This window comes from Hippichthys cyanospilos, chromosome 4 (assembly GCF_059441005.1).
Source record: "Hippichthys cyanospilos isolate Australia breed blue-spotted pipefish chromosome 4, RoL_Hcya_1.0, whole genome shotgun sequence".
Lineage (NCBI taxonomy): Eukaryota > Metazoa > Chordata > Actinopteri > Syngnathiformes > Syngnathidae > Hippichthys > Hippichthys cyanospilos.
In genome coordinates, this window is record NC_142372.1 from 18,919,475 (window position 1) to 18,991,563 (window position 72,089).

General features: G+C 39.2%; 1 protein-coding gene across 2 annotated transcripts; it reads left to right on the forward strand.

Moving 5' to 3' along the window:
* The first annotated feature begins 5,245 nt into the window (after nucleotides 1–5,245).
* lrrc4cb (leucine rich repeat containing 4C, genome duplicate b) lies at nucleotides 5,246–56,053 on the forward strand. Of its 2 annotated transcripts, XM_088413907.1 has the most exons (3): nucleotides 5,246–6,160; nucleotides 31,201–31,269; nucleotides 51,250–56,053. In XM_088413907.1, the coding sequence occupies exon 3, from the start codon at nucleotides 51,277–51,279 to the stop codon at nucleotides 53,170–53,172; it is 1,896 nt and encodes a 631-aa protein (XP_088270033.1). In that variant the 5' UTR covers nucleotides 5,246–6,160; nucleotides 31,201–31,269; nucleotides 51,250–51,276; the 3' UTR covers nucleotides 53,173–56,053. The 2 variants fall into 2 exon arrangements, with proteins under 2 accessions (XP_088270033.1, XP_088270032.1); XM_088413906.1 differs by lacking the exon at nucleotides 31,201–31,269.
* Nucleotides 56,054–72,089: the final 16,036 nt, after the last annotated feature.

Sequence of the window (72,089 nt, forward strand, 5' to 3'; positions counted from 1 at the left end):
TGTCCCTCCAAAATTAACGTAAAGATGAGAAGAACATTGGTCAGGGAGGCTGCTAAGAAAACAAGATTGAAGGAAATCTCTGGCACGCAATGGATGTTCAGTATAGGTTTAAACAATCTGCTATCTCTCTGGGCCGGAGTGACAGGACGGAAGCCTTTTCGTCTATAGAAAAACCTCTAAGCCCATGTAGCTATATTACGCAAAAACATGCTCCTGCGGTCGGATGAAAATAAAGGTTGAGGTGTTGGACCTAATTTGAAAGTTACAATATGTTTGGCACATCCACGATTGTCCACCAATGAAAGAACATCATACCTACAGTGAAGAATGGTGTGAGTCTGGATTTCTTCATATGGACCTTTAAATGGTGACAAGATGAGCTGACTTTCATTTACCATGAGTTTGAATGTGATGGGTTCAATTTAAACTGCCACATTTTTAGGTACAAAATGCTGTCCCCACATTTCAGCATTTTAAACAGAGGCGAGGGGTTTTATACCATGACAAATAAATGTACTATTAGAAAAACAATCAGTCAAGCTTATTATAATGGACAGTGGTTTGCACTTTTTTTTCTGACAAACTGTAGTTCTGACTCAGCACTCTGTCAGAAAAGAACAGATACAGAAAAAGACTTGCAACAATAAGCCACTCAGTGACTGGTATGTTAAAGAGCTTCCCATAAAATACTACGATGAAAACAAACTACTATTATTAAGTTTACACGCACAGGAATTTCAGTGTCACCACGGTACTTGCTGGGCATTGATAACACCAACAAACCAAAACTCATTGGCGTGCGTGTTCAAGCTATTCTCAGATGTCTTAGTGCAGCAATTGTGATGCCGCGATTCGAATGTGCAAATGATGTCGTCGGGGCTTCACACCTTGCCAATGCAGAATCGGTGGAGCCATTTTGCAGGATGCTTCCGTCAGTTACATTTAACACTGGTGACAGTGTTAATGTGTAATTTTGTTCACGCAGGGGATAACATTGTAGCAGTTGGGTTGTTTCTAGTCATGTATTCAATTATTGCTGTTTCCCAAATTTTCTCATCGTCACAAAGATCAGCTTTTATAACATACACTATTGGCCTTCCATTCCCTCATGACATACAGATTTAGTTGTCAGAAGAAGGACAGTTGAACCCACTTGGGCCTGGGTAAGCACGTCATTTGCTAATGCCCACTATGTGGGCCATGTCCATGATGATTTCAATCTGTGAACCAAGCCAATTTTGGTTTCGAAATAGGCCCGCGGAACAAAAGAAATTCCTACGCAGGCCACAACAGCAGCCCAAAAAGTAGCCTGGCCCTCTGGCATTTCTCCTGGTAGGCTAATTAGCCACTCCGGGCCTGCCTTGGAGTAGCCTATAAAACTGTTACCTCAGTTCTCTTTATTTCATTTTCCACCTGTGTTTATATCTAGTGCTGTGATATTGTCTCTTTTGGCAAATTCTTAAATTTTTGCACCGTTTCCCCACTTTAATGTGGGAAATCGATGGGGATCTTCAAACAATGATGTGCATCAAACAAAGATAACCAAAGTAATCATAAAATGCAATTTTGAAATTTTAAGACTTGGCTTGTTTAGGGAAAACAGGTATTCAATGCTAAATGCCTCTGTGTGAAAAGCGAATGCCCCTTTTAGCCTAAAAAAAGTTTGGGCCACCCTCAGCTGCAACAACTGAAATCAAGCATTTTCTATAGCACCAGTGGCATAAGCCGTCGTTCTATGATTTACCGCAGTTTTTTGAATCAAGTGCAGACTTTGACACACTAAATGTATTAATCTAGTTATTCATTTATTTAGTTAGTTAGTTATTCACTGCCCTGCTTCAGAACCCAACCACATTTCAGCCTGAAGACACAAAATGATAGGCCAACATTCTTCCTGAGGATTTTCTGGTAAATCACAAAATTCATGGGTTTACCTGTTTACCTGAAAAACAGCCCCAAATGATCACACTACCCCAGTTATTACTGACTTTCAGTATGATGCTCTTGTTTGAAAAAAACTCTTTGATTTACACCACATGTAATGCGATGCACATTTCCAAATGCCTTAATGTTAAGTTTGGTGAGCAGTGGTTTTTGCCTTGGAACTCTGCCACGGCTTTCAATTTGGCCCAGTATCTTCTTTATTGTTAAATCTTAGACACTGACCTTACAGGACTTATAGACATGCTTTATTTTTGCACTAATGGGCTCAGCTCATGACGGTTTTTTTCTCATGAGACTGAAACCGGCAATACTTTTCAATAATATCTATCTATTCCGAAACAGACGGTTTAAAGAATGATAATGGTAGTAATTCTCCCTGGCATGCCCTCTGTTATTGCTAAAATTGATTAGCCCCAATGGCCTGGACTGATGTCATTTAACAAACTGAACACCAAAATTGCTGTACGTCTGGTGTAGACAAAGGAGTGAGTGAAATAGTCCAATAGTGTCTGTGTTTAATCATATTTTAAATTTGGTTGTGCAGAATTCCCAAATTCCATAATGACAACATTGTCGGTAATTTAGAGGAAAAAAAGCCAACTGGACTTAGTTCCAAACATACTTTCTTCAAGTTGTTGATATACTGTATTGCTGTCAAAGGGTGGGATAGTGATTAGCACGTCCGCCTCACAGTTCACAGTCCCGAGCTCAATTCTAGCTCACTACAGCCTCCCTGTGTGGAGTTTGCATGTTCTCCCCGTACCTGCATGTGTTCTCCCCGTGCACTCAGGATTCCACTCACATTTCAAAACATGCATGGTAGGTGTATTAGACACTCTAAATTATTCTGAAGTGTAGATGGGTTCAATGGGTGCATGAATGGTTGTTCGTCTCTGCGTGCCCTGCAATTGGCTGCAATCCAGTTCAGGCAGTCCCCAAATACACAAATATGCATACACACAAACATCAACATGACAGGCAGCAGCACATTCAAATTATGTTCAATTATAGGGTAATGTTAAAAAAATGTTAAAGTACCATGAATTAAAATATTTTAGTAGACACCACCAGCTGTTCTCATAACGGAACGACTTCTCTCACAACATGACCATAAATGTACAACCTCTTCCATCCATCCATCCATCCATCCATCCATTCATCTCTGCAGGAAGGGGCATTTGAGGTTAGCACAGAGTTTAGATTGTTACTGTGAGGTCTTCTGCGTTTTGTTTTTTGTTTTTTTTTGGCAAAGCATTTTGTGCAGTACCAGCAACGTCTCCCTTGCTTGCTCCCGGCGAGGGGCTCCCTCGCGGCGAGAGCTCAATGAGCAAGAGCGAAAGAGAGAGAGAGAAAGAGACAGAGAGACAAAATACACCCTGTGCTCTCTTCATTGAGTTGTCTTCGCCTCGTCCGCTCTTGTTGTTTTGGTTTTTCCAACCTGCTTGCACCCTTTTGAGCGCAGGATTTTGACATTTGTTGCTTGTTTGTTACGTATGAGTCAGATGAATGCGACCTGGCCGTTCAGACCGAAGTCGCATGTTGAAAGATTTGATATGTATCGGATTTAGTACCACATACCCGTGGCCTGAGTCGCTTTTTAAAAAAAATTGGAAATGTGTCATTCACACTGCCATCAAAAGATCAGTTACAGGTCGGATAGGGGCAAAAAAAAGTCAGAATTGTGTCACTTGAGGCTGCAGTCTGAACCTAGCCTCACTGAATTAATCCCAGAGATGGCACCGCACTGGGACTATAGAGGGCGCTAAACTTAGCCCCATCAGAAATCTGTGTAGCCCTAGTTAACTCCGCCAGAATGTAATTTAATATTATGAAATAAAGTTAAAAATTATTTGCTCAACAACCACCTCCCTCACCCCATCTCTCTATGTATTAATCGTCCAACCCAAGTTTAGGCCCGGAAGAGGATTCATCCTGAAGCTATCTCTGATAAATCCATATTTTAGATAAATGCAAATTACGTGAATTAAAAATAAAAACAAACAAAAAAGAAACTAAAAAATGTATGAACGTGTATTAAAAATTACGTTGCTGTTTTATTAAAGACTGTTAAAGACTAAGGGATGAAAATATTAAAAATATTTTTATACATATATATATATATATATATATATATATATATATATATATATATATATATATATATATATATATATATATATATATAAATTTTATTTATTTTTTATTTTTTTAAAGAAAAATTCCAATAAAAATGACCTGGTATAGTTAGATAGGATTGAAAAAGAATGAACAGTTGCATATTGTAAGGCATTAAGGCATTACAAAATAACATTTACTTTTAAGTGTTAATAAAAAGACACTGTATAATGAGACACAAGTACAAATAAAAACTAACCATCTTGGTTTTTTTTGTTTGTTTTTTTGTTTGTTTAAACCTGATCGTTTTTTAGTTTTATTCTGAGAGTCTTACTTTACAAGGCCATACTATTTTACTTCTATTTTAATCACTTTTTGGTCAGTAGGTGTGTTGCAACAAAAAACACACACACACACACACAAAACAGGACACTGGCTCTCAAGAATCAGGGATGTAAACCCCTGCTGCACATGGTCTTACAAAAAAAACAAACAATCATTTTTTAATGCCTTACTATACAGGGCTGATGTTGTTTTAAATGTCTTACCATACATCAGGGTTGGCCAACTCATCAAGAGGAACAATACAGCCTGACTTGCATTTTGAATCAGGTGTGTTGGTTGAAGAAAGACATAGAAAACGGGTTGGATTGTGGCTCTCGAAAACCTGGTTTAGCCACAGCTGCTACACATAGTCATTCTTTTAACACTTTTTTTTACTTTAGTTGGTCTATTATTTTGAAACACTTTACTATGCATGTCGGGTTTTGTTTTCAGTCTTAAGACTTTTTTAACGCCTTACGACACATGGTCGTGAAACAAAATTAAATACGCTTTACGAGACATGGCCGTCTTTAAAGAAAGTGAGACAAACGCCTGTAGGTGGCAACCGCACCTCAAGAACTCCATCACAGACGCGCGCACTCACCAAAATACCCCGCGCACAGGCTTGATACGTTAATGCCATTGATCCCTGATAATTGACGACCGCTGTGTGATTTAAATGGGCAGATGGACGTGCACGCAAAGTGGTCCAAGTTAAAGTGGTCCCTGGGCGAAATGCACACTTCCAGTTCAACAGCTCACATGACTCCCGCGCGCACGTACAAAAAAAGGGCGCTTGGACGCGCGCACATGCACGCTCTCCAAGTGTGCAGGAGGTGGGGGGGGGGAGCTTGGTGGTCGAAGCTGCTTCGCTTGCTCCGCACGGATGCTGCTGCCGCCACTTCGTACCCGCGGAATTATTACTAATAGCTGCGCTTATACGATCAATACATCGAATTGCTTTGGGGGGTGGAGGTAGCACCGTGCAGGCGACTCTCCACATTCCATTTGATTGAAAATACAGTTTGCCATTTGCTATCTAATTTTTAAAGCAGAGTATACAGCAGCCCGTTTGTCCTGTCCCAGACGTGTGATGCTCGGCTGTCTTTAATTGTATCCAGTCGGGGCTCTGAGAGTTTTTTTTCCCCCTCCCGTCCTCGCGCTCTGCTCCCCGCAATGCCTTTAAGAGTTAATTGCCTCATTTATTTGCGCCAGTAAAGTGGAGGGCGAGAAAAACGGCCGAAAACCTAAACAGTCCAGTTTTTGTTTGGATGTGTTTGCGCATGTATGGTTGTCATTTTTTCCCCAAACGAAGAAGCTGCCTGTGAGTCAATTTTGGGCTTGACTGGTTTGGGTAACAAGGGCTCCATCACAGACTCGATTCCCCCCCTCCCCACCACCACCCCTCCACCATCATCAAGCGGAAACTCTGCAGGATCTCCCGAGTCTCAGTCCACATCGGAATATCTTCAGGTCGTTTTCCCGGTGATAGAGCTGCTGCCGCTCCACAAACGGGCTCATCACCATCCATGGGAACGGGTGGCGTGCATCGCAGATCCACGCAACTCTTTTTTTCTCTATGTTTGGCATTTTTCGCAGGCGAGCATTCTGACTTGTGATCGAGAGGGAGACTCGGACTGCAGCAGCCTCCCAAAAAAAGCTCGTCTCACATGGAGATTTGCGCCTCGCTCGCACTGCAATATCTTCCTAAAGGGGGACCGGGGCCCTGCTGAATTTTCATTCAACGCTCTCAGTTTGTCTTCACTCGATAAAATGCGTAAGTATTTGATTGCATTCACTCAGATTTAGCCCACGTCCGGTGCGATCTGCACGGATCGTGTCATATATCTCACATTGACCGGTTGCAATGCGGAAAACGGGGTGCTTTATGCCCAGTACCTGAATGAATGTACGGTAATATACTTTTTTTTAATGCCTTGCACGGTCCATTTTCATCCATGCTTTTATATCTGCCGCATCCGATTTTGTGTGCGTATGCTGTATGTAAATGTGCCCCATTCAGATGTATAGCTGATGATGGATTTAGATAAATGTAGATAGGATCGGTGTGAAGGGGGGCTATGCAACAAATTGCTGGTTTGAGCGCTTGCTGGAGGCAGTACGGACGTGCGAGACTCCCTGTTGCCAGCAGGACATCACTGCTCCAAGAGACGTACGTCATATGGTAATTCAAATTCTGTTCAGGTATTCTCAGCATACACGTTTGCAGCACAAAAAGAGCGCAGGGATTGGGCCAGACGTGAAGGGGCTCTGGAACTGGTGTGTGACATTTTGTCAAAGCTTAAGAACAAGCTTTATTTTCACTCAATCTACACAGGCAAACCTGTGTGTACGTACAGTATTTCTATGCCCCCTGCGTATACTGTTTTCTCCCAGCATGCCCTCTCTCTATGTGGTAGTGTAACTCAAGCAAAAATGAAGCTCCCATCTCATACTTAACGCTGTGTGTACAAGGTGGATGTTTGAAATTGTCAATTTGGCCAATCGGTTCAATATTATATGAATCTGAATTGAAACAATTCATCAGCGTGGCAAGTGCTAAAAATGCAAATACTGAAAATACTTGTTTGTAGGTGTGTGTGTGTGAAGAAACTGCATTAGGAAGAAGCATCATGCCATAAATCTTCTTGACTGTGTCCTCAAGTGTACACTCCTAAATCCACAGCCGGCAGGTTAAGAGCACGATACAGCGAACCATGTTCAGTGCACAATTACACAACACAAGATCTGTTTGGTTGAAGATGTTTTCTCTCCTGTGGTATCAACTTAACCCAAGTTACTAACCCAAATCAGAACAAAGCGTTGTCAATCACTAACCTACAATAATAATAAGAGTCGTAAAAATAGGAAGTATTTATATGGAAAATGACTTCAACACCAAACATATAAAACAATCAATTGAAAAACACTAATTATGCTGGTAACTGAGGGCCTTTTTGTGCCTTGTGATGACGTATTCTCCTACTCCTACTATCTCTGCTACATTCAACGCACCGTAATCAAATATCTTTCAGGGCCTCATGCAGCCAATCACATTAACATTCCCACAATGATGCCACCATGGAGGGAAATTAGGATCATTGACACACTGATGACACAGTGTCAGGGGAAACAAGGCTTTTGTATCTTGCATTGCCTGTGCTAAATCACCATCTCAATTGTTGGTAGAGTTTTCCTCTACAAAGGATATTTTTCGAATACTTAATATTGGTCGGGCAACATGAATATTAATAATTAATGAGTCAGAACTGTCAAGCACAAAATTGAATGTTTTATTTTGTCATGCAAGTTAATATAATTTGGAATAGTACATGGTAAAAATGAAACAGGAAAATTCATAATCCTAATTTAGCATTCAAAATGGTCATTTCCAAAAATTAAAGCGCGTGAAGTATTTCCTATGGCAGAAAAATACACACGCTTGGCATTCTTATCAGCTACAAGTGCACACAAAAGGGCACAAATATTAATATCACAGTAACGTAGCAGGATATTAATAATCATATATTGTGCAATGTAGATATGGCAAACCTTTTTTTTTTCATTATTATTGTTCCATTAATTATTATCGCTGTTATTTATGATAATTCATGCGGGACTGAGATGTGCCTCCTGCGACATCCTTTAAAAAACAAAACAAAAACTGAAATGTGCTTTTTCTATGTGGCCTTTCATGATTGACCTGTTGTACTGGAGACTTTTGTGCGGGTTTACCTCATGTTGTGGCTGCTGAGTGGTCATGAGTCATTTTGAGCCACCTGAGTTAAGAAGTCTGCTGGCAAAAGAACTATTCTTTACTATCATGGTCAACATTTCCTTGAGCAACCAGCTCTGGGACCCGTCATGTCATGTGGATTTGGGTTTGTCACCAAGGCAGAAGAAATGTGATCAAATTGAAAGGGCATGTGGGTTTTGACATTTACCTATACCTGCATAGGGACCAAATAGCTGCAAAACATGCCAGACCCAGTCGTTACATCAGCTTTGACAGAAGCTTTCACCATGGGAAACAAGATCCCGGGCAAAAATATCTCCTCATGCATGGATCGCATGTAGTCAAGCACTGGCTCACCTCGGTGAACAGTGACTCATTAAGTAGCCAAAGGTTTTTGTTCTCCATTTTTTGTTCTTGCACAGCTTGATGGATAGAAAGGCAAAAAGCTTTGTCTTATTGCAGCTTGACGGGGCACAGTTATTCTCTTGCTCTCAAAATTTCTGGTGGCAAGATTCCTTCTTCAACTTAGACATTTATGGTGAACTCAACAGAGTAAAGCGCTATTTATACATTCCCAAGTGATTGTTTCTTCACCATTGTTCTGTCGTCGCCACCCACCGAAGCCAGGCTGTTCAATCATCCAATGTTATAGGTTGAACAATGCAAATTTTAGCAGCAGCAGCCGCACTTGCGCCACAACATTCAGCTTTTTATTAAAGTCATAGATTCCTCCTTCGAACCACAGGAAATAAAATAATGAGAAAGCTGGCCGCACCCAGCCTTTTATTTCACAACACTGAGCATGGTGGGATGCTAATCACTGAGCAATTTCAAGGACCACTGGTACTTAGAAAAAGAAGTGTTTCCCCTTAACTTCTCAAATAACGTGCAAGGTGAATTATGATCCTTAATTAGTGGTACCTTGTATTGATGCGGTTTCCATGAAGCATAGCTGATTGACAATGAATGGCTTCGATATTTGTGGCACAAGCACGAGGAGATCTCAGTCAAAAGAGAACAGAAAAATGGCATTGCCTTTTGCGTAGACTGGTTATGCCACTATTAAAGTAAATAGATGGGTGATATACTGTATATACATGTATACAATATATATATATATATATATATATATATATATATATATATATATATATATATATATATATATATATATATATATACAGTCGGCCCCCGGTTTGCGAACACCCTCTTTTACGAACATTTCAACTTACGAGCGTGGTCCGCGGAGGTTTTTGTCCCCCACTTACGCACAGACCATTCGCCTTACGAGCAATCTGACATGCCGGCCATTGTATTTGTTCGTATATTTTCGCCTTGCCACGTCATCAAAATCAGTAGTTAAAGCTTGTTAAGGTAACGTTGAACGCTATTGCTCTTACAATTTCACAGTCACTGTCTCAGTCACGGTGTCAGTCACGGTCTCACTCACGGAGATGCTATTGGCCGGCGTCACGTCAATCACAGAAATGCCGATATGCTATTGGCCGAACGCCTTTATCTAGCTTGATGGCACAGCTGGTCGGGACGGAAGAAAGGAGAGAAAATGAGTCAAAACCGAAAGGAAGGAATGTTGTGAAGACTTTGCAAACTTTATCTGTTAGACATGGCTTCTAAAATTGTAATTGGCGGTAAAGTCAGAAGTAAGAGGATGATGACAATAGAAACCAAGCAGGAGATAATAAAAAAATATGAAGGAGGCGCGTGCATAGTTAACCTTGCTGTGAGTATGGACGGAACCGCTCGGCAATCTTCTAAGGGCAAGACTTTCCTTGCCGGGGGACGGACCTCGCTGGACAACAAAATGGATAGGCTTCTTCTATTATGGATTAAAAAGAAGGAAATCGCCGGTGATATGTTCTACTTTGAGAAAAGTTCCCGTTTAAAAAAATAAATCAATAAATTCATAAATCAATAAAAATTGGTCTCTGCTCCCCTCCGCCTCCACCCAGCTCAAGTCACATCGCCCCAAAGGTAAATGTCATTTTTCCTTTGTATATTTATGTTATTTAATTTAACTGTACAGTATGTTATGTTACTCATTTTTAATATGTGTATAAAGTCGTGATGTTTTTACCTAAGGTTTTTGCACGCGTTGCACGCATTCACGGATTAACATAGGTTTGGATTGCCCCTCATACGAGCAGTTCGAGTTACGAGCGTAGCCGCTGAACGGATTAAGTTCGTAACACGGGGGCCCACTCTATATATATATATATATATATATATATATATATATATATATATATATATATATATATATATATATATATATATAGATAGATAGATAGATAGATAGATAGATAGATAGATAGATAGATAGATAGATAGATAGATAGATAGATAGATAGATAGATAGAGAGAGAGAGAGTTGTTAGCATATTCAGAGTCTCGTGTTCAATTTCAGTCCGCTCCTGTCTTCCTGTGTGGAGTTTGCGTGTTTTCCCCCTGCCTGTGTGGGTTCTCTCCGGGCAATCTGGCAACACGCATGATAGGTGTATTATACTGTACACTCAAATGCTATGTTTTTATGGTCGAAAATATAATTGACCATAATGTGTCAAATAATTTGTGCAACACATCTGAAAGAAAACGTATTTCTGTTATAACTGGGGATGTGGCTGTAGTCAGAATTAATAATGATCAAAGAAGCATTCTGATAGTTTAGGAATTTAGGATTTTTTTTTTTAGCTTTTTTTTTTCATTTGAATTTTTATTTTTTAATTATTTTTCACAATGGGTTTGTTACTTTTTAAAAACAGTTTTTACCAAAACACTGATTAGACAAAGGAAGGGTACCTTCTGTATAATTTTGAACAGTTTTCATTTGTGTTTTAAACATAAGTAATTTGTTGTTTTTAACATGTTTATATTTTATGTCAATAATCCAATCCAATTTCAAGTAGTTGTTTTTTTCATTATTTTGATTTTGTTGCTTATATTAGCCTTGATTCAAACTCATGTTGAAATGAGTCAGCATTGAACTAGACAGCATTTGAAGTCCATCTGGTTCATGGCATGCTAGTGCCTATCCCATCGGTCTTCGGGGCCACTCGGAACTGGTGTCCCGCCACTCGCAGGGCACCATTTAAAATATCTGATTAACCGCAAACAAAGATGAGCTTGGAAAGTAAGCTTTTCCTGGCATCTTTTTGGCGCCTTATTTAAGAAGCCTGAAGATTTTGTGCTCACACTCATTGGTGTTTTGAACTGTTCAAAATTCATGCCACAACCAATCTTTACTATATTTTTAGTGATGAGCAGTTTTGTCTTGATACTTTTGAAGCTGCATTTAGAAGATTTGAATGTGTTTTGTCAAATCTAGAAAGGATTCGAGGTTTTTCTTCTTTGTTTCAATCTTGCCACATTAACCTATAGCTCAGACACACAAAAGAGGAAATTTCCCAATGGAAGTTTGCCAGTACTTGCCAGGAATTCATGTAGCTTTTTACTCTTATCTTTGCCTTATTGGTAAACTCACTAAGCAGTTTTTTTTCTTGTCTAATCATCAGTTTTGGAGAGATGCCTAAATGTTGTAATGTCAGTACTGACACGATGACTATCTTCATTGTATTGGATGGCATGCAACATTTAATGGCTTGGAAATTTCATCTTTACCCATCATGGGACATCTTTGAACAATGAGATCACACAGATGCTATGGAAATTCTCTGTGGAGCGAGGCTTGTGCAGTTAGACAAGATTACAAAAAATGTCAGTAAAGACATATTAAACAGTGTGTGGTGTACGCGGTCTCTCATTTAACAGGAGTTTGAATGTAATCGGTTACTTTTGTGATTTCTTTCTTCCGGTTTGCCCTTATTCCATTATGAGGAGTTGCTGTGTGTTACATTGAAAGTTGGAAATGTCCTAAAGTTGGCGCCATTTCTTTTGTGCTCTGGCTCATTACTTAAAGAACCTTCATCAGATTTGATGTGCTTGCTGACTTCTCTGCAGACTTCCCACACACATTTTTGTTTTTGGAGAGGTAAGTGTTTCTACCCCACACCCCCATCCCCATTCCCCCAGAGTCTCCGCTGAGCCACAAACCCGACACACACTCACACACACACACCCCTGCCCCCTGGTCTTTGCAGCATGCATTGAACGGTCTGTAAGTTTCCTAATCCTCTGAACCTAGCTTTGTCGCAGATTTGCCCCATGATAAATTTCAACCGAGTAGTACAGCTTGAAGGTCACATGAATGATAAAAATAAGTTTAGAAAAGATTTATCCTGGTCTCAGTTTTTCTCCATTATAAAAATAAATAATCTGAAACAGGGGTGTTGGTAAAACCTTCCAACATATACCCAGTCCCTACAAATTGTATTTATTTTAACTTTATAGCTTTTTAAAACATAATATCACAATGATGCCTTTATTTTGTTAAGAACAGTACTGGCACACCATGTCAAAAGTGGAGCAGCTTCCTTGTGAAGGAGCCAGAAAAAATGGCAAGGATAATTGTTGAACTATGTTTGAGACATGCTAAATAAAATATGCCTTACAGCGAAAGAAAAGCAAGTGTGTTCACCCCAAGGAGTGCGACGGACTACTCGTGGTCAAGCGGCTCGCCAACCTCAGTCCCAAACATCTTTGAAAGCTGTAGCAGAATAGTCCTAACACTCGCTTTGAACTACTAACCGGCCGCCGATGCAAAGTGCGCTATGCTCACAAAGCAGGAGAAAGCCAGTGAAGCTTAAGCCAAATGGCTCTTTCTCCTCTTTAGAGACATGATGTATATTGCCTGCAAGATAGAAGAAAAGCATCAAAAGATTTTCTAATGGTAAATTATATGTCGCCGAGTCTGCTGCGCCACAATTCTTGAACAGGGGCTGCGGAAAGCGAGTGTTAATCGTGCGCTAAAAAAACGGTTGCATTTAAGAAACTAAGAAAAACAAAACATCAGTGCCATTTATCGATGATGGGTAAATGGGCTGAAGGATACATAACTCCAAAAAGACTCCATTTCAACTTGTCACCAACCAAAAATTCATTTTCTAATAGCCCTGCTGCAACTCAAAATTGATGGAGGGTGTGTCAGCCTTTTTGTGGAGTTTTCATTCCAATATGGCGCACTGTTTTGATTCATCAGTTGCTATTGTCATGATGGCTTTCTGTGATGTTAGGATTAGTGATGGGATTGGTGATAATTTATGTCTGCAGCACTGTCTGGATAAAGCGGAAAGATACCCAGTCTCTCCGAGCATGCGTGTTTTAAGTAATAAAGAGCATGCATTTATGCATGAAAATGTCGAGTACGTGTCTGGGTGACATAGATAAGTGAGTCCGGTGCAGTTTTAGATTAGCTTGACTTGAAGGCAGTTTTATTTTGATCGACATTTCCTTGAACCTTTCCACCTGTGCCCCCAAACAACATGTGTTTCTGTCAGGCAGAAAGACACTCTAATTTGAATGACTTGGACTGCTTGGGCAAGAAATACTCTAAATCCAGTGTATTCCATCCTGGAGGGATTTAGAATCCTCGTGCACCATAAAGGGGATTAGTCAGCGAATCCTGCTCTGTGTCATTTGCGAGTATGCGTTTCCAAATCAACTAATGTTGATGTGGTGATGACTTGAAAAGACGCTTTCCTTGACTGTTCGTTTACAAAACGGTGTCTTACGGAGAATGGCGCCGCAAATATGATGATGACACATTCGCTGCTTTAACTGAAGCTCTCTCAGTGTTTTTTCTGTCCTTTCACCACAAGTACGTGAGGCCCTGTAATAGGAAGTCTAAGCTCAGGTTTTTAGGCGCACTGCCTCTTCTGCATTTTCTGCTGGTGCTTCATATAAAGTCCCCCCAAACAGCTTTACGTTTGGACTAAAAGGCTCAATTCATCTGCTCACAAGCATGCACAGACTGCTTTTGTGAAGTTTAAAAATATACATATGCCGTGTAAAGTATAGTGTTCCACCTGTTTCTCTGAACGCACACAAATAATGTCGTGATGGGAATAACAACTCAAATGCATGTCAGCTGTGAAGATAAATTTAAAAATCCTAGCCGAAAAAAAATAATCCTTTAAAACTATTTGTTATAATTACAGTTAATACTGTATTTACCTGTAGCTTTTCAGTTTACAACTGGTTACATAATGTGCGTTTTACATGTAAAAAAGTTTCATGGTTTTTATTACTTTAAATTTTGCTGTGAAATGTACTTTTGATTTACAATGCTGCAACATAGAACATATTTAAACAATATCGACAAACCAGAAAATGTATGCGATTCACTGAGAATGTGTGCTTACAAATGGAAATTCTTGTAGTATTCTTAGAAATGAGACCTGTTTTTTCAGGATTATTTTAAGAAGGAATTCGCAGCTCTTGGATGCGGTTTCAAAGTACAAGTTGTAGATCAAGAGTCTCAAAGCATAGAAAGCACTCAAGCAACTTTAGAGATGAAGGTGATATGGAGGTTTTTATTTTGTGTCCTTTTGCTTTTCATTCCGCATGAATCTATGATCGCATTTTACAGGGTTTGCAAGCTAATTTTGGTTGTAAATAAGCAAGATGCTGTCTTTCAAGATGTTTTCATTGGTCAGACATACAGTAACTGCTTTCAAGCAGTTTATTTTCTCACTAAAATCATAGTTAATATTAAATTAGTAAATTATCTCTGCAGTGATTGGGTCTGAGTTTTCATTTTGATGAGGAAAACATATTTCCTCTGATTGATTAGTTCCTGCTATGTGTGAATCTTTTGGTCGTCTCTTCATTGTGTTGGCTTTGTTGGAATTAAAGTGAGCCATAATCATGCTGTTTATCATGTCAAAAATACATTTTCCGTGTTTTATACACTGGTCAGTCCCCCCTGCTAGATCTGAATTCATGTTGCGTCAAGTTTTGGAAGTGTAGCCCCCCACCCAAAAAAAAAAAAAAAAGTATAGCTTGTGTAGCAGCTGGGAAACGGTTGCACTCGCAATTCTCTGTTCCCCTCAGTTTGCTTCCTGTGTGGCCGTGAGGTCGCACGGCATCATCATGTAGGTGGAAAGATTTTTCTCCAGGGGGCCGAGCTGTTGCCCTACTGAGGAAAATGTTGCCACTTGTCGAATACAGGGCCTCAGCAAGCACTTTGCGGGAGACCAAGTGGGAACACATCCGTTCTTAATTTAGATTGAACAGTATGGGTTTATTATTAATATATCATGTAATATTATACTCATTAATATTATTAGGAATATATATATATAGAAATATGTATGCTGTGCATTCTCTTGTTAAATATGCCTACATAGTGAAATCACATGACCTCACGACACCTCAGCAAGAACTCCTCTTCCTATAGAGTCTGAGTAAATAATAAGTCTGTGAATAATGAGTCACGAGCCTGCGGTGCAGTATTCAAATCAGAGCGTTTTGCAAGCCGTTTGCCTTAAATTGGTTATTGCATCCAATCCACAAATCGCATAGATTTCAACCTTAAAACTGGTCACAAACTCATGATGTCATATGCATGACAGTGGAAAAATGGATTGTAATGGAACGTTACCCTGATCAATTTTTTGAAAGACATTCAAAATCAAGGCAGTAAAGTGTAGAGTTCAGAAAGCAGAAGATCTTTGGAAAATGTGATGATTCTACGCGTATCCACTTAAAAAAAGCAAAGAGACCTGTTTTCTGACATTGAGCCTAATCAGGGACTAGTCGGTAATACGTCTGGCTCACAGTTCTGAGGTTTACGATTCGAGGTTTAGCTCTCACCACGCTGTGTGGGGTTTTGCGTAATTTTCCCAAGTGTGTCCACCTCTATTTCGAAAACATACCTGCTGGCTTAATTGTAGATTTCAAATTGTTCTTATGGACCTTGCTGTGCTCTGAATCTCCCCCACAGTCAGATTGGATGATTACAAAAGGTAGTATAACAGATGGATGGATATTAGATTTGAAATCATTTCCCTCCATCAGCAGTCAGGGGAAAGGTACTGCTTTATCACTTTATTGTTGAAAGATGTTTATTTATAACTTGTTGTTGTTAGGCTGTTGCTGTTGTTAGGCTGACCCACCATTATAACAGCAAAAAACTCCATGTTGAACCCAAATTTCAATCCGTTGATCCATTCTCTTCCACATACTTAGAAAGTTGGAGAGGCCCGACTTCTCACTTGTCCAACTCTACCAAAGTATTCCTGACGCATTTCCGGGCAGACCGTAAGACATACTATCTCCTGAGTGTCAGGGGTTGTCCCCGAGGTCTCGCACCCTTGGGACAACCCCGGAATACCTAGCAAGGCATGGAGGAAGCAATCTCACAAGATGGATGAGCCACCTCATCTGGCTCTTTTCGATGTGGCAGAGCACAAGTTCAACTATGAGCCTTTCCTGGATGACCGAGCTTTTCACCCGTTCATCCTGTTGTTCTTTTGATCACAACATACAACTTGTTACCAAAGGTGAGTGTAGGAACATTTACTGACCTGTAAATCAAGGGCTTTGCCTTTTGGCCTAGCTCATCCATCGTCATGACAGTCTACTAGAGGCTGCCTCAACTGAACAAGATGCGGCAACTGCCTCATTTGGGGCAGGATGTCATTCCTGACCTGAAGAGGGCACACCACCCTTTTCACCCGAGTAACCCTGGTCTCTGATTTGGAGGTCTTGATTCTCATGACAACAACAGAATCACATCATCTGCAAAAGGCAGATATATTATCCTGAAGTCACCACATTAGATACCTTCAAGACCTTAGCCGCTAATTGGAATTCGGTCCATGAAAGGTAATAACAGAATCGGTAAAAAAGGACAGCCTTAACAGAATCCAAACATCACTGGAAACGATTCTAACTTACTTCAGAGAATGCAGAGAAGATCTGGCAGAGAAAGAAAAGAAAAGAAAACACCAGAAATGTAGCACACAACAAGAGACAGGTGGCAGACAAGCAGAGAAGACGGTTTGGGCGAACAAAGTCAAAATGATCAACCATTAGGAATAATCAACCAGGTATTCAAGAAGAGAAGGTAAAATGCCGAAACAAATCACGATCAGAAGCTACTAGGTCTCATCAAAATACCAAAAGCAGTATGTAATTAGCTGTTTTACAGATTAACCACCGCAACCCTCACAGGCAACTAGGATGCCTAGGAATGCAAATATTGGAGGGAACGATCAAGAATGTTACACGTTTACACATCCAAACCAACGACCATATGATATATGCCACAAATCTTTGAACGAAGCTGCACTTGAAACTTCACAATGAAGACCAACCTAAAGCAAAGTCCATCTATTTATTTTCATTTGATGTGTCAAGTGTGAACCCATTTGAGGTGAAAGTGAATTATTGGAAGGGCTTTTCCTCAAAGCTCCAGCAAATCTCATTGTCTGCTTATCAGCCTCAAATTTACTCTGCCTTACTGAAATATTCCCTCAGAGAATTTGGGATAATAGCTCAAGTGATGACTGTCACGATGAGACTTTTTGTGCCCCCTCAATGTTCAGTGATGCTCCTCTCGCTTTGACTTTTTGGCTTCCTCTCACTTAGCTTCCCATTCCAGTCCACAATACAATTTATCTCAAGAAAGTTCATTTATACAATAAAGATAGTGTGCTAGTTGTATTTTGTGACATACAACAAATTACAATGGACACATTATGAAAATTATGCTGAGATAGAAATGCTTTGCACAGATTGTAGCCGCTAGAATACAGACTATTGTTATTTGGCAGAAAGGAAACTTGAGTAACTGGCCCCCAGTCAAACACTTCTGAACCAAAAAGCAAATCTTCTATGGCTGACAAGATTGCCTCAATAGTGTGTGGATGTGCATTTGCCTCTCCTACATTTTCAGCCTTTAATGACAACCGTTTTTTTTTTTCCAACTACTGTTTTCAGTGACTGAACAAGGCTGTTAGAACATAGTGTTCCCCTGTTGCCATGTAACTAATACATTATTGGTGAACATCATTGTTGTTTGCCACGAGAGGATTTTGTCACTCAAATTCAGGGAAAACCAGAAATAAGTCCTCCTGTGATCAAATTGATTTTGTCTTGTATCATCAATAATGGAGAAAAGTGGCTTTTTGGTGATGCTTGAGGATACGTGCTGGAGCCTGTGAGAAGTGGCCTTTTTTACTTGCTGAGGGCCCTGCATACTATTTTTCTAATCTCGTATTCGTGCATCGCCCAACCTGCGAACGAGTTTGTCCGTCTTTCATACAACCTGATTAGTTTTACACCTCAATAATGCGATATTTTAAATAAAATAATTTCCCCTGAAATCATCAGAATTTTAAAACGTGTCAACAGCATGTGCTTTGAAAAAAGGATTAGTGTTGGGATTAATAACTGCTGACACTTTCCAAACATGGCGGTATCAGTATTTTAAGGGAGACGGTGGAGTTAAAGCGGTTAGCAATGCAGTAAATAAAGAAATAAACACTAATCTTTACTTTGAAAAATGTTTTCGTGAGCTGGTGTTGCAGGTTCATGAGAATAAATCAACTCTAGGTACATAGCTATGATTAGTGTGACTGAATGTCTGTCTATCTGTGACTTGCGGCTGGATGGTGACCAGCGCAAATTCACCCTGGCGCTTTTAAACATGCATAGTAGGGTAAGCAAACACTGAATTATCCGTAGCTGTGACCATGAGTGTGAGTGTATTTGTAGTCCTTGTGATTGGCTGGCAAGCAGTTCAGGGTGTAGGCTTCTTAACCTAAGATGGCTCCAGCACACCCGCAAGACTTGTGTGAATACGCGATACGGATAATGAAAGACTGTAGCGAGGCCGTTTGAACGGACTGCATACTATTTTCTGTCTGTTGAATTGGTTCCGGGTCTGTTAAATTGAGGTTCTGCTGTATACTGCATCAGATTTCTTATGCTCTTCAAATGCTAGTGGTAAATCCTCCAGTCTTAATTATTTCTTTGCACTGCTTACATTTGTTACACTCGGTAAACATTGTGCATTTCACTCTAATGGCTCCGTGGATGCGCCGCTTAAGTTGAATTTTGAAAGCCCATCTAAATAACACCTGCTGTTTGGACTTTAATTATCCAAGCAGGAAACAAGGACACCAACTGTGAAGGAGCCCCTACTCTTTGTGTCATTTACACCTTAGTTATGTCATTTACACTTTGGTAATGAAAATGATCATCGTTACTGGCCTCTTCAGAACAGGTGTCATGACTACCTTACTGTCTGTAAAGTTTGCGGTTCAGTTTGTTGGCTTACTTCACAGTAAGAGTGTTCTGGTTTGAAGAGATTGATGATGGCCGGCTGATATTTGTAGGATTTGCAATTGGCTGGAATGTCATAGTTTACCGAGTGATCAGTGATGTCATTGAATTGTTCTGCTACTTGTATGAATGTTTTGAGGGGCAACATTAAGCCTTTTATTTGCACTAGTATAACAGGAATGTGTGCTGTAGTGTCAGTCCTTTATTTGCAGCATTTACTTGCTGCTGTAAAGTAATTGGTTTCGAATCTAATTATTTTATCATAGTATAGTATAGTATAGTATAGTATAGTATAGTATAGTATAGTATAGTATAGTATAGTATAGTATAGTATAGCAGTGCTCATTTTACCTCTCGAAAGTGTTAGGTCCCTGGGACTCGCAATACTAAAAAATTCTGGGCCCCAACAGAAATGTATGGAGTCCCAAAAATTGCACGGTCAAAAGGAAAAAATTAAAGGTTCAAACTGTATTTACAAGATGTGAGTAAAAACCAACAACAGATATGAATAAATGTCACAGTAAAAATTATTAAAATAATAGAATGAACTTACATGTAGCCTCCATCATCATCCTCTTCATATCGCAACCATTGATATAACAGTTCATTTTGGAAATTTTTTTCGCTTGTCTTCAACATGCCAACATTTGTTCCTCTTCTCGATCTTCCGAAGCGTTTCGTTTTTGCTTTTTTACTTTCTGGCTTATTGTTACCCTAATGTGTATCCAAATCCAAACCTATGTTAATTAGCGAATGCGTGTAAAACCTCCGGTAAAAACATCAAAATTGTATATACATATAAAAATTGGTATCAAAATCATATCGTAAGTGCTACTTATATATAATATACATGTATACAACTAAATAACGTAATACATAAAAAATATATAAAGGATTTATTTACCTCCAAATTGACATAACAAGCTTGTTATGGCCATATTCCCTAGTGAGGGTAGCCTAACCTAGCTTAGCCTTCTCCATATTCCTTGATTATCACCAGCTTTGTATCCATACTAATCATCTTCTTATTTCTCTCTTTAACATTACTAGCCCATGGTTAACCAATTCAAGTTTGAATCAAGCACTAAAATTTACAACAAATACAATATTGAAAGCACTCTCATACGAAATAAAGTCTTTAGGCAGCCATCTTTGTGACCCCTTGCACCGACCAATAGCAGACCAGCATCTTAGTGACCAGTGACGCCGACCAATGTTAGACCAGTATCTTAGGGAGTTGTGACGCTAGCCAATAGCGGACCAGCATTGTAGTGATGTAAACAGTAACGCGCGCAATGACATATAAGCACATTGCCCCTAGTAGACACGTGCATACACTGACTGCCATGTTTGAGAAGAGAAGATTTTTTTTTTAATGTGAAAGAATTACTATGATAACTCAAAATTATCCAAAATCACATTATAGGTAGTCTAAAAATGTCACACTTTTGGTCTCCAAATTGTCAAATGTTCCTGGGAGCTTACAAAAGAATACGCTGAAATGGATGTAGCACAGTCTACCAAATTCCATGCTAGGCTTGACCTGCCTTGCCATGAAAATGAAGATGCACCAGTTTGCACCAAGTGCACGGGCGAGTGTCTAGATAAATGGGGCCCCTAATGTTAATTAGAAGAGTGTTTCTGTCACTGGTACTAATAACTGTGAAACTTTTGTGCTTTGTTAGGGTTTTTTTTTATTTCTGTTAATTGACATGACCTTCTTAGCCTCTGACCATGTTTGTGTCAGGTAAGAAATGTTTATCAGTTTTTGTAGCTAATATGTTAGCTTGAAAATAAATTGTGTCTGCAGGCAGTGATTGTGAGCAAAACAATGCTGATTAAAACTGCAGATGAGAATTTGCACCGATTTTAACACTGAGACAAATCTGGTTGTGTGTGTGCGTGTGTTTGTGTGTGTCTGGAATTAATGAACTTGAGCTAGACAGGAAACAATCTCAGCTAAATTGTTCACCCATAGGCAATGATAAAAAAGAAATGACATGTTTCATCACGCTCATCTTGTGATATTATTTGTTGACTATGTATTGTTTATAGAATACTGCACTGGATTTGCAGAGAGATATTTATGATTATGTTGCAACGATGCCTTTTCTAGCTCTCATTCCATATTTCAGTGTTGCTCACTCTTTTTGTCATGCAATATGGCAATCAGGTTCTGTGTGTGTTCTGTAAAATAGAATTATGTTTGTCACACGGTGTTTTTTTTATGGTGACTTGTTGATGTGAGATGGGGATAAAAAAAGAGAGAGAGACAAAGCAGGCAAGGGAGAAAGTCCAAGATATACTGAATTATCCTGGGTGACATAAGTCATCACATTCACGCTTTTTTCTTTTTTTTTTTCTTAAATGGACGATTTGTTCCAACACCAACATTCTGCTCTGGCTTTCTGTGATTGGCTAAATAAAGCAGAGAAAGCGTTGCGGCAGAGCACAGCTGACAACGGACTGTGTGTGTCGACTGTTGATTATGGCGGGAGACTGTCGTTCCACCTATTTCATATTCATGAGCCAAATGGTGCACGTTGTAATATTCATGAACAAATTAGACGTTCAAAACACCAATGTGAGTAGGGCTGTATGCAGAATACATAGGGTTACAAGTAGTTTCTTGAAACCCAATTTTCCTGGTTTAACATCCATTTTCTAGGGCACTTGTTCTCATTAGACTCACAGGTGAGCTGAAGCCTATTCCAGCTGACTTTAGACGACAGGCGGGGTAAACCCTGTACAAGTGAACAGACAATAGCAAGGCCTAGCTTAAAAAGTGCCTGCAAGGTTTCATCCCTGATTTCATTCCGGGACTACCGTTACTTTTTTAACGAGCCCCTGAAGTAATGCATATATGACTTTATCTACGATAACGTTTGGAATTGTTTTCGACGGTTTACATCTGCCCGTTCAGTTTTGCGGGTTGATGGAACCTATTCTCTGTTAGCTGGGATTGGTTAGGATAAGATTGACTGGTCGCCAGCCACAAAGGGGTGTAGGGACTGATATCCATTCACACTCACATTCACACCACCACTGAGTGAGAATTGAACCTGACACATCATCTGTGATGAGAGTACATATATACTGTAAATTTGAAAAATGTACTCTTCTAAAAAAATGCATTTGGTCTTTTCTTTCAGAAACAAAACCCTCCACAATTTTGATGGCTAACATCACAAAGAATGAACTGCGTCTGTTGAGAGCAATTTCGACAGCACTTTATTTGCTTTTGCAGATTACAATGTATTTACATACTATTCACAAAAGGATAGCGTGCGAAGGATGCAACAACCAAGTTTGACAGTGGCGTGCAAAGCAATGGCAGATGGAAAGAGAAAGATTCGTGTTTTTTTTTCTTTATTTTCTTATAAGAGCTTGGGGTCGGAAAACTTATCAATCGTCACCAAAATTCCCACACACTGACATATTCCCACATAAATCATGTGTCAAAAAATGAATTGTGTGGATAAAATATCATAGCAATCACCTCATTGCTTTGGAGTATGTATCTATCTAGACGAGTTTTCCCCAGAAAGTGAGACGATGGAACTAATGGAGAGGAGGACATTAAAATGTCCATGAAATCCAAAATATTGGAGTGAAAATTTTTATATTTTCAACAATTAATCTATAAGTAGACACATTAATTTTTGTAAAGATTGATGGCAGTTTGTTGACCTTTAGTGATGTTCCAATCTTTTTCTATGGAGAAGAAAACGCCCAATACCCTTAAAATCCCCCAAATTGGAGCAATTGTTTTGATACTTTTTGATCATTTAGAAACTGCAAACACTGGTGGTAAAAATGTAAATGTTTCCCATCGATGAACCTCATTTGCAAAACGTTGGACAATTCTTCCAAATATATGCATATTACCTCAGTTAAATAGGCACAAATACCACTGGCGCACCGAGATGCAATCTGCTTGGCAGTGCAGTCAGTGAAGCATTTCACCATCTGCGCATGCTTTGTGATTTAGACGCTATCTTTTTGCTCCATTTTTACCGGTTAGCGACACAAAAGCCGTTAGAGAATTCAGCCTTCTGTTTTTGTGCTTGTGTGTGTGTGTGTGTGTTTTAAGCACGAGTGAGTATATCAGAAAACGTTTTTGGCCTTGTCTATATTGTATGGAGTCAGTGTGGGTTTTTAGTTACATATGTTAGCTGACGTGATATTATTTATGTTTGTACTTACAGTCAGAGATTATTTTGTTAAAAGCCATTACATATGTGTCCCCTTCCTCGCTCTGCCGTTGTTGTTAGTAGGGAGATTTGCTTGGGCAGAGTCTACAAGGTCGTTTTAGCTAAAAATGGATAAAATGTCTTTAGTAGATTCCTTGTCCTTGTCCAGGAGGACAAACAGTTTGGCGTGTCATGTTTTCTAAGAAGCCTTGTCAAATTCTGGCCCATTTTTGCGGATCTGCAGAACAGGAAACACTCTCCTTTTCACTTGTTTGTTGTAATGTACATGTCGTGTTGCAAAGCTCGCTGGATTTCCCAGAGAAGTGTTTGTTCATTCATTCTTAAAAGCTGTGTGGAGATGGGGGAGGAAACTAAAGTGTGTCCAATCAAGCTAAGCTGTTTTTAAAGTACCCTTTAGATCTGCGCAGATAACATATTTAAAAGTTCAAATTGAGGCGAGGAGTGGGGTCACCTTTTGAGTACTTAAACTCATATATCTTGTTTGAGCGCTGCAAGCAGGTCCCATGAGCCACCTACAGTCTACATGTGTCTGCTTTGCCAATGGTAATATGAATTTGAGCTCAACGGAAATAGCAAAATATACACAATTTCAAATGAATAACGATAGGACATGCAAATTAACTTCACAATCAATCAACAATCGAATTAATATGCACCTCATTCATATTCAGCAAAGCCGCGTTCACGGTACTTTGAGACTGCGGTGCAGTTGGTCAATCACTGTAATGGTGTGGATTTATAGTCCATTTTGCCCATTAGGTGATAAAAGTGTTTTATACCCGTGAGTCTAATCTAATCGAATAGATCACAGTTCCTCTCGACCAAAATATGACAAACTTGATGTATATTTCTCTGAATGTGGACTCAATGAACGTCTCCTTTGAAAAAAAAAAGCGAGTAACATTGAATACTGGAAAAGTATCATGAAAAAGCTTAAAAGTAAACCTGAAAATGACATGAATGTTAAATTGATGCAGACACTGAGTCAGTGTCACTGTAGCCATTATAGTTTTAATTGTTGTACTGCAGTGGTCTGCTTTCCACAGTTAATCTATTCCAAAATGCTTGCCTGGCTGCAGTTTTGCCTTGCTCAAGCGAATCAATAAGCATTAGCTAGATACCAGTGATTTGTCAAGAAGGTCATTCATAATTGAATGATGGCCATTTTTGAATCAGTCTTTCTTTCTGAATAATGAAATTGAAGAAAAGCTAAAATATTTGTTTAAAAGATATTAAATTATTGGAGAGTGGTCTGTGACTTCTGAACCCAGTCTTGAACATCAGAATTGCATATTTTCTCGGCGGCTGGTCTGTTACTTTGACATCTTTGGTAAGGGTATGTGTCAGTGGTGAATAAAATGCACTGTATATTAAAAAGAAAATAAAACCACACTTATTTTTTTTAGGTGAGTCACATTTTGGAAAAATAAGTGTTTTTTTTTCGACTTGTATACAATTAGCTGTTTCTCTTGAGTCGCTTCCTATTTATCAAGTGTGAAACTTTGCAAAAGCTGGGTGGATGTTTAGCAGTGTGTCTGTAACTCAGATAAGCATGAGGCAGCAAAAACAGAGACTGGAAAGTAGGTATAATATTTAATTATTGTAACACACTTTTTGAACTATAAGGCATACTTGAAATAACCTTATAATTGGATATGCCTTTTGTATGGATGTCAACATTGCTGTGCGCTTTTGTTTTGTGTCTTAACACCTGCTTTGTCTTACAACTTGATGAAACTGTGCCTTATAAGCCGGTGCACCTTTAAGTCTGAAAATGTTAATGCAAAAAGCTGGAAGAAGGTGAGACATACCCAAACTGTGTACTTACAAAACAGTATTCTATATTATCTATAAACAAAGGAAAAACACAGAAAGTGGAATTGCCATTTCAATTAATCATTACCCACAAATATGAAAGCAACACAAAATGCCATTTTGCCATTATGCCAATTTGATATAGTGTACACCTTATCATGAACTAAAGTGCATCTCCAACTTGACTAAAGCCAAGTACAGTTACTGGTTGACCGGAGAAGAAAAACATACATAACTCAACTTGTTCAGATGTAAAGGAATATGTTTTCTGACAAAGCTATCTTCAGTGAGTAAAAGTGGCCCAGCTTGTCTTTGGCTTTAGCAGCAGAAAAACAAAAATGTCTGGCACTGCCTGGAGTGCCAAGAGGGTGCATTCGAGGTTATTGTTGACAACAGTATACATTTTTCTGATTCCTCAGTGTGAAGTACGATGCATCCAAGAACAATAAATCACTTTCTATATTTTCATTCACAATTTCAGGTTTCCACAGAACGTGTGAAATGATCACTTCTCATTGGTTTAAATGATGGACATTTTTTCTTCTTTTTAATATATAAGAGGTTTATATAGGATTTAAAGTAGTCATTTTTGGAATCATGTTATGTGTTTTAGATTTTCCATTTCGAAAGTAGTATCAATGGTCACATGTACAAGGTTCTGTTCACAAATTCACAAGTATAACGCAGAAATGCCGCTGACCACAAATGCAAGCAATGCTTTCACAAACCTCATGGATACGCTTGTCACTTGCTTTTTTTCCTCTTGAGCCTCGGGGCTTGCAAAGAAGTAGCCACTAGCCGTAGTTTCAAAATGGTCGTCATGGTAACAAAGCTCTACTCGCATTGGCACACCTGTATTGGAGTAGAGTATTTTTTCTTAACTCATGATAAAAATAAATATACACCATCACCCTCAGAGAAATTCATCTCAGTTGTAATTTGTTGTAACTTTAACTACTTTTAGCAGTTCAGTAAGAATACATTGATGAATCTCTGCGTGTCCATTTGTTTTGCTACATATTATATATATATATATATATATATATATATATATATATATATATATATATATATAGAAATTACACACTATAATTTTACTGGCCAAAAACGTTCAGTCCTTTGCATATGAATTTAAGATCACACTTCATCAAGGTTTGACTGTAAAATTTAAATGTACAACTAGTATTTCAGACGACAACTTAATGTGTCATTATCTCAGATACATGTTCAACCTACAGCAATAACTTGGTAATTAAATGCACAATGAAAGGCATGTTGATTTAATTTGCATCCGACAAAGTCATCGTTGATGTAGATTCATTTTGTAATTAACTCCTTACCTGAAGGTCTGAAATATTTTTTGAATGTCGCCGGCTGGCAGTCAGTCTCGTGCTTTTCACAAGTTTACATAACAATAATTACAACCCATCTTGAGTCCCTTGGGGGGCAGTCAAATGTCAACAGTCAATTATTGTATATCGAACATGTAACTTATAACCACGGAGGGCAGAAAACTGACTCGCACGCCGAGAAGTGCTTCATTTCTTGTTTGATATGACCACGGCCGTGCTCAAGAAGTTAACTGGATGCTCTCCAGTGACCAGTCCCCGTTTTCGGTCCACAGTCAGGCTTGACCTGACCCCCATCGGCTCAACGACCAATTGTTTGTAATCTGAGCTACTGTTGCTGTTTTAAAGCTGTAGCTGTATTGACCTCGACCACTAAAATTGATGAAATATAACCCGTCAGGAGATATGTCATTTTTGAATTAGCGATAGCGATGCTCCAAAGGGAGCTGTTTGTCCCTGATTTGTTCTAAATAACCTAGTGAATGACCTAAGACACTAAAAAGCCTACAGTATGATTAATTTCATGCTGAAAAAAACACATGCCCCTTGTTCATATATACAGTACTGTACAGTATGCAGGACTTTATTTTATACTGATATGACAGTCTGCAGTGCCACTAAGATGGTACTACTCCATTGGTCTTCATTCAGTTATTTCTCACGCCAAATATGACCTCTTCCTGTTCAAGGTAATAAGAAAGAGCAGTGTACCTGGCAGCATCTTATTGAAAGTAACAATTTCAGTGCATCTAAATAGAAGTGACAATCAGAAACCTTATTGAGAGCTTGGACATTGCTTAATATATAGACGTACATTTTGCTGACTGATGCAAGTTGTATCCCTTTCAACTTTCTATCCAATGCCAACTGAACACCTAAGTTGATATGCAATGTATGCAATTTGCAGCTATTGTATGGACAGCCTCTGCTAAAATCTATGAATCAGCATTCTGTAGCATTTTCTCTCCTGTCATATTGGCTCTTTGCATCGGTTCAGTTGGTTCACGGTTGTTTCATAACTCACACCGAGGGTAATTGTTCTGTCACTACTCTTTAGATAACAGATGAGGCTTGGTATGTTAATGACAATATGTTTCATACATGCCCTGGAATTGGCTGGCAACCAGGTCAGGGTGTCCCCTGCCTACTGGCCGAAGTCAGCTGGGACGGGTACCAGCAAGCCTGTGGTCGATGTGAGGATAAGCGGCTATAGAAAATGGAGGGGTGGATGTTTTATGCATAGTAGCAAATGGAAGGAACTAAAGCTTCAGGTCTGAATTTCCTGAATGAGCATCATCTTTGTCTTACCTCAGTCCCTTTTAAAGCCCACTCCCTCCCCCCCAAAAAAGAAAGTCAATTTTAATTTGATTTGGAGAAAGTATGAGGTCAACTTCATCTAACTATTAATATAACGCTTTTAGTCAATTGTTCCGACTTACACTAAGTAGCGGTCCACGTAGATGCCGCATCAAAATAAGTTGACAATTTGCTCAAGTAGTAATTTCCATCACGCAAAGTCCTCACTGTGGGCATCCTTAAGAAGCTTCAAAGACACACTCCAATTTTCTACACAAATTACTGCTTGTGCCCTCATCTCATTGGCATCAAATAGGGAAACAAATGCAAGAAAGAGAAGTGTGAACCAGTGAAATTGAATATGAAACATCTTCGGCACCCTAGCCTTATCCTTGGGCTCTTGGCTGTGCAATTAACAAAAGGTGTTTGGCATTTGCAAGGCACTGGAGATTGATGCGGGCCATTGCAGACACCAGCATGTTAGTGTGTCGCAGCCGTTTAGAGGATTGCTTGTGTAATGCCATCCGTATTCAGGGGATGAGCATCCAGTTTTACAGCAGGGGGGAGAGAGCGAGAAAGAGAGACGGATAGAGAGACTTCAGCCAACATCTGTCGCTTCCCCTTTATCGTCCTTTCAGTCATCTGTCAGTCACTTTCATCCATTTAGCATCACGCCACAAGCCTGGAAATGCTAATTTGGGAAACAATTCTTTCTTACAAGAGAACCGTGAGATAAAATCATTTGTTCACACCTGGCAAAAGCTCCGTCCTACATACTTGCCGGAGGTATGGAAAAAGGAGGCTGTAAAACTGGATGGCTTGAGCGAAGTAATACTGTAATATATCTACCAATATTCAATGCAGCGTATTGTGCTTCATCGAGCGTAGCTTGTATTCATTATTTAGTGGCACTGTAGAAACAATCGTCCGCCAGCTACTTTGAATTGTTTCTTTAAAAAGGCCTTGCATTGAAGCATTTCTTGTTTCATGCCGTTATTATCTGAATGATTCAAATTAGCTGGTATGTGCACGTGATTGACAGAACAAAAGGTTAGCTAATTAAGAGATGTTTGTGTTCCAGTTAAGAAACAAAACAAATGTGAGCGCAAATTCTTGACACAGTCAACTTTGGAACGATGCGTTAGGTGATTCGACCATGAAAGACCTTCAATTTACATAAGAAGCACGTTTTTTGGAATGTGGGAGGAAGCCAAAGTAGGCAGAGAAAAATATGTACAAGCAGGGTGAGAAAGTTAAGACTCAGCAAAGGAGGGGCCTCAAAACTGAAACTTCTTGTTTGTGAAGCAGATGACAACTCCTAGCTCCTCATTTTGCCTACTCACAATAAATGTAGATTCAAAAGTGCTAAGCTTCAGGTGAATTCACCTGACAACATGTAATAAAAATATGTATGTTTATGTATACGTTGGGAAACCGACTTCGACTGTGTCAATTAATGGATTAGAGGCCAGATTTGTCAAACGCAATGATGTGGTAGGCCACATCAGAGTGATGGCAACCCATTATTGTGAACTCAAATAAATATGTTCCCTCTATCTGATCAAATACAGTCCGAACAACAAATGGATGGATAACTACTTCTGAATAGAAGCCACTCTATAACTATTTGTTAAATATTCTCCAATTTATTTCAAATGGGTGATTAGTAACAAAAGATACTTGCACTGTGGCATATCTCAGTGTTAGAAGGGACGGCAACTTGCAAGAACATGATGTGGTACTGGCCTCTGGGTTTTGAGGACTGTCGGTTTATCCTCACGAGGGCGGAAGGCTTGCTGAAGCCTACCCCTGCAGTCTTCCGGCAGTAGGTGGCTTAAACCCTGAATTGGTTGGCAGCCAATCAAAGAGCACACATGGACAACCATTCACACTCACAAATGCACCTAGGGACAATTTGAAGGGTCCAATTGATCTAACATGCATGTTTTTGTGAATGTGGTAGTAGTCGTAGTAGTAGCAGTAGTAGTAGTAGCAGTAGCAGTAATAGTATTTTTATTTTTATTATGAAGCCCCAAGCTATAGTGTGGCTGCTTAACAGTTAGATTTCATACCGCCAAATGATTTTGTACAGTATGTTCGGAAGTCAATTGGTATTGTGTGGGATGAATTTTCAATCACACAGCTGATATTCAATAGCATTTTCTGATGTATTTGATTCAGCAGAAAAATACGAACGTGACATTAATACAGTGTTAATACTGGTTGCCTGACTTCCATGCATGAGGCATCATGACTCAGTCACCACCCAGTGACAGTGTGAATGTGAGCTTGAAGGGTTGTCTGCCTCTCTGTAAATGATCTGTGATTGACAGGCACCCAGTCCACGGTAGTCACCTGGTAAGTTGGGACAGGCTCCACATCCTTGTGACCCTGAATAGAGAAAATCATTATGAACATGGATGGAAAGAAGGTTAAAACATATAATACGTGTCAGAAAAATTACGATGATGTAACATGAAGACATTGCCTGACGGAAAAATTGTGTCCTCAATTCGTATGTATGGTGTTGCCTCAAAGGCGTGTAATTGAAAGTTAGCAGCAAATCAGGTCTGACAAATACACATTAAAAAGAAAAAAACACTTCTATGTAGAAAATATGTTGAAAACCTACTTCTCCCGTTAATCTTGTTGAAGCCACTGGAAACATCATAATTACAGCTGAATCCGCCAATCTGTGCTGGTGCTGTCCAGGTTGAACCTGATTGAATGAGAAACAGAGCATTGGTATACAGATACATGCAGAGCCTCTTCAGCCAAAACTAATGGATTGTTTAAATTAAACCAAAGCAAGAATCTTTCTAAATGTCACTGGTTTGTCCCAAACCATAAGGGCCACCCTGTTTCATTAAAATGTACAGAATTATATTCTGATGAATCAAAGATTATATAACTCAAATTATTTAGGCAGGTTGTACTTTATTTAGTAGAAAATATTTTCCAAAAGCTTTTTTGTCTTTTCATCTTATTTTAGTTATGTAGGACTTTGCTGAAATTCAATCAATTACAAATGTTTACCCTTTATAAGGTGAATAACAATCTTAACAGTTTAAGCCCAGTGCACCTGTGGATTTTGAATTGCAAGCTATTCGAGTTGGATTTGATTCATTCAATAATCCTCTCTTTCACTGTTTTAGCGGTCTCCAAAGTTTTTACTGCCATGGTCTGTTTTACGGTCCTCTAGGTACCTGATATCAAAGTGCCTGGGAGCGATCCATGGAACCGGCATTTGGGATCTATCTTCGTGTTTTAGGTGAGCTGGTTTGGTCGACAGTCACGGTTCATTCGGTAAAAATAGTCATTTGGTAAAAGCCAATTAATCTTCAGTTTTTGCCCTGTGTGTTTGAAACAGGGGCGGATGTAGATTAGCGGCAATCAGGCTGTGTGGCGTCATACTTACTGTATGGTCTTGTTGGTTTTTGGTGATTATTACTTCTTGATGAGATTAATGGTTTCAAAAAAACTCTGCAATGCCTCTGGTACAAAACAGAGCTATTTATTGTTTATTATTCATTCTGACTACCGTATTTATAATATTATCAACCCCTTTCCTGTACTGTTTATCTTCACCAGGGTCACAGCTAATCTTAAACCAATCCCAGCTGACTTTGGGTATTGGTTGGCAGCCAGGCAAACCTCAAGACATTGTAGAATATGCAATTAACCTATGAAGAGTCTTTTTTTGAATGTGGGAGAAACTGGAATATTGGAAGAAATCCTGCTGATTTCTTGCCTGGGCTGTATAGTTAAAAAAAAGACAAACAAAAATAGAGATCTGAGTGCAATTGAGTGCGCATACAACAAAGCGTAACACTGCATCAGCAGTGAACATAGTGAAGGCGTGAAGCACATACAAAGACAAGAAATGTTTTTAGTTGACAAAATGGAGTCAGCTATCTGGAAATTGGTTAGGTGATGTAGAGTAAAAGTCACACCCTTTCAAATTCCTAAATAATGATGGCCACTTGTTTTTTGTTAGTTAGCTGATTGCTTCTTGTCATAAAGTGAATTTCTACGGTTGTCCATTATAGGAATTTTGACAGCTGTCCAACAGGGCTGTCGGCTGTGTATTAACCTGACTTCTGCAAAAGCGATAAGGCACACGTGTGAAGTGAAAACCATTTAAGGTAACTACTTCTGCAAAGCAGTAATCCGAGCAAAGGGTGGCTATTTTGAAGAACCTAGAATAGCAAACATGTTATATTGAGTAATTAAAAAAAAAAGCACTTTGAATGAGAGACGTGCATCTAAACTTTTAGTGCACTTAAGTGTGCACATCACACATGCAACAAATGTATGTTATCAGCATTTTTTATTGTATATGATCAGTATATTATTCTTATTTAAATTTGGTCAAGAAACATGAAACAGCAATATCTTAGGTTCTTAAACTTTCATTTGTTATTACAAAGTACAATATTGTATACATGCATCTGATATATTGTGTGCCATTATTTACGATTACTTCGATTATGCGGAGTAATGAGTAGACAGTCTTTTATGTCTTCTTCATACGTGACGGGGTACATTTGCATTAAATAAAATGTTAGCTCTTGTAGCTACAGCACTAAAAGCGAGGCGCAGCCTTAAAATGCACAAACATGATTCACAAAATCAAAAAGCCCTCTTAAATATTGTACCTGGAAAACTTGTGTATAATAGCTCTTCCCATTTTAGAGAAAGCCCTGATTTTAATTACTATACATGGTGAATTAGCTAATGAATAATGAATGGATTCCTCACACTAAGTGCTCTGACTGCAAATTCACTTGCTCTTCTCCCACTCTGCAACCCCTTCACACACTACCAATGTCGCGTTTTTGACGCTGCCCCCCCCCCATCAACCGCTCCGCCCCAAGCCTGATACACACATACATACACACAGGCAATTCGTCCCATCTTTGCTTTTCTCACTCAGATTTGATTAGATTTTTCTCAGTGAGGAATTATTTAGTGATGAGAGTAGAGGATTAGACAGAGACAGAGCAAGACTCCAGGATAGGAAAGGACAGATAGTGGTTCCCAAGGGAGTGAGGGAGAAGCAGAATGGTGCTTCGAGGAAAGTGAGTGGGGAAAAAACTCAGGGATTAAGGTGCTTAGGAGCTGTAGACATAAGTCACAAAGGAAGTGACTCTGTGTGCATACCTTCAAATTCCATTAAAAGAGATAAGAATTGTCACCCTTGTACAAATATAGGAACATACATGTTATAGCGATACAACTAGAAGGCTTCGGTGGGTTTAAACAAAGCAAGCAGAGAAATTCTCCACGGAGTTTGTGTCCTTTCCTTATCTCAATCTTTTTTTTTTTTCCCTTCACAGCTGTTCCACTTTTTCTCTGGTTTCCAAAGACAGTCATGACAAGTAAAGTGGAGACTTTAAAGTGCCTGTAGGTGTGAATGTGTTTGTCTGTCGATATGTGTTAGCACTGACTGCCGACCCGCCCGGGCAGGCTCGCACTTGTGCATACAAGGTGGCCGAAGCTCTCAATAAACTTCACAACAATATCAGCGTGCCAGCCACGAGAGAGTTCTGCCTCAGGCTAACTGGAATTCAATTAAACGGAAATAGTGTCAGACATGAAAAGATAACCCATAGAAGTGTTAGCCTGGGATTAAGTTTAACGGTGTGAACAGTTAATGTTGTGTGATGTTTACTGTGGTTGGAACTGCATCACAACAGTATCAGAATTCATTAGCCCCTAATTCAAAGTAAGCGGTGTCCCGATAACACTGCTGTCAGTGTCATCAGAATGATCTTTATTGGCCAAATATTGAAAAACACAGGGAATTTATTTTTTGCTCACTACTTTTACATTAACAAGCAACTACCTATATAATAAAAAGAGCATTAAGACACAAGATTTTTGTATAGCGTCTTTATATAATATTGGAGTGCCTACAGCAAGGACCTTCACTGAAGCGGATCTTTAAGATTGAAAAGTGTCAATAGTGAGTCGGTAAAAAAGCAGATAGAAAGTTTACACAAGGAACCAACTCCTTTCATTCAATATGGCAGTGTGAAGAGGATTGTCCTGGTTCTCCCAGTAACATCAAGTCAATTAAGTGATCCAGAGTATGTAACATTGCTACTTTTTGTTGCTCGCTGAAATTGTGTCGCACAATTGTATGGTGAGAGCTTTGTTTCAAAACTATTAAAACAAAAGAAATATGTGATTTTCAAGCCTTTTTCAGATTAACAAACATAGTTGCGATTTTCAAAGTTTTTTTTTAGATTCACACATATATATGTGACTGTCGGATGTGTTTGTTAATGTTGTGTATGCATCTATCAAGACTTACCGTTTGTGAATATTAAATTCTGCGAGTTTTGTGAGTTGTCAAAGCGGGGCTGTGGGTAGGCGGGCATTCACATTTATATAAGAGATAAATATCACATTGTTGCAAGATATTCTCGTACACACAGGTCTTTAGATATTTATTTGTCTAAAGGCGCTTTCCTCCTCCATCCATGAGGAGGCAGTATTGCTCACTTAATTGAATGTTAACAAGCCGTATTTCGTTTCTCGTTTATAATTGGAACGTGAACGAAGGAAAACGAGACTTAAACTGACCTTCTATTATGTGTTTAATTAACACAAGTCGGGAAACAAAATACAACTCTTATATCTTTCCCTCTAGCTTACACGGCCTTGACAATAAGATGTTCTTCTTCTACTGTTATTTATTTCTTTTTTACATGACGCTAAAAGCAGCAGAGGCCAATTAGGGTCAAATTGAATAACATGTTGCAGGTAAAGGTGAAACTTAAAAAATAGGATGACTTGTTAAATAGCCACATAACGTAAAATCTTTCATTTTCCAATTTTAAACGAGACACGGATTTGTTATATTCATTCATGTTAATTGGAGACAGCAACACTGCATGAATGTAACACTAACAAAGCCGTGAAAATATTTGCGGCTCTTGAAAACGTGAAAATTCTGGGATTTTGCGTGCGTGTTAAGAATTTGGAGAAAAAGCTCTCCACATTGAGGTACAGCATGGTACAAAAAGGCCTTGCATGATAAGGTTTGTTTACGATGAACAGCTCGACCCAAATCCGTAAATACTTTCTGCATGAAAAGACACTGTTTAATTAGTGTCTATCATTACATGACATTCTGTCTAAAATAGAAAACTAAAATCCATTGCAATGACACATTCAGGACAGACTGAGAGGGATGCACATTTTGGCGCACCACCAGGCTTTAACAGCTTATTAGCATGCCAGCTGAGACTTCTCACCATGAAGGAATAATGAAAGCGAAAACATGATGGACTGCTTACCGTAGGTTGTCAATGCTGGCTACACGTAATCAATCATACATCGGCAGCAACAAAACTAACGACCAACAAGTCTGCGCGGCATCTGCCGTCGCAGATAAGAAAATACTTTAGCTATAAAACAAACGGCATAACCTCCCTGCCTCCATTGTTATCGCCACGAGTGCGATAGTACAAAAGTTAAGAATGCATGTAATGTTCGTAGGGCAAAAGTAGTCCAATAACAAGAACAAAAATGCAGGTGTAGCAAATGACCTTGTGGAGGCAGAACAATAATTTGGCTCGTGGTGATGATTTGTGAGCCCCTGGGTAGCTCCCAGCCTTTTTCAGACACTGTGTATGCAGCTTACATCCATCTTTTGCAAAATAGTTTACTGCCACTTGAACAATTGCATTTCCCCCGCTTTGACTTTAAGATGCTCTACCACCACCAAGCGCCGCGCATCCTCCGCCGGATGATCAAAGCAGCTTAACGGAGAGAAAAGAATAGAGTGCACTGTTGAGGTGGGGGGAGAAAAATCAAACCCCCGTAGTGAGAAAATGCCCGCACCCTCCGTTATTGAGTCCAAATATATTTGATGGCGGTTATTTTTAAACAGACCCTAATCCTCTGCTCCTCCTTCATTGTGAGTTGGATAATTACAGTAATCTGGTTGGAGAGAATTTAATTTTCCCAGCGATAAATTGTTGCAGTGGGATGGACTCGCCGGCTTCTGGAAAGGACTGTTTGGTGTCCTCGTATTGTGAGCCTCGGCTGAAAGCGCGGAACATTGTTCGATATCTACCTTTGTAACTTTGAGTCGCTAATTAGCACAAGTGTCACCAGAACACCTTGTGATAAGATGGCAGGGATACATTTCCGTTGAATAGAACTTCTTTGTCCTCGGCATGATTAAACTGAAGAACGCAGGGTCGGAGAGGCTCAGGTTCACTGAAAAAATGACTATGGCTGGGTTTTAATTTGGATCGAGATTTTTCAAACACGCTGTAATTAGTATGATATTTCCAGTAACGTACTACTGGTATGTATGAACTTCTTGCTCTGCCCTTGAGCAACGCTGTGATTCCCCGCTGATACTTGGCCGTGATCGCTGGGAGTGAAGATGACCCTCTGTGACCTCCCTTGAGAGAGCACGTGTAAAGAGAATTCCTCCGCAGGGATCAATAAAGAAACGACATCCTAACCACCTTATTGAGCTGCTTGCAGAAATGAGGAAAAAAAGAGAGAAGATTTTCCCCCGAAAGACGTTCAGTCATTTTTAAACAAATACACAGCTTTCTTTATGGCAATTTGTGAAGCATTTTACAGGGTTTTGTGTAGATTTAAGAATAATTATTATTTACCCACAGGCTGATGAGTCAAAGCTTTTGCTCTGTGAAACAGAAGCAGGCAGATTCCAGATGACTGTGCTGTCAACTGTTACGGTTATAGACTAGACCAGTTATCATAATCCCTGACGAATTTGACATTTGAAAATATCCCTAATTTGATATCACTTCAAATGAACATCTTGCACTTTTAGATTCTTATAACCTCACTTGCTCCTAAAATCCCTTTGAATCCTGGATACTTCCCAAAAAAAAAAAAAAACAGGTTTCAGGCCTTCTAATCCAAGTGATTAATGTTTAATAATTCATTATTTCTTTGCATTTCCGTTTTGGATGCATCGGCCAGCAAAAAACAAAAATGATCCGTTCACAATTGAAGGTCATTGAAATGAAGTGACAACATTGGGGAAAGAAGAAAAATTGGGATATTTTTGGAACGCCACCATTTAAAAAAAAAATGGTCAAGTGAGCAATCAAAGTGTGGGCGCAGGCCACAAACACTGACTTAAAACGATCCGTTCATAATTGATGGTCATTGAAAACGAAGTGGCAAAATTGGGGACGGAAAAAAAAGGGATATTTTTGTAAACCCACCATTTAAAATAAAATGGTCAAGAGAGCAATCAAAGTGTGGGCATAGGCCACAAACACCGACTTAAATGGAATCCCTTTGCATTACGGTGTGCAGTGCAAGATAACATTTTGCGATCTCATATTGCACAAAGCCAGTCAATCAAATCAATTACCATCAGGATGTATTCTATTGTGCACATAGTGACTAAGTGCAAATTTTGGGGAAAAACAATCAGCAGCAGATTGTGATCAAAGATAGTGGGTGTGAATGTAATGAGAGTGCAAAAACTGCAGAGGTAATGTTTTTGTGCCTTATAGCCCAGGGACAAGGGTTATAAGGGGAAGGTAGTGGACAGACTTAAACATCCTAACTGCTTGATGTTTGAATCTGTTTGAGTCTTGTGGAGTGGGCTCAGAGGCTTTTGTACCTTCTCTCTTAAAGAAGGCCTCGTGGTAGAGGGGTGGGTTGCTGGTATGTCTCACGAGGAATGCTGATGGAGTTGTGGGTGTTCAAAATGTCAGGCAGGGTAGAAGAGTACTGACGACGAGCCCCTTTGTATTCGCTGTGCATTGCAGAGTCTTTCAGCAAGTGGAGCAGACTGTAAGTAGCCAGGGATTATGCTCTCAGTGGTACCCAGGTAAAAGGAACACATTATTCCGGTAGGGACTCTTGCTCCGCGCAATCTGCAGAGGAAATACTCTTCTGCATATAAGTCATCCATCCATTTTCTTAGCCGATTTTCTTATCCTCACTAAGGTCGCAGTCACGCTGGATCCTATCCCAGCTGTCTTCGGGCAGTAGGGGGGTACAACCTGAGCTGGTTGCCAGCCAATCGCAGGACACAAAGAGATGAGCAATCATTCACAGGCACGAAACCACCGAAGGGCAACATAAGGAAGGCCAATGACTAACATGCATGTTTTAGGTAATGTGGTAGGAAACTCGAGTACCCAGAGAAAAGGGCCCGGGGAGAACATGCAAAGTCCATACAGGGGAAGGCCGAGACCATAAGTAAACTCAAGACCTCTGCGCTGTGAGGCAGTTGTGCTAACCAGAGTTCCGTCGTGCCGCCTCCGCCAATTTAACTGTATATGTAACCTATCAGGACTTCAGAAAAGACAAGAGAATATTAGTAGCCGGTGAGTAATCAATGCTGCTTTTGTGTACAATTTTGTTTTAATATGTACCACTTGAAATGTTGACATTTATTAATACCGTACTAAAATAATGTTGCAAATTAAAAAAAAAATCATTTATCCTGTCTTACATACACTAACATATTAAAAATAAAATAGTAAAAATTGCACTTATTGAATTAACAAAATAAAAAAATCTGAACACCTCAAGTGATAATCATTTCTATTGCCTCTCTCACATGATGTGCTATGTAATCTACAAAAGTGCTGGGCATGGAAAGTTACATACTGCAAATTAAAACTAGCATCAACCCACTGCGCTTTTAGGCTGAGAATTGACATCGGAGACCAAGATGATGTCCAAATGTCCGTTGATAACACCAACAATGAGCAGGTGGTCACATACCTCCTTGTGAAGGCCCGGTAGAGCCGTAACACAGAAATAATGACGAGGCTAACTTATATGGTCTCTCTAGTTGTTCCAAAAAAGTGCCAAAAGCTACATTAGATATGATTTTTTTTTTTTTTTGCTGTCCTTAAGACATTTGTTCTTCTTCTGCAAAGTCTGTTTCAGCATTGGGTGCTACAGCATTGAGTGTCTTTACCTTGGAGTAAAGCACTGGGTGTTTGTTTTTCATTTGGCATATTTAATTATTTATAGTAGTTATACATAGTATATAGTTATATTTAATTAGCTCTATGCTTTCTTCCGAGTGAAATGCTCATTTTGTACACGTTGCAAGTCGTCATTTAACTGTCTTCAATTTCCATGCAAAATATTGCAGACAATATCACTAGTTTTAAGTTACCTCCCTCGCCACATTCATGTATTAACCAAAGCGTTCCCTCACTGGTTGTGTTTACTTCCGGTGTTTCCAGCTGTGTCCCAACAGCATAAAACATGTAATTACTTTTTATCATTTTATTTTGTGTATCTTTGGATTTTTTTGGGAATTGCTATGTGGTCCTTAAATAAGATTCAAAACTTTTATTGTCTTATGCATAGTCATACCACACAATGAAATTCTTTTTCTTTTCACTTCCCTGAGCAGACTATATTCCATAATCAAGCAAATAATAAGGTAAGCAATAAAACAAAAACAAGAGTAATAGAGCAATAAGGGCAGTATTTGTGAACCACTAATTAATGAATAGATTTACATTCTGAGCATATAATGGAATCGATTGAGTGAAAAGACTGTATACATATGAGGAAGATGTGCAAAATATCACAATCACTTCTACTGCCAATACTAATATTTTTATTAATGAATAAATAAGCAAAAATCTAATCAATTCCTCCAGATGTCCATCACCTGAAAAAAATATGATTGGGCCTTATTTCTGATCACTGGATCGGGACATTTCTACTGACTACTCACTTGCTCAACGACACGGTCACAATGATGGTGGATTGAACCCGCAGTCTCACAGTTAGGATATTCCCATAATTTCCCCACAGCCATACTGCCCCACTTCACAGCAGCGGACTTTATATATGTAAGTGGAGATCTTGCAGTTCCTTATAAATGTACTTTGTGCATACCAATCTCCTGTATATACCTCAGTGAGTCATGTTCGACATTCACATGCACAGACTACTTTGAAGAATGTAGGTAACTTCACAAAAAGAATGACTGAGCAACTGCATAGTTGAAATTGGCTAAAATGAAATGAAACTGCATGAGAAAAATAAAACTTCACTGGCAAAGGCACCCTGAATATTGCACCTTATAAAGAACCGATGAGGCTATCTCACTGTTCCATGCAAAGAAAAACTTACATTGACTATTATTTTTATTTTTTATTTTTGCTAATCAATGAACCTAATGATACATCAAATTAGTCTACATTGAACCACTGTTTATTGTGGAGCATACGTTCCATATCGATGAACAAACTATATAAAAACACACAGCTGTATCGCACTCATATTCTTTAAACAAATGCTAGCTTGTTGAAACACAATTTTTTGATGTATTCTTTGTGTTTGTTCTCACCCTTATTTGCTCAGTTCTCAGATAAGAAGCCAGTAGTGTACGTTCTTCAAGCTTCATTTGTCACACACAGTTGGAGGTTCGTCATAAAACTAACACTTGAAACAAAAGTTAACTAAACATTGCATATTTGAACGCACACATTTTAACCCAGTCATTCAATTTCATTGAACTAAAGCCCATTTTCTCATGCTAACATTCAATGCAAAACAGACAGGCAAAGATACATTTTACAGTATCTGTAAACCGTCAAACAACTGCTACTTACAGAGCAGCTACAAATCCACTCTCAACATAGAATACACTACTCACAAGCATATATCATCTGTCCTTTCATAGGTACGAACGACTATCACTTGAGTTTATTTGCTGGCCTTCTTTGCCTCTTCTTATTCTAGCTCGCTGCATGTCACCCATTTGAACTCATTGCTGCTGGTAAGTGCCGCTCTACATTGTAATACACTGAAGATGTGCCCTGTTAAATGTGACTTGCCTTTGTACTATATTATATTCACCAGGAAAATCAATACAAACTTAACAATTACAAATTTGAGATGTAACAGGGGGGCAAACACTCCATTATATTGCGGGAATTTAATGTATAAATCATTCAAATGATGGTCTGTAGAGTTAAAGCCATCAAGCTGAATCTCAGTGTGGTCATGCGGCAGTAAAATATTTTAAACCCTGTTGCAGAATTGATGTTATCTTACAGTAAATTACTCGTTTCCCTGAGGTAAATGATCAGATTTACTGAGGCAGTAAAGCTTTAAGTTTGTTTAAATAAATTTCTTGCTGTTTATTTTCATAGTTACTATAACTATCCCCAAACACTACTTATAGTACTTACAGTCTCATAGGTGCAACGCACATTCCAAGCCTTTTGTGGCAACATAAAGGAGAAATGGTTAGTTGGTATTTTTATCTTAGGCTGTCAGATGCTCAAAGAGAACTGCAGACGATTTTCTTTAGATATTTCATCATGGGTATATTTTGAGGGTGTTCACATATTTTGTAAAAAGAAGCAGATGTGAGCATTCTTTCAAAAGTACCGAATTCAAATCTCAGTTCAAATTTCCCAATTTCGATGTCCATATTACATGTCTTGCTGCTTGAAGGTTGGCTGAGACAGAATCAAGTAATTTAAAGCTAACTTCTAGAAGCACAAGCTAACTGTTATCCTCCATACTTTGTGTTATAAGACAGGCATTACTGTTTAATAAGATTCAGGTGAAATTGTGGAAAAAAAAGAGCATATGTTTTCCTTTATAAATAAACAGATGCTGGCAATTAGTTGTACGAGGCCAATTTAGCTAGTGAAGATACAGATACAAATTGTGCCATTTGATAATCGCTTTGAAAAGTGAAGACTTTACAATAGTATTCTGAAGTTTGAAATTTCCCATTGAGCTGCAATTTGGAGTTTTGGTCTAAATTCTGCTGAAACAATATGTCTCAAAGTTCGACAAGTTCAATTCACGGTTGACCTTGGACCTCAGTTCATTAAATACTGCACAGGATTCTTCCTAACAGTGTACAAACGTGCAAAAGCTTAAAATGGCGGCTGGCAAACAAAACAAAAATCAGACCCATTAAACTATGTTTAAGCATAACTGTAGGGAATCCTCTTAGAAGAGTTTGCATGCACAAATTCAAGAAAATTTGGTCTATGCAAAGCGCCACGCGAATATAAACGAATCATGCAGGCCAATGCTTTGTGAGGGTGAATCATAACAGCAAGCGACGAAAAAAAGGGAAGAAACATATTTCCTCTAAGACCCAAATACTTATCAACAAGAGGAAAACAAGGATAGGAATAATGTTTCAAGGCATAGCAGCATGCCCCACACACAAACACACACACCTACACGCACACACATTCTCACACACAAAGTAGAGCGGCCCATCGTCAGCGATACTAGTGAGGGCAGGTGAACACCACTGATTGCACAGAGGGACACAGAAATATCATCCATCATTAGGAATGAAAATGTCGGCATAATATCAGATGGGTAAATATACGTGGCTTAGAGTTGCACAAGAGAGCTCTTGAAAAACACAGTTCTGTTTTTCTTTTCATTTCTTTCTCAAGAGTTGAGAGCAGTAGGTGACGAGGCGGTGCCTGGGCTGTAGGTGACAACCCTCAAAAGATGGGGGAGAGATGCAAGGAGGGAGGCTGATGCTAGCCCCAGGGCCTCACTGCACGGACCGCAACGCACCACTATGATTTTGCAATCAAAACACCTTATTTATCCCCAAGGTACAATTCAAAAAGTATGAGCACCATCATCAAAAAAAAGGACCAACAAAACAGTAACATAAAGTTGCACACAAAGTGCAGAATCTGTATATAATCTATGATAAATGTTTGATATTTGGTGAAACTGGATGTGTGATTATACAATCTTGCTTCAGTTCACCGTTTTACCAAATATGTCGCTGAATCCTTGTAACTCCAAAATGGATCAGTGTTCCTGTACAGATGTGCATTTTTTTTCCCCTTTCAATTATACAGTGATAGGTCGCCTACTTCGCGGGGGAAGTTGTGATGCTTCTTGTGTGTTGGGCTTTTTCCCATGCCCTTTTGAATCAGATAAAATAGGCCCTTTTTATCTGATAAAATAACTGTGGTCAGGAAAATTAGAAGAATGAATCTACCCTGATTTAAACAGACACTTATCCTCAGCAGAAACCTCTTATGTTGTGTCCAACTACTTTAGTCTTGGGATGGTGAGTGTTCCAGACTTCCAATGTCACGACAGCCGGAGATACTAGCCTAACCAGAACCCATTTGGACATCTGAAAAGAAATTGTGCTTCGGCTATGATTGGCACTTCTTTGATTTTGGTAAATTGTATATTCTTCTTTAGTTTCAATGCCACTGGCTTGAGAAGACTCAGTCAAAGTTCCGTATGAACTGGTTTTTGAAACTAGAAAACTTTGATTTCAATCGACTGACTGATGTGCATATGGTCCACATTTGACAAGAATGAGCAATGAATAAAGATGAAGGCCTCTATATTAGCTTCTTGTACTCGGCTATGCCAAAGTAGCCGTAGACTGTTTAGCTGCCATATACAGTCCTTGTAATTCATGAAGAGGTCACGTTTCATGTGTGCTGTGTGCTCTGCTTTAATGCTTTACATGTTGTGTATTTGATTTGTTGTTGTAGTCCTGATTTAAATCTGAACTCCAATAAAGTATTGGTTGTGCACGTCATAGTAGGTACAAAATTATGTTATTATGAAAAGGTAATGTTGTTAATGCATATATAAGGTTTTGATGTTGATTAAAGTTTCAACTCAAACAATGCCAAAAGACAACTAAATTGTCTTTGACCAGCATCGTGCAACGAATTGCAGTCTTACTTGAAGGGCCTAGTGATTATTATTCTAGGTGTGTCGGCAGCACGACGACAAGACTGAAGTGCGTGCTATACGGTGACATCAGTATTTTTCACCCCAACGTGCTCACCAAAGCCTTAGAGAACACCCTTTTCCATTCAGTCAATTTGCCAACTAGAATGGCTTGACAAGAATAGCTGTGACTGCGCACTGCGAGCCCTCGGCAGTTTGCGTGGAGAGGCACTCCGCCAAGACCGGCCATCCAAGCTTCATAGTGATGGTGTCATTTTCCATGTGACACTGCTGAATGACTGTGTCTCAACATTTAAGAGGCCTTGGCAATGCGACTGGTATCACCAATGTACTTCAAAGAATTTACAAGTAAGATGAATTAAAGCATTTAAATTAATAAATTAAAGCATATTTATAGTATTAGTAGCAGTAATACTTGGAGAGGCTGTCATCAAAGCATTTTAAGGAAAGGAACATGCTTGGTAACTTAAACATGCACCTTCATTGAGGCGGGAGAAATAAGCTATTCTTCTTGTCAAGTGTATATAAACGACCCCAAATAAATTAAGACGATTTAAAAAAATGCCCTTAAAGCAATGTAATGATGTTGGCAAAAAGAAAACACTGACCATAATCCAGATCAAAATGATATATTCTAGTCTTGTGTCAGAGACCAATTCAAATATTAATCACTATTTAATCATTTTTCCAAATACTTTAAGGTTCCTTTCAAACAAATTTTGTACTTCATAGATCATCCAATTTGTGTTAAAACGTCCATCCATCCTCCCTAGGGTCGCTGGCTTACTGGTGCCTATTCCGGCAGTAGGCGGGGGACACCCTGGACTGGTTACCAGCAAATCACAGGGCATAGAGTGACAAGCAGCCATTCACGCACCCAATCACACCTAAGGATAATTTAGTGTGTCCACTACACCTGCCGTGCATGTTTTTGGGGTGTGGGAGGATGCTGGAGTGACTGGAGAGAACCCACAGAGGCTTGGGGAGAACATGCAACCTCCACACAGGAAGCTGGAATAGAACTCGGGACTCTGAACACTGAACTGCAGAATGGCTAACCACTCTGTGGTTAAAACAACGCCCTGTGTTAAAACATGTCAGTAAAAATACATAAGCAAGTAAATATAAGCCATTACCGAAATGTTTATATTATATTATTTGTATTTCATTTAACTTGTAGGAGCACCCAAAGGTTTGGTTACAAATATATCAATATACAACGGCCTCTAAACACAAATTTAGACCGGTCAGGGATGCACATCTTCAGTACCTAAACCTGCCCAACCATTTTGATGCACCCTAGCAAGAAGGGAATGTGTTGGATTCTTTTTCTTCATCCCCAAAGTGAGTAATTGCAGTGAGACTGTAAATCCATGTTTGTGCAATCACTTTTCAAGACTTTCCACACTTCGCTGATGTCTCGTATACACCTCCACTCTAAGAGCTGGGCTAAACAAGTGACACGAATACTAAGTGTGTCCTCATCTTCAGCCATGCGCGCATCGTGTCCTAATCTCGCTGCAGAGAGCATACCAACATGCATGGGAGTCCCTGGACAATGATTTAGCCCATGCAATTATCATAATGGAGCCAGCATAAGGTAATGTCTGATTAGGAATTGAATTATCACTTGATGGGTGTCACTAAAGCATACAATTACTTTCCCTGTATTGGTGAAAGACGCCCATCAGTCGCTCACATCTTTCAAATGTTGGCACGTTCCATATTGTGACCTAAATAACCACATTAAAAGGTCAATATAATCTAAACAATGTATTTTAGATCAGTCAAATGCGTCACAATTTTGGTAACATGAAAATGCTTAATGCATTGTAATGTATTAATTGCTACAATAACCTCTTGCAGTGTTTAAAAAAAGACACAAACCAATTCTCTTCTTAATATATAACATGCTGGCAGCGACTAAAATGTGCACGTTTCACCGGATCTGATACTCATTCAACCTTAATGAAAGTAAATAGATATGGTCTATAATTAGGAAAGAACCCACATATTTTTAGCGCGTGACCAAGCATGTGGTCATTCATGAAGCATAAAAATAATATACACACACATCTGCATGCTAAACCTTATGGTGCCCAGTGACTAAATATGACAATTAATCTGGTAGAAGCGTTTTCATTTTCAAATACTTGAAAACAATCAAAGTGGGGGGTCATAGCAGTTCCAAAATCAATATATTCAATCTACTGTGAGGCATATGGGCTTTAAAAGTACCATCAACGGCGCATTGGTCAAAGTGCAGTTAGAATGTTAATTTTACAATTTGATGTAATAAAGTATAGGGTGCAAGCAAATGAGCGGTAGTTTTTCTTTTCAATTATTTTATGGATGCATTTACTTGGGTTTTTGTAGCCATTGTTAGTTTGCTCATAATTCCAGATGCTTGATCGCTCTCAGTTTGGTGCCTATTTTGATTTAATATCTTATCGCACATAGGAGGTAAAATGAGACTATTTATTTAGAATTGCGGTCATTTTCAATAATATGAACCTCCCATCTGCTAAAGATTCTGCTCGAAAGAGTGAAGGTTAAACTCATGTCTGAAAGGTCAACTGAAACGCCTCTGTATGCCTCGTTCGCCATGTGAAAAGCATCCGTCCCCTTTTCTCTGTCTGCAAACAAGATTGTTTGTTAACTGTCACTTATCAGAGCAATTGCAACATTCTGGCTCATAAATTAGTAGAGGCTATTTTCTCCAGCCCCCTGAGCCCATACGCATGATAAACGGTTTGTATTCTATGACACTGGCCTATTCCGAGTGTAAAGTACTCCATTGTTTCACTGGAAACCATAAACCTATTATTTTGTACATTTGAGGGCATCGGGCATTCATCATATTGACACTTTAAAGCTGAGGCTCACGGTCCAAAACATATTGCACATAAATATTACTAGTGTGCCAAAGAAGAAACAGTCATACATGGTATAAAATCCTTTAGAAGACCTTGGTTAGAGCATAAATGCTGTGTACCGTGATTATGATGATGTCTGTCTACATACATTTAAACATGTCACAGTTCAAAGACGCGCTATCCCCATTCTCTTCAGATACCATATGCTCAAGCTTAGTGTCAGAATTGTGTAAGTATTCATGTTGGCTGTGAAGTAAAACATTTAAACACAAACAAGATTCAGACAACACATGCATCAAATGTTTGCGAAAGTAATGAATCCACAATGTGTTAAATGAATAGGCTAAATAGCATTCAGCTCAGCAGTAGGTCTCTAAGTGATGACACGTGAAGAGACTTGTCAGATTCCATAACAGCGAACCTGCTGCAAATGGCCCTCTGACTAATAATAACTTCACTCACTCCAGGGTGCAGTTTAATAGGGCTTTACATATCGTTTTACTAATTTTCTTCAAATTTAGTTAACGTACTTTATATATATATATATATATATATATATATATATATATATATATATATATATATATATGTATATATGGACAGAATTCCTAGCATTCGCCCAAGAGGGGCTTCAGTTTGGTGACCTCAGTATCACATCTCTGCTTTTTGCGGCTGATACAGATTGGTGCTCCAACCCTCAGCTATGGTCACATGCTGTGGGTCAGGGCCGAAAGAACAAGATCCCAGATATAAGCGGCCGAAATTTATTTCTTCTACAGGGTATTTGGCCTCTCCCTAGACAAAGGGTTGGTGAGAAGCCTGTCATCTGGGAGAGCCTCAGAGTAGACCTGCTGCTCCTCCAGAGTGGAAAGATGAGGTGGTTCAGACATCTAGCTAGGATGCCTCCCTGGTGAGGTTTTCCTTCCCATCTACCATAAGCATGATGCCGGGGATGACCCAAAAGAGACTGGAGATACTGTGTCTCCTGGCTGATCTGGGAACACCTCGTCGTCTTTTTCCTGCTTTTATGGTTTGAATTAGTTTAAGCTCAATAATTTTCCTTTTACCAATTCGTAACAGCACCATTGTGACTTGTTCTCAGAAATGAATTTATAAGTCCCGGTAACATCACCATTACGCTGGCTACTGGAACACAAATAAATGTGGATTTACGGTATGTTTACGTTGAATCTGGGATTTTAGGCGTGAAAAGCAAGCTCTAAACACATTTTGAGCCATCTAGATTAAATTATGAGAGAACGTTGGATCGAATCTATTTGTTTCCTTGTATTCTCTTTATGTCCAAAAGGAGCACCTTGTTAAACTCTAAGCAATTCGATAAAATATCTAGAAGGCATCAATCAAAGTCTCGTGAATAATTTCTGCCTGCGACCAAAACACAATCATCACCTAATGCACTTTTCATCAACATTGCTGTACAACAGAACCGGAGACATCATATTGACATAGCATTTTTGCTGTGTACTTGCTATGTTCAGCAATTGCTGTGTTTAAGTGATAGTGCAGAGTGTTTGTGATTCCAGGCAGATAAAATGAGCCCTTGCCAGTGGGAGGTCTCATTCCATCTTCAACAGACTTGTCCCTCTGCAGTCTCCCAACGCTGCAGTGGCATGGCAGCCTGGCTGGGGAGAAAACAAGCCACATGTAACATGCACCTTTTGTATTGATTAATCCAACCGCTCCATTTTACAAGAGAACAGTTTACCCGAGTTCTCCATTTTTCCAGATTAGTATACATCTGTCATAATTTACATGTTTTTTTTTTTGTTGTTGTTTTTTATCTTGCCTGGAAGTTGTCAGAAGGAGATGATGAAAAGAAAAGTTTCGCTTCCAGGTCGGAAAGACACAACAATGCAAGAGTGAATTCTAAAAAAAAAAAAGTTGACCTATTTTACTGTATCTGCTCAGCATATTGTGTGTAAAATGGTTGGTATACTATGTGGTATGTTGATACATGCGTTGGTTGCTTGTAGGGCACAACATGATAAGGGTTGCTAACACATCAATCATGCTGTATAAACTAGGTGCCTGCTATTGTACATAATAAATGTTATTTGAATGTCGTGCTCTATTTTTGGAGCTCTGCACGCAAGCACATTCCTCTAAACACTCACACCTTGAATGGATACTTCGCTTCCGGATACTAAGCTGTTGTTATTTTTCATTTTGCCTGTACAGCATTGTAGAGACTGATATTATTTATTTATGGTGAGCTGTTTTCAGTGTTTAAAAAAAAAAACATGTTGTGTAGGAAAGGAATTTTGTCATATAATTTAAGTTTTTATTCATGACACTTGGAAGTGATGAGTGAACCTATTTTTAACTGCCATGTTCAAATCAATACAATTATGTTATCTTATTCATTAATTCATTCATTCATGCAGTCTTAAATGATTTCAAAGTGGTTTTCACGTCACCATGTTTCTTGTTTCTTCATTGTAAATTCACTATTTCATTGTTGTTGCTTGCATGATAAAATGACTATAATTAAAAGGAAATGGGCCATTGCCCCGGCCATGCCAAATGGGCAACATTTCTCATTACATTATAAATGCATTGGACAGCTACTCTTTTCTAAAATAATTAAAAGGATTGGAAAGAATTTTATGCGGCAAATAAACATAATACTGTGTTTATTAGTTTGCCCTTCTGCTTAAAAGAAATGTTTATGCTAAAATGTTACAGGGAAATATATCTTACTATAATATAATACAGGGCAATGCCAACCTAAAATTAAGCATTATTAATTTTGTACTAGTCAAGTATATTTATTTACATATTTACATTTATTTACACCCTAAATCACACCAAAGTCTGGAAGACAGGGGTATCAAAGGTACTGCCTGCGGGAGGAGTTTAAATCCAACCTGTAAGATTATCTTGTGAAGCATTCAATAATAAATAGGGTCGAAGCCATTTGTCTGCTGTCTATAATACTGTAATGCCCTTGTGCATGTTATATGAGTTTCCCAGTCAAGGTTCTGCCTGATCACTTCTTTTATTGAAAGAAAAAAGTAGCGAAAACTCTTACCAGGTGTGTGGTCCCAAGATGCTGTCAGCCGCAACTCATGCTCGATAACAACTAACTGGCTTGCACAGTCCTCTTTCGTAGTCTTTCTCGTGAACGGACCGCAATACTCAAAACTTCTTACTTTTACAAGCTATGCGCACTGCAACTTTCATGTGGAAGGGACCAGCTTCCACACTTGAGTGAACTAGCTCGTCAATCGCTTCAGCGACATTTTTCTAGCATTTGTGTTAGCATTAGCATCTAATGCATATAGACTTGCCGTGCTACTAGAAAGTGCATGTAAAATCCTTTGAACACCCTGAAGAGATTCACAATGGGTGAGGGTCGACATCTGGAACATTACTGAGACATTCAGCTTTGGTCCGTGTGGTAGTAAAAACAATCAGTCTTGTATTTTTTTTTTTTGTTTGTTTGTTTTCATTGACTTTACTTACAACTCAGCAGTTAGCACACAGTGCGTCCGTATTCAAAGTCACATCATGGCTTCATGGTTTTTCAATTTTTTCTGTCATGTATGATTATGTGGGTGTTACCAAGTGTCCAAAATAAGACGCTACAGAACCATTTTTTTGTTCTTTTCAATTCTTCACACTTCACTGCACTCTTTGCAAAAAAAAAGTTGTACAACCACAGATTTTGATTGGGGCATTTTCCTTTCTCTGGATATTTGTGTTTTCTTGTGTGTATTTTTTTATTTATTTTAAGTTCATGTTATTAAACACGTATTAAATGAACAACTAAGAAAAAAAATCTAGATTTTCATGCAATTTAAGTTAAAGTGCTATATCAGGAAACATATGAAACCAAAAAGGACAATATTCTACTTTATTTTTTTGTATTTATTTTTTTAACAATATATTTACATTTGACCTCCTCTATTCACGAGGAATTGGAACTAGGCCGGCGGCCATAGGAAAAATCTACATATAATTGATGCTACACTGTTTTTAGTTATATGTTAATAGTATGGTTTGATATAGTATGATTTTACCTGTCCGGCCCGCTTGAGAATACATTTTCCTCTATGTGGCCCCTGAGCTAAAATGAGTTTGACACTCCTGCTCGAAGGGCACACAAGTGAAAGAATCACAGAGAACATCACAAATGCACAACAGCATCCCCTGAACAAAGCTCCCAGAAGGGCAAGAAAAACAATGACATAATAAAGCTCTTTCTTGTGATCTTTGAGTGTGTGCAGGGGTACGTAACGAAGTTTTACCCTAATTAGGGTTCTTTTTCTTTTTCCATTCCATAATTCAATTTACCTAATTTCTCCGAATAGCACTGCATGAACAAGTTCCATTTCCATTATGTGCAGATTAGAAGACAAGCATTTGAAGCATGCCATAGAATGCAGTAAAGATCACGTGCTACTTAAACAGCACCTCATGGGCCTAGCTTTGTATTGTATGGACTCATTTTCTCCAATTAGATAAGTATTTGCATTACATTTATGTTGTGAGGGAAATGAAGGTTTGTTATGTCCGCTCACTGTTTTCCATCGCAGAGCAAGACGAAATTAGAATGCGACGGCTTGATAACTTTTCTAGATGCTGATTTGTGCTTCTTACCATTGCTGTCTGTTTTTTTTTTTTTTGTGTTGCAGAAAACTCAAACAGCAGATGAACTATGAATGCTGAACAAAATGATCTCCTTCTTCCAGCGCCAGACAATGAGAAGTCGTAGGCTAAAGGGGGCACTGTCCAACCCCCTCTTCGTGCTACTCTTGGCCCTTCAGATCTTGGTGGTGGCCGGGCTCGTTCGTGCACAGACGTGTCCTTCCGTCTGCTCATGCAGTAACCAGTTCAGCAAAGTCATCTGTACCCGTCGCAGTCTACGGGATGTGCCAGATGGTATCTCCACCAACACCCGTTACTTAAACCTCCAGGACAACCTCATACAGGTTATCAAGGTGGACAGTTTCAAACATTTGCGCCACTTGGAGATTCTGCAGCTGAGCAAGAATCACATCCGCAGCATTGAAATAGGTGCTTTCAACGGACTGGCAAGCCTCAACACCTTGGAGCTCTTTGATAATCGACTCACGACAATCCCCAATGGAGCATTTGAGTACTTGTCCAAGCTAAAGGAATTGTGGCTACGGAACAACCCTATTGAAAGTATACCATCCTATGCCTTCAACCGAGTCCCCTCGCTTCGAAGGTTGGACTTGGGTGAGCTCAAGCGTCTCTCCTACATTTCAGATGGAGCCTTCAAGGACTTGAGCAATTTACGCTATTTGAATTTGGGAATGTGCAACCTGAAGGAGATTCCTAACATCTTACCACTGGTAAGACTGGAGGAACTGGAAATGTCCGGAAATCAGTTGACCATTGTCAAGCCGAGCTCATTTACAGGATTGGTGAACCTGCAGAAGCTGTGGATGATGCACGCCCAGATCCAAACCATTGAGAGGAATTCCTTTGACGACTTGCAGTCACTCGTGGAGCTAAACCTTGCTCACAACAACCTTACCCTTCTTCCGCATGACCTCTTCACACCTCTGCATCGAATGGAGCGGGTCCACCTTCATCACAACCCTTGGAATTGCAACTGTGATATCTTGTGGCTCAGCTGGTGGCTAAAGGAGTCCGTTCCTGCCAACACGAGCTGCTGTGCCCGTTGCCATACGCCGACGCTCTTCAAAGGTCGCTACATCGGAGAATTGGATCACAGCTACTTCCAGTGTGATGTTCCCGTCATCGTTGAGCCACCTTCTGACTTAAACGTGACAGAGGGCATGGGCGCTGAGCTCAAATGTCGTACAAGCTCCTTGACCTCCATCAGCTGGCTCACACCAAATGGCTCCCTCGTGACACACGGCGCTTACAAAGTGCGTCTGTCCGTACTCAATGATGGGACGCTTAACTTTACCAGCGTCACGATGCAAGACACCGGGACCTACACCTGTATGGTCAGCAACACGGCCGGCAACATCTCCGCCTCAGCCGTGCTCAACGTCACTTCTGTGGAAAACAGCGGCGTGACCTATTTCACGACAGTCACGGTGGAGACCATCGAGACCCCGGGCGACGATAGCCACACTCCGCTCCCCCCGTTTGGTTGGGTGTCCTCCTCCACCACCAAAACGACTCCGGTTTCAACCCGGACCACGGAGAGGACTTACACCATTCCGGTTCTCGACGTGGATGGCGAGGGAGCCCTCAACGGCCTGGATGAGGTGATGAAAACAACCAAGATTATCATCGGCTGCTTTGTGGCCATCACGCTCATGGCCGCCGTGCTACTTGTTATTTTCTACAAAATGAGGAAGCAGCATAACCAACAGGATCCCGACGGTCCGGCCTCCTCGATGGAAGTCATTACCGTTGAAGAAGAGCTCGCAGGTGTTGCCGCTATTGACAGACACCTATCGCTGCCCCCACTGGAGCACTACAACCACTACAACACCTACAAGAGCACTTATCATCACCCCTCCATGCTCAGCACCATACACAGCTCCACCACACAGGAACATTTACTGATTCAAGCCTGTTCAAAAGACAACGTACAAGAGACCCAAATCTGAGCCTGCTTTTCACATCATATTCAACACGAGCAGTTTTAGGAATACAAAGGACTCCGGAAAGAAGAACAAAAAAAATCTATATGACATGAACACAGCTAATGTCCATCAGAGTGCTGAATCAACATTTGGCAAAGGGACCACTAATGACACTATATGGAGTGTCTTTACAAAAACAAAGATTATTTATTTAAAAACTGTCTGGTGACTAAAGACAAAAAAATAATTGTGATAGCTTTTTAGCTTGTTTTCCTTTCTCTTTTACCTCTCTTGCTCCCTCCCTTCTGTAATATTGCACAAGGAAAAGAATGGTTTGCCAAATTTGAAAATGGAATCCAGGTCTTACACCGAAACCAATACAAGGTCATTTCATTTTGGAATTGATCTCCGCTGATATGTTTTTTTGGGGGGCGTCGCTTTAGTGTCGATAAGCATCCGTTTGCTTGTTATTCAGTCTTCGGTGTCCACATTGAGGCAGCTGTCTATACTATTCCCAGCATAAGACGAGTTCATTTTCATAGTCATTTGGTTTGAGCTGCCACTCAGGAGAAGCTTTTGATGGAGAAGCTCTTGATGATATCACAGGGAAACCCACGTCTGAAGACGAAAGCAGTCAAATTAGTATGTGCATTTCCCCCGTGGCGCCTTAAAGCAGCCATATATCATTCATTATAATATTATGAGTAAGTACCCCGTTTACCAATTATTTACACTTCAATTCTTAATTATATTCCCCTGTTCTTTTTCTCATATTCATCAAGCCGCCTATGCCGTCTATCGCCGTCTTGTTTTGCCCGTGTCCTGATGCTTGTCCTTCTTTGATTGTCTCTGCTGCTTAATTCAGGGACATTCCCCACCCCTTGCCATGTCTCATTTGTCTCGCTTTAGCCGTCGGCGTGTGTCGCACGACGGCAGAATATCGCTGGAGAAAATGAAGGGGAGCATAAGGCAGCAGTCAGTACCCTCCCTTTTAACCCAGTTATGATGTATGTCCATGCAGTGTGGCGTTACCTCGCCATCACCCTGGGGTCACACAAGCTCATGTGCTGATAGTCCATCTGTTGGTACAGATAAAGAGGCAAATGAGGCAGCTTTGTAATGTAGTGTGACCCTGTCCGACCAATGCAGACAGGGCTAACAGACTCAGTGAAGCAGCGAGGGACCTGGCACAAAAAAGGGGAGATGGGTTATGTCTCATTAAACTGCATCAGCACTTCATTTGTAGACCAACAGTGGAAAAGTGATAAGCAAACAGCATTAGACTTTTTCACTGTCCATATGGTGATCATGTCGCAGGGGTTGAGAACTTTGATATGGGAGAAAACCCCGCTGTGGCTGTCATTGTTTTCGGACTAATGAATGAATAAAACAACCACGAAAAAACAAATGCCACACTTCGATGCGACATCATTTACAGTCCATCAGAACATTGCCTCTGTAGTCCGGTTGCTTATCGCATTGTATTTAGTCTTTCCGAAGGGTAGAGGGAAGAACAGTCAGAATGTGGCGGAAGGATAAACCCACAGTGGTCATGCGGGGTCTTCAAACACAAATATGAAAGATATGAAGGAAGAGGAATAAAAAATAGATAAGGTATAAGGAGGCAAAACTAGCCATCAGACTGTCACCATGGAAACGGTGACCTTGTGCAGAAAGTAAGATGTGGTAGATATGCCGTTCACTTGTCTGTAATGGTCATCTGTTCAACAAGCTCATTTTGATTTCCCGGCGAAGATTACAGATACCACCGATTATTTCTAAAGTTGAATTAATGTAATGGGCATTTACAGATGGAATAATAGAATCCGAGCAACATATGACATCACCGTTGCAGAGCACTCTGCAGCTTCATGTTTTTAAATGAAATAAAGTGCTGCATGATTTGAAAATGTGACCAGTTTATATTTCCATTGCCCCTTCCTTTCTTGATTTTGCATTCAGTAAGGGCTGCAACCACAGCAAATAAGAGGAGTAGAATAAAGGCCCATCATTCAAAAACTCATCTGTGTCTGATCAGTTAGTCACCCACCTTTTTTTTCATCACTTCTCAATGACAAATTTGATGGAAGCAAAATATACATTAGCAGACCAATATGTGGGTGCACGCTGGAAAAATGGATTAGAAATGTCTGCGTTTCTGCTGGTGTTATGAATGATGTGGGCATCAATAATAACATTACATGTGTGAACCATTCTTTCCCTTTTCCAGTTTTCTGTTTTGGTGCTCAGCTCAGTTTCATTTTACTGCTTTTGGTGACTTATTGATTAGATGTTGATGCAGGCTACAACTAAAGCGGTTGGGATTTAGTATTCATATATATTTGAGAATGGGGGGTGAGATTTTTTTTTTCCTTGTCTTTTTTCTCTGAGTTAATGGATTTTTTTCTGCATTGATAGCATTATGTACATGGGCAAAGTGTCCCGATGTGGAGCTGTTTGGGGACAAAACAAGACTGCTGTGTAGAATGTGGGACCATGAAATACCAGCAGTGAGCTTGATTTTTGTGCATAACCCAAGCCAAGGTGATCCAATTCATGTGAGTTATTCTGCCAACTGTGTATGTATGGGGAGGGTTACTGGTTGTAGGAATATTCACTCTCATTTTTGGAGAGAGCAACCATCAAATGGTTACATTTCTACAAAAAAAAATATTTTCAAAAATGTATTGCAAAGAAATAAAAAAATAAAATAAAGCTCATAATTTTACATGTGCTACAGTTGTTTAAAAAATGCAGAAGTAAAAAATGGGAAAAAAGAACAGCAAGAGACTGTGCTTGTAATAAGTCCAGCTAATTTCTCTGCAAATGAAGTCCACTTATTGATACCTGAGATTGTAGTTCATACTGTACATGAATATGAATAAAATGCATTTTTTTCCTAATATTTTTCATGATGCATGTCATCTTGACGTTGTCAGTATTTTGTTCCGTTTATTCCATTTTCCGATGAACACGGGTATAAATATTCAAGGAAGAGGCAATAGTGTGCAGACTGCATAATTTACAGGATTACACTTTGAAGAGACATACTATATACTTTTGCTATCATATCAAGATGATCTTTCTGTGCGAGGCAAAGCAAATGCTATTTCTCGTGTCACAGTGTTAGATACTGTTTAATCATCTATGAATTTCCACCCTGGGATGCTTCCTTTGAATCCATAGCAAATAACAGCTGGAAACAAATTGAGAGAAAAAAGTGATCGCATTTTCCCTAATATAGAGCGTGCCCTTGATACTTCACCTTCACTTTTCACAACATCAGTATTTTTTTTTTTTCCAAAGGACCATCACTTTACAGCAGCGAATGACGCACTGCAACACTTCCACACTCGACGCTAAAGTGGAATCTGAAGCAATCTTACAGACCTAATCCAAAATCTCATTCAAGTGAAGGTTTGAATTTTGCTTGAAAAGAAAATCACTGCTCTTCTAAATCTGGCACTATATAAGGGCGTTTTGGAAAAAAAAAAAAAAACAACAACAACAACATGACTTCAGGGTCGGTAGTGCCCCGTAATGCGGCAAGAGCTAAGTTAGTGAGCAGCGATCTCTGCGCACAAGTCCAAAGGTTCATACCCAAAAAGAGAGTGTTCAAACTACATACTACGATTAGGAGATCACTAGGCATGGGAAAGAAAGGTAGGGAGGGTTTTAATAAACATATTTCATACATTATTGTATGTCCGTGGGGTGGGGGTTAAGGGTCCTACCTCACAGATTTCACTTTTCGTGGGAGTTTTGCGGTAACCCTTAATTGCGAAAAATGAGGAGCACTGTACGACTGAGTAAACTTACAAACAAAATAAAGCTCCAGAAAGTATTTGAATGGGAGGAAAGTATTTTTTCCCATTTCAACTATGCAGCCAACAATCAACTATATAGCTAAACGGGTGAATACATGGAGTGGAGAGCAACAGTAAGAGGCCCGACAGCCAGGTTAGTGACTGCGGAGCTCACTATTGGGAAAATGACTCATTTCATTACATAGCAACATATTGGAAGGCATTTCATTCCAAAATCACATCCATAGTAGTTGGTATAAAATCACAACCTGGACACAATATTATTCAACTTTTTAATACACTAGGAATCAACAAATAGATGCGTAATTTTTTTTTGTACCTGTGGTTATGAAACCAAAACCAGATTTAACTCAAGAGATTTGAACTCAATCAATGAGCAAAATATGCTGCTCAGTTTGGATTGTTGAGCTTTTTAAAATAAGCCTCTCTAATGGTATTTAAGCATCCTATCAGATGGCTCTGATGTCATCCTCATGCTGGAACAGTGCCTAGGAGGGAGATAATTATAATTATAATCTGATCTATTTTCATGCATTATGGAGTGGTTCTCTATTCATTTTCAATATTGGCATTCTTCAGTGGCCACACACAATTTTCATGCGAACCGCTATTCTTCGTATCACCTCTAATTTTGTATATGATTTCATGCAATTCAATGTTCCGACTGATAGATTTAGCCCTCTGAAATACTGAACCTTAAGGTTACAACAGATAAGATTTTGTAGGATTTGTACTGCATACAAAAGAAATAAAACGCAGAAAGAAAGGAAGACCAAAGACTAAGTTTATTTGGTTGTTATTGTAAAGCTCCCCTTTAAGAAAATGCCTGCTCAGGGGAGCTTCGTTCTAAGAGACTGCCAGGTTGAATGGATCATCGGCAAGCTGTGAAACAGATGGTTTGCCACGTGACAGTTGTTGTCCGTAATAAAGGTTCTAATAACACCTGTTACACATGAAAGGTGGATAGAGAGATGGGAGCATACTCATTTTGGAACATGGAGAGTAATACTAATATATCAACCCTCAGGGTTGCAATTGAATGCTCCATTTTCTAAAGAGATTTCTACCACACTGAATGGAAGAGTGAAAGCCTGATATTAGCGAGACCAATACTTACAATCACATTCAATCGTATTTGGACTTGACACGCAATCAGGATTTTGGAGCTGGTCAATAGCAAATGGGCCACTCTATTTAAAAAAAAAAAAAAATGCATATTTGGGAGAATTTATTAGGGTTTATCGTTATAATATATGTATATATATATATATATATATATATATATATATATATATATATATATATATATATATATATATATATATATATATATATATATATATATATATATATATATATATATATATATATATATATATATATATAATTTGGCACCCATTCAATTGGATTGAGGCAAAATATTCATTCCACCACTGTACATTATTGAAAAGTGTACATGATGGCAGCGCAGAATGTCCTTGGAGTGAAGAATAAAACATTGTGTTTGCTGGAATGTCTCATTTTGCCAGTTGGTTCAATGAGGACACTGGTCAATTGGCATGCTATGACAATACAAGCAATCATTGATTTTGCATTAAATGTAAACAATTTGTCAGTCAGATCTAGAGTAAATTTAATTATAATTGATCTCTTACTATGTTGAAATAATCCTTCTATCCAGTTTTTGTACATACCTCATTAGGGCCGCAGGTAAGTTTGAGCCTATCCCAGCTAGGTGAGAGGTCAGGTACAATCTGAACTGGTCACCTGCCAATCACAGGGCACATATTGACAAACGAGCAACAAGAATGTTTGACATTGTTGATTAAATGTGAGCAGTGAGAATGACAGAGAATCAAGCTCATGCATGAAAGACATACAGTATATGTAAACCATTACATTGCCAAGTGCTCCAATAATATTTTTACTACTAGCACAATTTTGAGAGGGATTGAATGCTACTTTAATTGCACAAATTGCTAATTTCTACTTGGGTTCCATGAACTTAATCATAATACATTAGTTAATATAGGAAATGTGTTTTTTTTCATAGTAGCAGATTCTACTAAATCATCTGCAGTGACTTAATTATTTGGAGTGAGTGGAGCCCAGTTCTCACAATTTGACAGTCATCATGTTAATTCTTCATGAATTCTCATCTTCTCTTGACCACATCATGTTTTTAACTGAGGTGGTTAGGAAAAGACATAGGCTTAATGTTTTTTGACTATTCAAGCATAGACTCAAACTATGCTGGTGGCCCAGTTGCCAAAGGCCCGAATGCAATTCTTGCATGATGGTTACATTTTGGTGTTTTAATTGATTCCATAAAGGGAAAATGGTTTTATAGAGTGCTCTCAAATGTTCAATTATTCAAGGCCTTATTCTAATAACGACTCATCTCACTGGTTCTTGATGAACGGCTGCAAACTGTCTGCAGCTAGATTTTTTATTTATTTTTTTTTACATTGCACTGATGTGAACCAGGTCAGGGAAAAAAAACACTCAACAACTAAACTAAGTTCAGTTCAACTAAGCTGTACTATCAACATAACAATATACAGTACAATCACAAAAAGAGTTTTGCATAGTCATGTGGTATAGTGCCAAAAGTGATTGGGGTATTCATCTTGATCATTTCATTAGTCTGTTTGCTGTGTTGCCTTTTTTGCTTCCTCGGTCGCCTGGGCAATGTAGACAAATGGAGCCTCCTCTGCACACTTGACCTCCAAAACAATACCGCAGGTTCTAGGATTCGTCTTCAACGGGCAGCTTTAACCTCCAATCTCTTCACATTGCTGGAGTCTATGCCGGCTGACTCAACATCAATTAGATTTGAGAGGTCATCACCTGCACATGCTTTTTCCCCTCCTTGTTCTTTGAACCTTAACATGTGTCCATTAAACTCATGGAAAACATTTTGTGGTATAAGGTATCTCCACTGACTGTGTTTGTCTGCAGTTGTGACATGTATAGAAAAAAAAATCTCCTTTTCTGATCAATTACTGCAGAAAAATACATCAATCCAAATGGTTTATTTCCCGTTCTTTTTCTTGTGGTAATAAATAGCTCTGCAAGAGGACAACAAAGTGTTACTTGTTACATTTAGATATAAACATATTGCGTTTTTTTGGGGGTTTTTTTTATCACTCACATGACTTCATTAGTGTTAGTGAATGAGAGCCTAATCTCAGCTGGCTTGGAGAAGTGGCATACACGATGGACTTGTCCACAGTCAATTGCAAGGCATGTCCAAAAATGTATTCACAGCCATTACTGTGAACTTAGCAGAGTATGTATTCATAAACTACAGTTATTGAGTTGGATTTTGTCAATGTACTTTTAATGCAACATACTTTTAACTTTTATTTGAGAAAAGCTGTTTAGATGAGAAACTATCTTTACTCTTATATGCTGAGTTACAGTGTTTGCTACTTGTATTTTTATCGGCAGGTATCACTGATATATTAAAACGTGTTTCAGTTTCACCAAACTAATGTCATTACTGAAGACGTTTGCCTCAAATTGAGCAATCAAATAGAGCAGCGCAGTCACAGTCAGACTCAGAAGAAAAGTTTTCGAAGTGACATTCGTGAAAAAATATTGCAGAAATCAAAACTGACCTTATGGATTCGCTCCATCTCTCCCATGACACAAATAAGAACATGGAGGGACGGACTAAAAAAAGAACAGTTCGGTCGTTTAGTGATCTGTGCCCACCTAAAATCTTGGCATTTTAGCCTACTAAAACTCTGCTGTAATTGAGATACTGAGAACATCTCTGTGTGATATTAAATCTACCTGGTGAATCTTTTGATTTGTTTCTCGTGTGTGTTGTAAAGAAAGTGAATTCTTGCATTATTTGAAACTAATACTTAAAAGTTCATCAGAACTTGCATACATTTTTTTTCACTGAATACTTATTTTTACATAGGTCATCATTTTGAGGACTACTTGTTACTTTTACCTAAAAATTATTTTCATTCCATTATTCAAAAGGTACAGGACTCCTACTTGAGTGTGTTTTTTGACCTCATGTTGACACGCCCACAAACAGTTAAGTTAAACAATCAAATTAAGCATGTGTGCTTTTGGAACATGAGAGGAACCTGGAGTAACTGAAAGAAACCAACACAGGCTCAGGGAGGACATGCAAACTCCACACAGGGTAGATGTGAGGCCGACAAAAATTAGAATTGTCCTAATGAACTGCGTACGCACGCGCACGTGTGCGCGTGAGTGCGTACATGCGCGCGTGTGTGTCTGTCAGACTGACTTTGACTGGATTTGAAGCGTTAAGGCTAAGGGCTCAACACATTCAGTCATAAACCAATCTTACTCGCTGCTCAGCACTGTGCTATATTGCTCAAGGACAGAACACACTTAACTATAAACAGCCAAGTGCAAGAGGTACCGTGCAGTTACATAATACTGTATATAAACACTGCATGGCGCCTTGACACTAGCAGAGGCAGTGGGTTCTGCCTGAAGTAAAAGACTAAAACATGCAATATGCCAGCACTTCCAGAAAGCTGTTTTAACAATAGATGGTGCTTAAAAAAACAACATGCTGATGTCAGCCGATGCTGCCCTTTAGGCAAGAGGAGGACACTTTGATTTCCTCAGTGATGGTCTGCGGGGTTGCCACATAAACACAAACAGTTTTAATCTCGTAAATGTAACAGCAAATACAGTATATAAAATATACAAAACAGAGGACATCTTTTTATGAGTCAGTATTCCCAGGATTTCCCATTGAGTATGTAATTTATATGGTCTATGTACCCTACAGTCAGAAGTGTGAGGTTTGAATTTCGGCTTGGCCATTCTTTATGGGATTTGCATATTAAAAAATAAAAAGCTGCGTCTCTGAAGACCAAATGGGAAGGCTCGCATCAAGCAGAGGTGTAAATATCGGCAGTGCAGCCGGTGACTGGGAATGCATAAGAGCCCATTTAAAAAAAAAAAGGTAACTTTTCACCATTCAAGTATTTGGTAGATTGACCATCTCAGGGCAGGTCTGTCACGCTGTATGGGAGGAGGAAATGATCATTTATCCAGACCCCTCACCTTGGCACCTGTCAGTCATGAAGCACAGTAGAAGCGCAGCATTGAGCATAGAGCAAGCCTTAACCTACTGATGAATTATTTATACAGATGCACGTTGTCATTGGTGACGGAATTTTCCGGCAGATGAGCTTTGATATGAAATGAATGGTCGCATGATTTGCAGTGTCTTCAGGAGATACCGCTACAATGGTAGTTGGGAAGTTTAAAAAAAATACAATCAGGCCCTGATAGCATAGCAGACTGTTTTAAGACCCCCTCTCCCATCCCAAAATGTGTTGTGTTAGTAAGGTAGTGAAAATATTTCACAAAAAGATTGAGAAGCTGCTCTAAGTTATCTGTAAAGCAGCCAAATGCACGACATTAAAAATGGAAACGATTCCATGATGGCAAGATGTAAAGCCAAAGCAGCGCTATAAATTTACGGTATGTCCTCCCATGCCCAGCTTGTCGGAGCGTAACTCTGCTGCAGCGATATCCGCTGTGAGCTCAGATGCGCGAGGAGTGTCTTTTGCTAAACAGGTGGCTACCTGTGTTGGCAGCCATGCTTGGCATTGGAAACAGCTCCTCTGCCCTTTTCTTTGCTTTGATGAGCTGGCAGGCAAGGCACTGCAACAGCAGTAACCGACTAGCCTCTCTCATTTGAGAGCGCCCGTTTAGCAAGCAATGATCACCAGATAATCTTGATTGTTTATGTCATCGAGATGGCAAAGTCTGAATGAATTATCGAGCAACACTACTGCACTTGCATGCATGATGAATGCAAGACTATTATCACAGTAAAAACAGATCGTGGCATGATACGGAGGGTTACAAAGAGAATGATTGAAACCGTGAAACTGTGACCAGCGCCAATCAGAATCACTTTGCGATTTCTTTTTTTCTTTGGTACAATCTTTCTCTCGACCGGAAAAATGTAGGTTACTTATCGACTCAGTCTTGTTCTTAAACTAAAGTGAAAGCTGATTAAAAAAAACAGAAACAAACCCTCCTTTAATCATTATAACATGACTTCTTGTTTTGCATTCTCATGAATTCAATAAACTGGTTTGTTGATAAATAATAACAATAAAACAATGTCATAACCATATGCAGTAATGTGTAATTCCACATTATTATGTCCAACATTTTACTAATTATGGAAACCACATGTTTTATAATGAAGCCACACAGATCTGGACATCACGATGTTTTGCATGTTTACACAATTCAAACGACCAACAAAATCTAGCCCAATTTAGACTCTGAAAGGTGACGACCAAGCCAGGTATATTTTGGGTTTGAAAGGGACAAAATCCCCCTGAGACTAACTGGCACTAACTATGTGACACTCCAAGTAATTGCCGTTTGCAGTGAGACCTTCTTCCCTGCACTCAATCAAAACTTGGCTTGGCATGACTCATGATAAGACATCAAACAAAGAAACATTTTTGTCATAATCTTGAGAACATCTTTGATTTTTTGTGTGTGTGTGTGTTTTCTTGTAAAGAACAGGTAATGTAATCTATAAAATCAGCCCAAAACTCCCTGGCGCATTCACAAAAAGCAATGTAGCATGAAATGGTAATATGATGCATTTAGCGTGAATTCTTTAATGTTGACTAGTGCCACAGCAGGTGGGATGATGAACAGAAGATTAAGGAAGACAAGATTAAATAAAGCTTCATTGGAAGTTGTTCAGTGAAAAGTAGGATTCATCTTTGCTGGAATGTTAAAAAAAACATAAATTGATTGGATGGATGGCAAAGACAGCTTTTTACTTTACGCCGCAATAACTTCAACTGAGATCTGACTTAAAACCTAGACATGACCTACGTTACAGTATGTTTGGCACTGGAAGACTAAATGAAAAGCACTAAATAGAACATTTTTATGTGAATATTAATATTCTGACTCAGAAATGAGCTGTTGCCTAGCAACACCTACTGTGAGTAGAGGAAGACAGAGGGAGACCAGCTGTTGGTCAGATTTTTTTTTTCAGTACATAGAAGGTGATCTTTACAATGTTAAGCAAACTACATTTTTTTCTTCCAAAAAAAAAGTACATCTTTTTTTTTTTTCTTGCTCTGCTGATAACATTTGTTGTGTTTCAGAAAAAAACTAAGGACATATACAGAAGAGCATAAAATGTACCGGTGCTCTGAAGTCTGAAGTGCATTAGTCAGTAGCCCTGAGGGTGATTCCACTGTATTTGCATGTGCTAAGGGTAGCCAGCAATTCCGGAAGCAAGCAATGTGTAGCTGGCCTGTTAAAAGGCCATACTACTGCAGAACATTTTCTTTAAACCCGTGTATATTAAAACAGTGGCAGAGCAGAGCATTTCAGACGTGCACCTTTCAGCGCGGAAATAAGTCAATCAACCTCTTAATACCATCACTATCATGTTGCAGTTTTGTAACATAATATAGAAAAATGCGATACAAATGCGCAAAGTCATGTAGATAGAATTGTTTTAGGTAGTTGGAATGAACACCATTACAGCTCACTACTAAAAATGTTCAAAGGAGTGCACTTAAGGCACTTTTCTCCTTTGGCTTCCAGAATGGCCTTTCCTGCCCCGGACTCGCCTCGTCTGGCCGGGCTTCCGTTGTTTCTCCCGTACAAGAGGCTCCAATCAATTTGAGCGGGATTGGGTTGGAATCAACTGAACCGTGCCGGCCTTTACTGCACGCTTGCGGTGTCCGAGGTTCAGCCAAAAGAGATCATGGGTCCATTTCAAAAAATGAATTACTGTTGCACGACGTGGCAATGTTGCAAATTATTGCGCATCAAATGCGCAAAGGCTTTCAGACAGATAAACAATTAATTTCCGGGTTAAGCAAGGAAGACCCAGGCGACCATTGTTTGCATGCTTTACAGCAATGCTAATCAATCTTTACAATTTTGTATACCAGTGGACGACTGAAGTTTGTGGTAAAAAATGCCATGAGCTGTATGTCTCCAGGTCCATTTATTTGAATTTCTATGTGAGTCCCAGCTTTCATTGTATCTTGGCTTTATTGTAGAGCTCCTTTTGTAGCAACCTTTGTGTTTCTTGATTGACATCGTGCAATGTGCGGCTCTCCTAAAGAGGAAAGCGTGCATAGAATAAAATGAAAGCCGGGGCTCGACCTCATTCACTTGAAGGGAAACAATGATTTGCGAGTTACTCGCAAAAAGAAGGTGTTATATTTCTTTATCATCCAATTTAGATGTCATAGATTTTTTGCAAAAGTTCATTCAATTTGACTTAAAGTTAACAAATGTACACATGTAATTTTAATGTTTTTTTTTATTTTAATTTCTATCTATCCATCCATCCATCCATCCATCCATCTACATGATCTATTATTCTACATATTCTGAATTGCCTGGTCCACAAAGGCCACGTCTGTGCACCACAAATTTGAATCCCCCGGTCTATGCGAATGGGATGGCTCTTATTAGAGCGGAAATATATCACCAGGGATAGGCTGAGTGAGGATTTGTAGTCACCTTAAGATGCTTTTGTTCTTAATTACACCCTCTGCCCCCTCGACACCCCTGGCAACGTGCTTTAAAGTGTGCTGCACTAAGTAAAATGGAACATGCCACTGAGGATATACTGTACAGTGCTGCAAATCCATACTGATACCAAGATAATCCTCTACATGGGGCAGATAGAAGGAGAGTGAGTATACTGGAGAGCTGCAGTAACGGAGGAGGAGTGGGATCAGAACTCAGCATTCACCTCCAAGAACTTGAAGTAAGCACTTTCCTTGCTTTAGATTCTGGAGTCCTGCCAAACTCCAGCCCAAGACCGTCTCACCTATTAAAAGGATTACATGCCTTGACATTTTGACACTTGTATTCATGAAAAAAAATGACATCTCCCTCACTTTCTTAGTGGTTTTGTTACTTGGCATATGAGATGCCAGCTGACGCGTTACAAAGATCGCCAAGGTACTCACAGCACTACACTTACATCTGGGCCAGGCCTAGAAGCAAAAAATATTATCCGAGCAGCCATTAAAATTTCCTAAAATAGAATCCAGGCACATGTTTCCATTACTGTATGGTGGTTCCAGCTTAGTGCACTCATTTGATATCCTCCCCGCCGGTGGTTGAATTGTTTTAAGGTCCCCTTGAATTTATTTTGTTTGTTTGCAGTTTCCCTGAAATTCTGGAGTGATTGAAATACGGCTGGTTCTGGGTGTGGAGGATGCTGCCCCTTAATAGACATCTATACAGGATGGATTAATTTTTTTTAGAAAATGCGATATTTCTTTATCCGGCACACAATAGCCTGAGGAATGCGACATTTGATATAAATAAATTGGTGGATTTCAGTGGACTGAGCTGACAGACCAGTGTTGGGCACAGCTTCGTCAAATAGAAAAAATACATATATTCAAAGTGTGTTACAGGGTCACAATGAATGCCATTTAAAACATTTAATTGTATGTCACTGGCTAAGTATTTTGCCGAAATATTTATTGGATGCTGATTTTCTCAAAAATTATGGGGAAAATAAGTTCAAAGCATATCAGTGAGATAATTATTTCTTAGCATGCTGTACACATCAGGGGCCATCTTGTTGGTGTAACTAAAACAATCTCGCATGCTGTTTTACTGCTGATGTGCGAAGAATTGAAATAATAAACTGTAGACAAGGATAATTACATTTTCTTGCCAGCAGCAAGACTGGCAAGTGGGTTGTATTCATTTTACTTCTTGTGATATTTGTTTTGGACTGTTTGTGACCATTAATGATTTTTCGAATCCAACTCTATTTATCCCCTTAAGGGCTTTATAATTAAGTATGTATACATTTACAGACTTGAATAGCAGTAAATGAAGGCTCCCTGTCCAAAATCAATTTTTTTAATGGCTTTCAAATGAGATGATACACAAAGCAATACCGCTAGTTAAAAGCCTTTTATAGGCACCAAATATACAACTGGCTGACTTGTCATGTTGCCTTCTTTTCTAAAACCTCTGCTTATTATAATCTACCGCACATTTGTAACCAAAATAAAGACGTTGTAAATGACACTGAGTTGAGGTAGTGTGATTTGAAGTTTCTTTACTTGCTCTTAAAAGCCCATCAAGTGTATGTCCCTATTGGATGACAAAACTAGGCCCCATTGAGGCATCTCAGTAAATAAACATGTTCTATTACATGTTTTATGTTTGACTGACTTCGCCTACGTGCATGATAAAAACAAGTTGTCCAGATGTGTTTGTCAAACAGTCATTTACTGCTTTATTTGCTGTTGTAAGAACATCATCTGTAAATATTTAACTGCAAGTAAGTAATGCATTCTTGATACTTTTATTTTTTTGTTGCATTAAATAATAGTCAGAGGTTTGTTGAAATTTATTGGATGTGGCGCAGTCCTATAAAACTATCCGCCAGACTCTGCAAAGTAGTTTTCTATTTTATTTATTGTGCTCTCTGTACCACAAACATCATGAACCGGTGAGACACTGAAATGCAGTGATAAAACATTTTTACAAATAATTAATGGATTTTACCCTGAATAACGATGGGGAATGTAAATTAAAGCTAGCCTTGTTGCAGTTGTTGATCTGGTTAGAAGTTAAAAGTCATGAGAGTTGTTAACTCAGCGGTAACCTGGCCTAAAAACAGTAGACACGTGTTCACTTTGAGATCCACCATGTTATCTGATTGAACAAAGATCTAGGATTGTTGCTAGAAATGTTAAACATGTTTCCATTTTTTGGTTATTGACACGGTAAATTTAGCTCTGAACATGCACGCAAATCTTCACAAAAAAAAAGCAAGAAAACCTGAAAAAAATCTGAAAACATTTTAAGTACAATTTATAACCATTAAACAAATGTAGTTTTAATCTGTGAAGTGATTGCATCACATAGCTTCTCTCCCTTCCAAACCTCATGCCTATATAGCTTTAATAAGCTAACACTAGCACAAAAGATCACAATTTCAAGGTGATTGCTGGAAGCAAAAGACAGATTATTTCCTTTTACTTTTGATGTATGATCATTCCATTTGAAACGAATCTTGTCATTCTGACATTTGTGGAGGTAGAATGCAATATTGAGTGTGAATAGAAAAAAAATGTATTCTAACAGAAGCAAACATTAGGGAGTAGCTCACCTCACGAAAGGTGAAAACTAAAAATAGAATGTGTGAGCAGAAACTCTCGTGAGTAGCATGAAACTGAAAATATTCCTAATGTCCAAGAGAAAACACAGGGTGAAGAGTGGGTGAAGTGACTGTTTTTGTTTTAAAGCCAGATGGACATGACACAAAGAACTTGAGCGGCCATTTATGGAAAAAAAAAAATCCTACTAAGCCACAATGTTTTTTTTACACTTTGAAGCCTGTATTTTGTAATCCAGTGCATTTTATCTGCAGTTTCAGTGGCAAAAAAAAAAAATCATTTTTCTATTAAATTTTTGTTAGCGTGGCTTACTATTTGGTGTGGTTTATAGTCCAGACCAGGGGTGGGCAACTCCAGCCCTCGAGGGCCGGTGTCCTGCATGTTTTCCAGTTTTCCCTCCAACACACCTGATTTAAACCATTAGCTCATCAACAAGCTCTGCTGGAGCTTGAGAATGATCCTAATCATTTGATTCAGGTGTGTTTGAGAGAGAAAACCGGAAAACATGCAGGACACCGGCTCCCGAGGCCTGAAGTTGCCCACCCCTGGTCCAGACAGACATTTTAAAACAAAAGCAAACACTTGTTTCTATTTTTTTTAAATAAATGCTTCTCTTTTCTTTTCTTTTTTGGGGGGGGTATGTTGATTTTCAGGGATTCAGCCCTCATCAGATTCAAAACCCCAATTTGTTTGTCAGCTCTGTCACTTTTCATTACAGAAGTAAACATTTTATGTGCATGGTTTTAAACAGTCGGGGGACAAGCTCCCTAATTCCACTTGACCCTTAACTCTAACCCTTTACCTTTGGTTAGTTGTGTGTATTTTTTTCATGTGTCATCTGTGGTTAACAAATCTCAGCAGATCCCACTGAAACAATCAAGAATTATTGCCCCATAACAAAGGAAATGGATAAGGTAAGCCGAGGTCAAAGATGACATCAGCAGGCTACATGTCCCTTTGCTTTATTGCCCATTAATCACAATTTTAAGCAATCATCGTTCAATTTGCAGTCATTTCAGGATGACAATCTTTTGGGTTAGCAGGGTCAAATAGGTTTCATGTTGCTGTTTTCAAACCAACCCTGAAATGTTTGAGATTACTTTCAAAGCAAAACTGTCTCTGAATTGAATTTCCAACACAAGTGAGAGACAAGGTCTGATTGCTTGGGACTGTAAACGGCTCGCATCAACAGCCAATTTTCAAGAAGCATTTTTCTACAGGACGTACAAGAGCCAACCCTGGCCATTTGAGTGAATATCTAACACACGGCAGCTAAGTTAGAGCACTGAAGTTCAAGTTACAAATGCGTGTTGCCTCTGAGAATAGGATGCCATGACTCATAAAAGCTAGGTTGTTACCGTTTTTTACAATCCAGAATGTGATAGTAAGCACACTGACAAAGTGGCAATGTGATGTCAAACACCTTTGGCAGGTAGTTGAAGTTTGAAAAGGCAGACATATCTGCTGCCTAATTAGAGCTATGCTGACATTACAGCTGTCAGTACAAAGGCTGTTAAGTCAGTTTGCCAATGTTTTCGGTTTTATCATTAAACACCTTCAGGTCATCTGACACAGACAACATCTGTTGGGTTGGAAGATTAGCTGCCTGATTTTCTTTCATTTTTTATTTTTTTGTGTGTCATTAGAGCCATCTGGATCATATTAAATATGACTTTAACGTAGTAGCCCAGCGTTAAGTAAATGAAATGTCAGCTATGGGGTATAATCAATATTCATATGAGCTGTTCAACTGCACATTATGTAATGGAAGGTGAACGACAATATCTTCCATATGTACCCTATAGTCACACCAACAACAGGCATGGGCACTTTGTCTTGCATAGGCAACAAACCATTTCAAGAATATCATGTTGAAATTACAAATGAATGCTACAATAATTAATGAACAACAATACTGAAAATTGCAAGTTTTTGAACACTGTGGCATAATACTGAAAATTATATAGTAAAATTGAAAGATATAAAATGAATTTCAATGGATGGTTTTTTTATTTCCTTTTTCAAATGTGTCATTGTGAATAAATGTAGAATTTATTCTCAGACTCGCAAATTGAAAACCTCAAACATTCAATAAACAACAAACAGAAGGAAGACAAGGGCCTTTTACTCGCGAGGAGGGTAGACAGGAACTTTCACCTTCTGAAAGCTCCTTCCAGTCTGGTCACAGATTCTTTCCGCTCCTCATTTATTCATTTGGTTTGGCCTTAGATACACAAGTCATTGCTGCCCTGAAGGGTTGGGGGAGACATTTGGCAACAATTTAAACAATCGGTTTGTGATAGTGATGAATGCAGTTTATGGGTCCATGCTGCTATCTTCCTCCTCAGGATCATCAAGAGCGACACATTCTGCTTTGGTCGGGTCTCAAAGCCGCGACCTCGTTGGTCGGCTCACGGGCCTGTTTGTTGCTTGCAGCTGCTTGAGACATGTCAATTTCTCTAGCTAAGTCATTGGCAATGTTGGTGAGAATATTGACTTTTTCTTCTAAGGAATTTTTTTGGCAAGTTGAAAAGTCGAATGAGCACAACAATTTAAAATCTGAAGAATATGAATGTGTAATGTTGAACGTGCCATTGGAAAGAATAAGAAGCGACCTGTGTGGAAAACTACCGCAGTAATTATGAATGGGGAATTTGCGGTGAAAAACAAAGAGTTTTGAGAAACTCGGGGGTAGCCTATGTGGATGAAGAAAAAAATAAAACAGGCTTGATGTTTTGGACTGTGCTGAAATTGGAATGATGTGAACTGGATCGTATATACAGAAAGAAATGTACGTCAAAAAAGTGTGAGGAAAAAAAAGCACACTTTCAGCTTTCACACAACTAGTGTGAAATTCTAGGAATTACTCAGTGATATTTGACAAAACTAGTATGCATGCTGCTCTACATTCTGTATCTTTCTATAGTAGATAGATATAAAGTAATCTCAAATTACGTTATGTCTCACCGTGTCTCCATCAGTGTTTGCAATTGATTATACGGTTTAAAATGAGACACGTTGTGGTGTGGCAGAAGTAGCTTGACTTGTCAAAAGCACTTAGATCAGGGCATGCTTTATGTTCGCGTGGTGAACAACACACCAAATCTACATTTCCTCCCCTCCTGTCTGCTTTGTTTGCAGAGCGATTCAGGTTGTTTTGTTCACTGAGGGATGAAGAGTTTATCCATCACGGTTGACAAATATCTGCTGCACTTGATCACAACATGAAAGAGTGAAGGCTCTCCAGGCTCTGCGAGGTGAGGAAACTTGTGCCAGGCGGGAAACGTTGTCTTGTCAGCACTAATTAAAGTCTTCAAAAGTGCAGCTTTTCAGGAGTGCAGTGTCAATCGTTTTGAGGAGTGTCTGACAGGGTCAACTGATCTCTTATGCAGTATGTGCACTTTTCATGCTGCAGGCTCACAGGATGTGCCAATAGCACGAACAGCATAACAGTTCACAGGACTTGCCACTGACTCCTAAACTGACCAACTCGAATTTCCTACCGGACTACTTCCGTGAACCTTCTTAATATATGGAGGTGGGAATTTGTAAAGAACAGTTGAATACTTAGCTTGCGGCTGTTTGTATAAAAAGGGGTGGGGCATCAGCTACTAGAATAGGCTACGGAACACTAGAGAATGTTCCTTTACTGTTTTGCATTTCTGTCCACTAGAAGCAATGTTATGCACCGATCATACGGCAAAAATCGTTGTGATTCATAATGCAAAGCTAAATTCAAACAAGCAATAGATTTACTCTTATTTCTGGTGCTGTCGCGCATGAACCTGGCCACATGTTTCCAAGCGGAGCTCGTAGGGCTATTCCCCATTGGCCAATGACAAAAACTGCCAGTCACACAGACTTGAGTATTTGGATGTAAAATTACAGACTGACAGAAATATTTCTCTGGAGGGCTCACAGAAGTAGAAGACACCCA

Coding starts and splice junctions, on each gene's coding strand:
- lrrc4cb (XM_088413907.1), top strand. CDS start 51,277: ATGCTGAACAAAATGATCTCCTTCTTCCAGCGCCAGACAATGAGAAGT.